The sequence below is a fragment of the Vicia villosa genome, linkage group LG1 (assembly GCF_029867415.1).
Source record: "Vicia villosa cultivar HV-30 ecotype Madison, WI linkage group LG1, Vvil1.0, whole genome shotgun sequence".
Lineage (NCBI taxonomy): Eukaryota > Viridiplantae > Streptophyta > Magnoliopsida > Fabales > Fabaceae > Vicia > Vicia villosa.
This window is the reverse complement of record NC_081180.1, coordinates 233,765,424-233,837,512: the sequence shown is the minus strand read 5'-3', so window position 1 is coordinate 233,837,512 and position 72,089 is coordinate 233,765,424. Positions and strand designations below refer to the sequence as shown.

The following is a 72,089-nucleotide window of genomic DNA, read 5'->3' as shown; positions in this document are numbered from 1 at the left end:
ACGTTTCAGCCAAAGTCATGTTGATCCTTATGAATTGTCTTTTAGGTGCGTTATGTTTATGTTGATTCCTCTCCTTCTCGATCAGAAGTGCCTTCAATTCTTCTTACCCCTTGGCTAAGTTAAGGATCAAAGCTTGGAATTCAGCATTCTGAGCTTGGAGATTCTTGACAGATTGTTCGAGATCCATTTTCTTGCTGAAATAAACAGCGAGGTCGGATGAGAGATCTATTGTAAGAAACCTGTTATGCGATGTTATGAATGCAAATGCAATATTTTCAAGGATCTTTAGGAATTTAGTTAGCAACATTAGAAAATGGTTTGGTCGCGTCTTTGTCTGAAGAATTCTGAATTTTGTCTTTGAACGTCTTTCTTTGAGAACCAAGCTCACCATATCGAGTGGGTCATCGCCTCTGATTCGGGATACTTCTGAATTGGAAGGTACGTGGCCAGAGGAAAATAAATCCTCTTGCCCCTTGCTAGGTACTGAGTCTTTGAATTGGAAGGTGTGTGGCCAGAGGAAAATAAATCCTCTTGCCCCTTGATTAGGAAATCAGTCCTTGATAAGAGTCCCTGAGTTCGGGGGGTAACTTATGCAAAGGGAAGGTGTAAGGCACCCTTTGCATCCATGGTTTTCCATGGGCTCTTAATTGCTTTGCTCGATTTGAAAAGAAATGTAGAAGAGGAAACAAGGACTTTAGCTCGTAAATGAGCGTAGCCTTGAGAGTGTTTAGAAAATAGATTAGAAAAAGATTTTTAGAGCAAGGCAATTAGGAGCAATTACCTAGTTAGATGAAAAATGTTCTTTAGCCTTTCAGGGTGAAAGGGTCTATCCATGCCATAAGGGGGGCAGGAAGTCTTTCGTTTGGATGTTTACGGGTCATCGAATTATCGTCCGCCATAAGAATGTTCCATGCCATAGAGGGGCAGGTAGTCTAAGGGAAGGATCAGAATAGCCTTCTTCGTTAGGCAACCAAAGGATACCTCAGTACTTCGTAGGCAACTTCGAGGGACGAGGTCATATTTGGAGAATCGAAGGCAGCATCATTAGGGACTTATGACCTTTGAATGAACCGAGGGAAACATTGCTGAGGTATCCTCGTATTCGAGGGACAAGGCTATTCTGCAAAAAAAACACAAGGCAACAGGCAACAGGCAACAAGAGGGGTACCATAAAAGGTGCGTGGTTGCAACAATCATGTGATTAATATAGAATAAGTTATCTTGTAAAAATGATGCTAATTCAGTTCAAGGCTTGCACTCCCTAAGATTACTAACCACACGATAATATAATGAATAGGTTAAGTGCCTTCAAGGCCAAACAATACAGCCTCGAAGCAGTTACAAAAATATGGGGAAGGGGAAAAAGAAACCAGCGGACCAGCAATGCAATAGGTCTGACATAAATAATAATTAAGACTGTAAACCAGATAGGTTTTAGGGTTACCGACTATAGAGCTTTGACGGGTCGCCAACCCTGAAAATTAGGAAAAAAGAAAACAAACACAAAGGGGTGAGTGTAGGACGAGTTCATTGACTTTTGAAGTTAAACCCTAATTTTATTTTGTAAGGCAAAGAAACAACTATTAAAATAAATAAATAAATAAAGAATCGGGACTTAGCTTTTGATCTGATATGGCGCGTAGTCGGAAGATACTGGCCAACCCTGAAAAATGAAGAAAAGAAAGGTAGAAAACTTTTTGTGGCAAATAAAAGGCATTGAAATAAAAGAAATTCTGAAAAAGGCAAGATTTTTAGGGAATGAATGTTTTATGAGAAAACTCGACACACTAAATTAATGGACAACACCTACCAAACAATGATTTTTTAGGGTTAAGGGCAAAGGTTAGTGATAAAACCTAAAATAAATAATTATCATTAAAACCCGAATTAATTAAAATCAGTAAACCTAAAATTAATTAAAATTATTAAACCTAAAATTATTAGCCTAAAATTAATTAAAACCTAATATCTAAATTAAAGTTAACCAATTAAAAAAAACTAATTCTAATTACTAATGATTTTAACCTAATTAACTAGTTAATTAATTTAAGAGAAAAACATAAAAATAAATTAAATTAGTTATTGTGTTAATCTAATTATTAATTAATTGGCTTAAATAAAATAAAAACAAAGAAAGGAAGAAAACAAAAAAACAAACTGTGAAGAAAAAGGGAAGATGAAACCTAGGGCGTTGGATCTAGTGTGGTAGCATTCTGGGGGTGCACCGTGAGGCTGCGCGCTGGGACCTTCAGATTTGGCTTTGTGATGATCCAACGGTTGATGGCTGACGGCGTATGGCATGCGCGTGGGAGGCTGCGGTACGGGATCTGGAAACAAATCAATTTAATAAAAATACAGAGGGGCATGGGGATCGAACCCCTGTCTTAAGTGTCACGAGTTTCTCCAACGCCAGCTGCACTGAGTTGTTCTGTTGCTAAAAGTGTGAACATCATATAATAAATAGGAAAACAAAAACATAAATGTTAAATTGAAAGAGATAGTCAAACTGGGGTCCACCACCACGCGCGCAGCCAATCACATATGCCCAATGGATAGTAGACTGTTTGACCGACCAATCATGATTGGAGAGATGTTTGGATTGGTTGACTACCCACTAAGGGTTTTCCACGTGTACAGCCAAGAGGAATCGCTCCTGTTCATCATCTTCATCCAAGGGACCTTCGGATTTTGCTGCGGACGCAGCTATGGATTTACCTGCGGATTTTCCGCAGGTTTTTCTTCCCCCTTGCTACGATTCGGCACCTGCGAAAAACAATCAAACACGAAACACCAAGAGCCCAGATCAAAGAAATAGGCTTCTATGAATCTAATGGTGAGGTCTTTTGGGCCGTAAATAGTCTAGAAAATGGCGTACGAGAACACCTAAGCTTAAAGCCCTGGCTATGGTGTTTCTCCATACAAGGCTCAAAGCTTTCGTATTATGCGTCAAACCTGTTCTAAATGTCACCATAAACACATTAAAAGCATCGAACCAAATTAAAACTCATCGAAACATGGAAAACGAAAACAAAAGAAACGGATGAATATGAACAAGCATGATCATGGTGTTTACGCAACATGGGAGTCATGCATCGCCCAACACTTACTCTAAATCACCTCAGGAAGAGATTGGAGTGCTTGGTTGGAACTGATCACGGCTGGAAATCTAAAAACGAAAAGAATCCTTGTTTATGGAATTTTTGGAGTTTTGAAGAACTCTCTTGAGGCTAGGGTTTCGTCCCCCTCTATTCTGAATGTGTTGCTCTTATATAGAAGACCTTATTAGGGTTAATTCTTGGCTTGATTTGCAAGAGAAAAGATTGGAGGAGATTTGATTGATTTTCATAAAATATTTCTCTTTTGAACTCCAATTATATTTTGCCCTTATTCTCACGTGTCATCAAGATGATTTTGGATTGATTAGAATATTTGGAATTAATCACACGATTCTTAAGCATCAAGCTATGATTTATTTTGATTTTATTTGATTTAAATTGTATTTAAATAAATAAATTCAAAATAAGTGAAATAAAATAATAAAGTAAATATCAATTGATCCTTGGGCCTCTTTTGACTGATTAAAATTGATGGGAAATCGAATCTTCGATTAAAAACTAATATTTCACATTTATACGATTTATTCATATTTAAATGAATTAAAATTCAAATAAATAAAATAAATCTAATAAAAATAAAATAATTAGTTTAAGGGTCCATATAAAGCCCATAGACATGTTTCAAATCCATATTTTAGGTCCATTGATCCAAAAAGTCCATTTTGCTCACATTGACTTTTGTGCATTTCTCCAAAATTGACCAACTTTAACAAGTCATAGCTCTTTCAATTTTTATTGTATGGAGGTACTCTAGGACTTTCTGGAAAGCTCAAGATGTCCTCTAAAGCCTCCTTTTGGTTTCATCTCAATTGAGCTTACCATGTTCAAGTTATGAGCTTTGAGAAAATATGACTTTTTGCGATCCATTATAAGGACCTGTAATGTTTTGGCTCATATCTCCAAAATGGTGCATTTCTGGCCTTGGCTTGTGAGAGAAAAAATTGTTGAGAATTCAATTTCCTTCAAAATGAGCTTTGGATGGGAAATTTCTGATGTTCCATGTGGAAGTTATGGCTTGTCAAAGTTGGGTTGATTTTCTCCTTAAAAACCCTAATTTAGAAACTTTTGGAATTTGTTGATTTCTGATCTTTCCTTGATGAACCATGATCAATTCTTGATCAAATGGTGAATGATAATTCAATATGAGGATGTTGAGAAAAAATCGGGAGTTTTGACTGTACTTTGACCACAGTTGACTTTTAGGTCAAACCAGTCGATTGTTGACTTTCTGAGCAATTGAGTGGTCAATATTTTGAATTGAGACCTGAGATTTGTCATGGAAATAATGTGGGGTATCATAAACCATATGGGATGCTTTGGAGCCTTTGGTTCATTGATTTTCCTTCAGAACAACAAAACCCTAAATCCTTCAGCCTTGTTTAGGAGAGGGTGTCTTCGAGCTTTGTACCTTGATTTGAATTTATTAGGAGAAATAAGATGGGCAAATTTTGGGGTATGACAGCTGCCCCTTTTCAATTTTCTTAAACCTGAAGATGTAGAGTGGTTTGTATGCCAATCGGAATCTGAATGTGGAAGAGGATTGAACACTAGAATACCCAGGAATTTGCCCTAGCTGATGATGAAGGGACTTTTGTCGGAGATGGGCTTAAAGATGCCATCCAGGTGTATGATGGGGATCGGTATAAAGATGCCATCCATTTTAACATGCATTAGATTATGTTTGAAGGGTTTGAGAAATAGTTGTTTGAATGTTGATCGTGTCATTACTGTTCGTAGTAGATGAATTAGATCTTTGAGAGTTGATCGTGTCAGCACCGTTCGTAATACCTAAATTAGATCTTGGAAAGATGATCGTGTCTACACCGTTCGTGATGATAGAATTAGACCCTTAAAGGTTGATCGTGTCAGTACCGTTCGTAGCACCTGAATTAGATCTTGGGAAGATGATCGTGTCTACACCGTTCGTGATGATAGAATTAGATCTCTTGTCGTGTCAGCACCATTCGTAGTAACTGAATTAGACTTTGGAAGGTTGATCGTGTCCACACCGTTCGTGATGATGGAATTAGATCTCTTGTCGTGTCAGCACCATTTGTAGTAACTGAATTAGACTTTGGAAGGTTGATCGTGTCCACACCGTTCGTGATGATGGAATTAGATCTCTTGTCGTGTCAGCACCGTTCGTAGTAACTGAATTAGACTTTAGGAGATAATTGATCGTGTCCACACCATTCGTGATGATGGAATTAGATCTTTGAGAATGATCGTGTCATCACCGTTCGTGGTGAATGAATTAGACCTTATAAAGTTGGAGAGTTTCTTCATTTGTCTGTACCTGTATTATGCAATAGGTGTAGCAATTTATATAATGTCATGATGCATGTGTTATGTAATGAGTCCCTCAAAATAAATGAGAAACTTTGTATGTTATGCATGAGTTCATTATGAGGTAATGTATGCGATGTATGAATCTGTTTATGATTTATGACGTATGACTATGATTTATGCTATTTGACACATCTTGATTGAGAAGATGGATCTTTCTGTTGTTGATTTTATCTTGGAGATGCTCAGCTGGGGATTTATGATTTCCGCTTGGGGATGAGATCCATTTGAATGATTGATCTTGATGTACCCTGATTGGGGATGATAGATGTCGGAGAAAAGCAAGGTGTCGGGGAACCGGCAATGTTGAAGATGTAAACTCTGTTGGGGAGATATGTCTTTGTTGGACGAGTATGTTTGAAGATATCTTCTTGAGGATTGCTCTGTGGGGATATGATCTTGTGAATTCGTAGTTGTAGGAAGGCATGGATGCCTTGAACATTGCCCCCGGTATTATAGTAACTACCATTCCTGGATTTGATTAGGACACACCGCTGAGTATTGATCAAGATGTCAAACTGGACTTGCATAGATTTGCCCCCGCTAGTAGAGACTTTGAAAACATTCGCCTCGCGATGACTTTATGAGATGTGCACTATGGGCGACATGCCCCTAGTAATCATAGGCCGAAGACAATATCCCATGTTGGTTGGGAAGTAGCTTCAGATCTATTTGGATGCATGCCCCTGATTGTTTTGGCATCCTTGGGAGATTCTCGAAATCTTGACTTGATTGCCCCAGATTGATCGGGAAATAGTTTGAAACCCACTTGATATAAGCATTTGAGAGTTTCTTGGAATCTTGACTTGATTGCCCCATATTGTTTGGACAAAACACGACGTGCCCCTTGTATACGCAGGAGACATTGCTTCTGGAGTGATCTTATCTGTCGGGATAACTGTTAGTCATTAGTTGTACCCTGCGCAGGTTCTTCCTGTTGCTAACATTTGAAATTATGTAGCAGAATTTGTTTAATAATGAACTCATGAGATGCAATGCATAAGTTTGTCTTGAGTTTTTGAAAAACGTTAAAGCAGGAGATGTAAAAGCGCGATATTTGTAAAAACATGATATTTGTAACAACGTGACGTTTGTAAAAATGAAATATCAACTCAGCATTTTTGGTAAACCTTAAGGAGTCAGGATACCTTTTTGGTGACAGTATGCTTTCGAACTAACCATGCTTCAATTAGGACTTTCAAGGGTTGTAACATGGCTTGGTTCACGGTTTAAGAAACAAAGGATAATGGCTCAAAATTTGATTGTACCCACCCCTCTTCATGATGATCTTCAATCCTAAGCTCAGTTATTTCAACTTATGCATTCAGGTTCCAAGAGACTTTTGGATTTGCACCTTTGATAATGATGATGGTTCACAAGCAAAGAGAACTTTTGAGATGGCAGTCACTTCTTCCTTTTGGTAGTCACAACATTGTGTTGTTCAGGAATTTATTGACTTCTCTTCTTTCATCTTTTTGATATCCCTAACTTTTGCACGAACTGTCTATTTTGAGCTTACAGTCAGCGGGATGCCTTGATTTTTGCCTAAGTCATCTTTTTGATTTTTGACTTAGCAGGCTTTTCTTTGTATATATATTTTTTCATTTTTTTCTTTTGGAAAGATATTGACTGCCTTGCTTAATGATTGATGAACCATCATTGGCTTTTGATTGACATCTCCAACACTTCTTTGATGTGTGCGGATGAACGCTTGTGATTGAAACCTTTGTTGAAAGGTGTACTGAATGATTCTCTTAAAATATAATGCACAGCCAAGTTAACTGAGAACTACCCCGCCCCAGGTTATGATCAAGGGTTTTAATTAGTACAAGAAAGAAACTTCTACTTCTTAGGCTCAAAGGGGTTGACGAGGGATTATCATCCTTATATCTCCATTGTTTAGGAATTGAAACAATGCCTGTACATCGTCAGCATAGTCCGCTCAAAAGCATATTGTATGAGGTTGCGGTATCATTTTCGTCATCCTCCCTTTAAAAGGCTTACAGTTTAGCAGAAGTTGAATATCACAAAACATATGTAAAGTAAAGACATAATTTAAAATGAGTGATAACGAAATAATTTATTCAAGACAAACATATGCAATGCACTGATGATGATTATTAAAACATATAATGTCTATCATAAGTCGAATGTTTAAACAAACAGAATAGAAATTGCAAATGAGAATAAAGCTAATGATTAAAAGTTCATCCACTTAGACATTAATCAGTCTTATAGTGATTAGGCATGTGAGTAGTGATCACTACAGAAGTTCTTGGATGGTTGAATTCAATTTCACCAGCATCGATCATGTCTTGAATCTTGTTCCTCAATGTCCAGCAACTATTCGTATCATGACCAGGACTATCAGAGTGATAGGCACACCTCACTTTAGGATTATAGCTACGAGCAGAAGTACTAGGATTCTTAGGGAGAACCTTTACAGTAATCAAGTTTGCGTTCAGCAGATATTGTAATGCCTGAGCCAGTGGCATATTGATCTCTGTGAACTGGCGCTTAGGTGCCTCCGACTTGCGTCCTTGTTGTGGAACCGGTGTAGAGATCAAAATTGTCCCAACAGATTGGCGGTGTTTATCGCGACCTTTCCGATTGTGCACACCATTAGCCATATGAGGTTCCTCAGGTGAGTGGAATTCAACTGTCTTGTCGTCGATTAAATCTTGGATCTTATTCTTCAACAACCAGCAATCATTAGTGTCATGTCCAATGTTGTCGGAGTGATATGCACATCTTGCATTAGGGTTATACTAATGAGACAAAGTGTTAGGATTCCGAGGAGGATCCCTCAAAGTAATTAGTCCTCTCTTCAGCATCTGTTGCAACGTTTCAGCCAAAGTCATGTTGATCCTTATGGATTGTCTTTTAGGTGCGTTATGTTTATGTTGATTCTTCTCCTTCTCGATCAGAAGTGCCTTCAATTCTTCTTACCCCTTGGCTAAGTTAAGGATCAAAGCTTGGAATTCAGCATTCTGAGCTTGGAGATTCTTGACAGATTGTTCGAGATCCATTTTCTTGCTGAAATAAACAGCGAGGTCGGATGAGAGGTCTATTGTAAGAAACCTGTTATGCGATGTTATGAATGCAAATGCAATATTTTCAAGGATCTTTAGGAATTTAGTTAGCAACATTAGAAAATGGTTTGGTCGCGTCTTTGTCTGAAGAATTCTGAATTTTGTCTTTGAACGTCTTTCTTTGAGAACCAAGCTCACCATATCGAGTGGGTCATCGCCTCTGTTTCAGGATACTTCTGAATTGGAAGGTACGTGGCCAGAGGAAAATAAATCCTCTTGCCCCTTGCTAGTTACTGAGTCTTTGAATTGGAAGGTGTGTGGCCAGAGGAAAATAAATCCTCTTGCCCCTTGATTAGGAAATCAGTCCTTGATAGGAGTCCCTGAAATTGTGCGCCCTAAATCCCTAAGATCCTTGAAAGGGTTAGTTAAGTCATGTTATGCTTATGATGTCATGATGTCATGATGTCATGCGAATGCGTTCATTAGGCACAATGTGAGGTAGTAAGGGAGAACAAGTCTTTTTAACAAAGCCTGCAAGGAAACGAAGGTTAGTAGCAAACACAAACAAGTCACGCAGGCCACATAAGTCACACAAGTCACACAATTTCCTTAGGCTCGGCTTGCATGGTGTTTAGATCATGTGAGATACCCTTCCCCAAAGGTATTTCTAAGGATAGATATCATCAACGGGTTCTACCAAGTGACTCAGAATTGTCAGCCCCCTCTAAAGCACCCTCGAACATGGTACATGCATACCACGCAATGATACTTTAGGAAGAAACCTATCTGAGCTGTAGTATCGGGTCGCGACCATAACTTGGCATGCACCAAGAATAGCCCTCCCACTACGTTCCTAAAAGTTAAGATGGGTTAAAGGTGACTAAAGGTACTTGAGCTCCGACGCACCCAAAGATACATGCGTAAACCTCTCTCATGCAAAAGAGGTACACAATAACCAGTGGAGGCCTAACTCAAGCGCAAACTTCATTTTGACCAACCCCAAGCATGCACAAGGGGTGTCTCCATGACTATGTCGCTCCTAATCTTAAGTGTTCTTGAATCCGGGAATAGGATTCGTCCTTCATTTATTTCCCAAAACAGCCCTGAAAAATAAAGCAAAGAAAGCAAACAATAGAAAACATTTAAGTGATTCCTAAACTTTTAAGGTAACCCCTCTTTTAATCGAAAAATCCCCAGCAGAGTCGCCAGTTCTGTAATACGGTGAACTGACTTTAAAGAGATGTACGGTAAGCAAGAGTCGCCACCGACTTTTATTTTATCCAAATTAATGAAAGGCTAAAAGAATAGAAAAAAACCTTTTTAAAGGAAAACTGAGTTCAGGGGGTAATTTATGCAAAGGGAAGGTGTAAGGCACCCTTTGCATCCATGGTTTTCCATGGGCTCTTAATTGCTTTGCTCGATTTGAAAAGAAATGTAGAAGAGGAAACAAGGACTTTAGCTCGTAAATGAGCGTAGCCTTGAGAGTGTTTAGAAAATAGAGTAGAAAAAGATTTTTAGAGCAAGGCAATTAGGAGCAATTACATGGTTAGATGAAAAATGTTCTTTAGCCTTTCAGGGTGAAAGGGTCTATCCATGCCATAAGAGGGGCAGGAAGTCTTTCGTTTGGATGTTTACGGGTCATCGAATTATGGTTCGCCATAAGAATGTTCCATGCCATAGAGGGGCAGGTAGTCTAAGGGAAGGATCAGAATAGCCTTCTTCGTTAGGCAACCAGAGGATACCTCAGTACTTCGTAGGCAACTTCGAGGGACGAGGTCATATTTGGCGAATCGAAGGCAGCATCATTAGGGACTTATGACCTTTGAATGAACCGAGGGCAACATTGCTGAGGTATCCTCGTATTCGAGGGACAAGGCTATTCTGCAAAAAAAAACAAGGCAACAGGCAACAAGAGGGGTACCATAAAAGGTGCGTGGGTGCAACAATCATGTGATTAATTCAGAATAAGTTATCTTGTAAAAATGATGCTAATTCAGTTCAAGGCTTGCACTCCCTAAGATTACTAACCACACGATAATATAATGAACAGGTTAAGTGCCTTCAAGGCCAAACAATACAGCCTCGAAGCAGTGACAAAAATATGGGGAAGGGGAAAAAGAAACCAGCGGACCAGCAATGCAATAGGTCTGACATAAATAATAATTAAGACTGTAAACCAGATAGGTTTTAGGGTTACCGACTATAGAGCTTTGACGGTTGGCCAACCCTGAAAATTAGGAAAAAAGAAAACAAACACAAAGGGGTGAGTGTAGGACGAGTTCATTGACTTTTGAAGTTAAACCCTAATTTTATTTTGTAAGGCAAAGAAACAACTATTAAAATAAATAAATAAATAAAGAATCGAGACTTAGCTTTTGATCTGATATGGCGCGTAGTCGGAAGATACTGGCCAACCCTGAAAAATGAAGAAAAGAAAGGTAGAAAACTTTTTGTGGCAAATAAAAGGCATTGAAATAAAAGAAATTCTGAAAAAGGCAAGATTTTTAGGGAATGAATGTTTTATGAGAAAACTCGACACACTAAATTAATGGACAACACCTACCAAACAATGATTTTTTAGGGTTAAGGGCAAAGGTTAGTGATAAAACCTAAAATAAATAATTATCATTAAAACCCGAATTAATTAAAATCAGTAAACCTAAAATTAATTAAAATTATTAAACCTAAAATTATTAGCCTAAAATTAATTAAAACCTAATATCTAAATTAAAGTTAACCAATTAAAAAAAACTAATTCTAATTACTAATTATTTTAACCTAATTAACTAGTTAATTAATTTAAGAGAAAAACAAAAAAATAAATTAAATTAGTTATTGTGTTAATCTAATTATTTATTAATTAGCTTAAATAAAATAAAAACAAAGAAAGGAAGAAAACAAAAAAACAAACTGTGAAGAAAAAGGGAAGAAGAAACCTGGGGCGTTGGATCTAGTGTGGTAGCATTCTGGGGGTACACCGTGAGGCTGCGCGCTGGGACCTTCAGATCTGGCTTTGTGATGATCCAACGGTTGATGGCTGATGGCGCATGGCATGCGCGTGGGAGGCTGCGGTACGAGATTTGAAAACAAATAAATTTAATAAAAATATAGAGGGACCTGCGGATCGAACCCATGTCTTAAGTGTCACGAGTTTCTCCAAGGCCAGCTGCACTGAGTTGTTCTGTTGCTAAAAGTGTGAACATCATATAATAAATAGGAAAACAAAAACATAAATGTTAAATTGAAAGAGATAGTCAAACCGGGGTCCACCACCACGTGCGCAGCCAATCACATATGCCCAATGGATAGTAGACTGTTTGACCGGCCAATCATGATTGGAGAGATGTTTGGATTGGTTGACTACCCACTAAGGGTTTTCCACGCGTACAGCCAAGAGGAATCGCTCCTGTTCATCATCTTCATCCAAGGGACCTTCAGATTTTTCAGCGGACGCAGCTATGGATTTACTTGCGGATTTTCCGCAGGTTTTTCTTCCCCCTTGCTACGATTCGGCACCTGCGAAAAACAATCAAACACGAAACACCAAGAGCCCAGATCGACGAAATGGGCTTCTATGAATCTAATGGTGAGGTCTTTTGGGCCGGAAATAGTCTAGAAAATGGCGTACGAGAACACCTAAGCTTAAAGCCCTGGCTATGGTGTTTCTCCATACAAGGCTCAAAGCTTTCGTATTATGCGTCAAACTTGTTCTAAATGTCACCATAAACACATTAAAAGCATCGAACCAAATTAAAACTCATCGAAACATGGAAAACGAAAACAAAAGAAACGGATGAATATGAACAAGCATGATCATGGTGTTTACGCAACATGAGAGTCATGCATCGCCCCACACTTACTCTAAATCACCTCAGGAAGAGATTGGAGTGCTTGGTTGGAACTGATCACGGCTGGAAATCTGAAAACGAAAAGAATCCTTGTTTATGGAATTTTTGGAGTTTTGAAGAAGTCTCTTGAGGCTAGGGTTTCGTCCCCCTCTATTCTGAATGTGTTGCTCTTATATAGAAGACCTTATTAGGGTTAATTCTTGGCTTGATTTGCAAGAGAAAAGATTGGAGGAGATTTGATTGATTTTCATAAAATATTTCTCTTTTGAACTCCAATTCTATTTTGCCCTTATTCTCACGTGTCATCAAGATGATTTTGGATTGATTAGAATATTTGGAATTAATCACATGATTCTTAAGCATCAAGCTATGATTTATTTTGATTTTATTTGATTTAAATTGAATTTAAATAAATAAATTCAAAATAAGTGAAATAAAATAATAAAGTAAATATCAATTGGTCCTTGGGCCTCTTTTGACTGAATAAAATTGATGGGAAATCGAATCTTTGATTAAAAACTCATATTTCACATTTATATGATTTATTCATATTTAAATGAATTAAAATTCAAATAAATAAAATAAATCTTATAAAAATAAAATAATTAGTTTAAGGGTCCATATAAAGCCCATAGACATGTTTCAAATCCATATTTTAGGTCCATTGATCCAAAAAGTCCATTTTGCTCACATTGACTTTTGTGCATTTCTCCAAAATTGACCAACTTTAACAAGTCATAGCTCTCTCAATTTTTATTGTATGGAGGTACTCTAGGACTTTTTGGAAAGCTCAAGATGTCCTCTAAAGCCTCCTTTTGGTTTCATCTCAATTGAGCTTACCATGTTCAAGTTATGAGCTTTGAGAAAATATGACTTTTTGCGATCCATTATAAGGACCTGTAATTATTTGGCTCATATCTCCCAAATGGTGCATTTCTGGCCTTGGCTTGTGATAGACAAAATTGTAGAGAATTCAATTTCCTTCAAAATGAGCTTTGGATGGGAAATTTCTGATGTTCCATGTGGAAGTTATGGCTGGTCAAAGTTGGGTTGATTTTCTCCTTAAAAACCCTAATTTAGAAACTTTTGGAATTTGTTGATTTTTGATCTTTCCTTGATGAACCATGATCAATTCTTGATCAAATGGTGAATGATACTTCAATATGAGGATGTTGACAAAAAATCAGGAGTTTTGACTGTACTTTGACCACAGTTGACTTTTAGGTCAAACTAGTCGACTGTTGACTTTCTGAGCAATTGAGTGGTCAATCTTTTGAATTGAGACCTGAGATTTGTCATGGAAATAATGTGGGGTATCATAGACCATATGGGATGCTTTGGAGCCTTTGGTTCATTGATTTTCCTTCAGAACAACAAAACCCTAAATCTTTGAGCCTTGTTTAGGAGAGGGTGTCTTCGAGCTTTGTACCTTGATTTGAATTTATTAGGAGAAATAAGATGGGCAAATTTTGGGGTATGACAGCTTCCCTTGTTCAATTTTCTTAAACCTGAAGATGTAGAGTGGTTTGTATGCCAATCGGAATCTGAAGGTGGAAGAGGATTGAACACTAGAATACCCAGGAATTTGCCCTAGCTGATGATGAAGGGACTTTTGTCGGAGATGGGCTTGAAGATGCCATCCAGGTGTATGATGGGGATGGGCTTAAAGATGTCATCCAGTTTAGCATGCATTAGATTATGTTTGAAGTGTTTGAGAAGTAGTTGTTTGAATGTTGATCGTGTCATTACTGTTCGTAGTAGATGAATTAGATCTTTGAGAGTTGATCGTGTCAGCACCGTTCGTAATACCTGAATTAGATCTTGGAAAGATGATCGTGTCTACACCGTTCGTGATGATAGAATTAGACCCTTAAAGGTTGATCGTGTTAGTACCGTTCGTAGCACCTGAATTAGATCTTGGGAAGATGATCGTGTCTACACCGTTCGTGATGATAGAATTAGATCTCTTGTCATGTCAGCACCATTCGTAGTAACTGAATTAGACTTTGGAAGGTTGATCGTGTCCACACCGTTCCTGATGATGGAATTAGATCTCTTGTCGTGTCAGCACCATTTGTAGTAACTGAATTAGACTTTGGAAGGTTGATCGTGTCCACACCGTTCGTGATGATGGAATTAGATCTCTTGTCGTGTCAGCACCGTTCGTAGTAACTGAATTAGACTTTAGGAGATAATTGATCGTGTCCACACCATTCGTGATGATGGAATTAGATCTTTGAGAATGATCGTGTCATCACCGTTCGTGGTGAATGAATTAGACCTTATAAAGTTGGAGAGTTTCTTCATTTGTCTGTACCTGTATTATGCAATAGGTGTAGCAATTTATATAATGTCATGATGCATGTGTTATGTAATGAGTCCCTCAAAATAAATGAGAAACTTTGTATGTTATGCATGAGTTCATTATGAGGTAATGTATGCGATGTATGAATCTGTTTATGATTTATGACGTATGACTATGATTTATGCTATTTGACACATCTTGATTGAGAAGATGGATCTTTCTGTTGTTGATTTTATCTTGGAGATGCTCAGCTGGGGATTTATGATTTCCGCTTGGGGATGAGATCCATTTGAATGATTGATCTTGATGTACCCTGACTAGGGATGAGAGATGTCGGAGAAAAGCAAGGTGTCGGGGAACCGGCAATGTTGAAGATGTAAACTCTGTTGGGGAGATATGTCTTTGTTGGACGAGTATGTTTGAAGATATCTTCTTGAGGATTGCTCTGTGGGGATATGATCTTGTGAAATCGGAGTTGTGGGAAGGCATGGATGCCTTGAACATTGCCCCCGGTATTATAGTAACTACCATTCCTGGATTTGATTAGGACACACCGCTGAGTATTGATCAAGATGTCAAATTGGACTTGCATAGATTTGCCCCCGCTAGTAGAGACTTTGAAAACATTCGCCTCGCAATGACTTTATGAGATGTGCACTATGGGCAACATGCCCCTAGTAATCATAGGCCAAAGACAATATCCCATGTTGGTTGGGAAGTAGCTTCAGATCTATTTGGATGCATGCCCCTGATTGTTTTGGCATCCTTGAGAGATTCTCGGAATCTTGACTTGATTGCCCCAGATTGATCGGGAAATAGTTTGAAACCCACTTGATATAAGCATTTGAGAGTTTCTTGGAATCTTGACTTGATTGCCCCATATTGTTTGGACAAAACACGACGTGCCCCTTGTATACGTAGGAAACATTGCTTCTGGAGTGATCTTATCTGTCGGGATAACTGTTAGTCATTAGTTGTACCCTGCGCAGATTCATCCTGTTGCTAACATTTGAAATTATGTAGCAGAATTTGTTTAATAATGAACTCATGAGATGCAATGCATACGTTTGTCTTGAGTTTTTGAAAAACGTTAAAGCATGAGATGTAAAAGCGCGATATTTGTAAAAACATGATATTTGTAACAACGTGATGTTTGTAAAAATGAAATATCAACTCAGCATTTTTGGTAAACCTTAAGGAGTTAGGATACCTTTTTGGTGACAGTATGCTTTCGAACTAACCATGCTTCAATTAGGACTTTCAAGGGTTGTAACATGGCTTGGTTCACGGTTTAAGAAACAAAGGATAATGGCTCAAAATTTGATTGTACCCACCCCTCTTCATGATGATCTTCAGTCCTAAGCTCAGTTATTTCAACTTATGCATTCAGGTTCCAAGAGACTTTTGGATTTGCACCTTTGATAATGATGATGGTTCACAAGCAAAGAGAACTTTTGAGATGGAAGTCACTTCTTCCTTTTGGTAGTCACAACATTGTGTTGTTCAGGAACTTATTGACTTCTCTTCTTTCATCTTTTTGATATCCCTAACTTTTGCACGAACTGTCTATTTTGAGCTTACAGTCACCGGGATGCCTTGATTTTTGCCTAAGTCATCTTTTTGATTTTTGACTTAGCAGGCTTTTCTTTGTATATATGTTTTTTCATTTTTTTCTTTTTGAAAGATATTGACTGCCTTGCTTAATGATTGATGAACCATCATTGGCTTTTGATTGACATCTCCAACACTTCTTTGATGTGTGCGGATGAACGCTTGTGATTGAAACCTTTGTTGAAAGGTGTACTGAATGATTCTCTTAAAATATAATGCACAGCCAAGTTAACTGAGAACTACCCCGCCCCAGGTTATGATCAAGGGTTTTAATTAGTACAAGAAAGAAACTTCTACTTCTTAGGCTCAAAGGGGTTGACGAGGGATTATCATCCTTATATCTCCATTGTTTAGGAATTGAAACAATGCCTGTACATCGTCAGCATAGTCCGCTCAAAAGCATATTGTATGAGGTTGCGGTATCATTTTCGTCATCCTCCCTTTAAAAGGCTTACAGTTTAGCAGGAGTTGAATATCACAAAACATATGTAAAGTAAAGACATAATTTAAAATGAGTGATAACGAAATAATTTATTCAAGACAAACATATGCAATGCACTGATGATGATTATTAAAACATATAATGTCTATCATAAGTCGAATGTTTAAACAAACAGAATAGAAATTGCAAATGAGAATAAAGCTAATGATTAAAAGTTCATCCACTTAGACATTAATCAGTCTTATAGTGATTAGGCATGTGAGTAGTGATCACTACAGAAGTTCTTGGATGGTTGAATTCAATTTCACCAGCATCGATCATGTCTTGAATCTTGTTCCTCAATGTCCAGCAACTATTCGTATCATGACCAGGACTATCAGAGTGATAGGCACACCTCACTTTAGGATTATAGCTACGAGCAGAAGTACTAGGATTCTTAGGGAGAACCTTTACAGTAATCAAGTTTGCGTTCAGCAGATATTGTAATGCCTGAGCCAGTGGCATATTGATCTCTGTGAACTGGCGCTTAGGTGCCTCCGACTTGCATCCTTGTTGTGGAACCGGTGTAGAGATCAAAATTGTCCCAACAGATTGGCGGTGTTTATCGCGACCTTTCCGATTGTGCACACCATTAGCCATATGAGGTTCCTCAGGTGAGTGGAATTCAACTGTCTTGTCGTCGATTAAATCTTGGATCTTATTCTTCAACAACCAGCAATCATTAGTGTCATGTCCAATGCTGTCGGAGTGATATGCACATCTTGCATTAGGGTTATACTAATGAGACAAAGTGTTAGGATTCCGAGGAGGATCCCTCAAAGTAATTAGTCCTCTCTTCAGCATCTGTTGCAACGTTTCAGCCAAAGTCATGTTGATCCTTATGAATTGTCTTTTAGGTGCGTTATGTTTATGTTGATTCTTCTCCTTCTCGATCAGAAGTGCCTTCAATTATTCTTACCCCTTGGCTAAGTTAAGGATCAAAGCTTGGAATTCAGCATTCTGAGCTTGGAGATTCTTGACAGATTGTTCGAGATCCATTTTCTTGCTGAAATAAACAGCGAGGTCGGATGAGAGGTCTATTGTAAGAAACCTGTTATGCGATGTTATGAATGCAAATGCAATATTTTCAAGGATCTTTAGGAATTTAGTTAGCAACATTAGAAAATGGTTTGGTCGCGTCTTTGTCTGAAGAATTCTGAATTTTGTCTTTGAACGTCTTTCTTTGAGAACCAAGCTCACCATATCGAGTGGGTCATCGCCTCTGATTCAGGATACTTCTGAATTGGAAGGTACGTGGCCAGAGGAAAATAAATCCTCTTGCCCCTTGCTAGTTACTGAGTCTTTGAATTGGAAGGTGTGTGGCCAGAGGAAAATAAATCCTCTTGCCCCTTGATTAGGAAATCAGTCCTTGATAGGAGTCCCTGAAATTGTGCGCCCTAAATCCCTAAGATCCTTGAAAAGGTTAGTTAAGTCATGTTATGCTTATGATGTCATGATGTCATGATGTCATGATGTCATGCGAATGCGTTCATTAGGCACAATGTGAGGTAGTAAGGGAGAACAAGTCTTTTTAACAAAGCCTGCAAGGAAACGAAGGTTAGTAGCAAACACAAACAAGTCATGCAGGCCACATAAGTCACACAAGTCACACAATTGCCTTAGGCTCGGCTTGCATGGTGTTTAGATCATGTGAGATACCCTTCCCCAAAGGTATTTCTAAGGATAGATATCATCAACGTGTTCTACCAAGTGACTCAGAATTGTCAGCCCCCTCTAAAGCACCCTCGAACATGGTACATGCATACCACGCAATGATACTTTAGGAAGAAACCTATCTGAGCTGTAGTATCGGGTCGCGACCATAACTTGGCATGCACCAAGAATAGCCCTCCCACTACGTTCCTAAAAGTTAAGATGGGTTAAAGGTCACTAAAGGTACTTGAGCTCCGACGCACCCAAAGATACATGCGTAAACCTCTCTCATGCAAAAGAGGTACACAATAACCAGTGGAGGCCTAACTCAAGCGCAAACTTCATTTTGACCAACCCCAAGCATGCACAAGGGGTGTCTCCATGACTATGTCGCTCCTAATCTTAAGTGTTCTTGAATCCGGGAATAGGATTCATCCTTCATTTATTTCCCAAAACAGCCCTGAAAAATAAAGCAAAGAAAGCAAACAATAGAAAACATTTAAGTGATTCCTAAACTTTTAAGGTAACCCCTCTTTTAATCGAAAAATCCCCAGCAGAGTCGCCAGTTCTGTAATACGGTGAACTGACTTTAAAGAGATGTACGGTAAGCAAGAGTCGCCACCGACTTTTATTTTATCCAAATTAATGAAAGGCTAAAAGAATAGAAAAAAACCTATTTAAAAGAAAAATGAGTTCGGGGGGTAATTTATGCAAAGGGAAGGTGTAAGGCACCCTTTGCATCAGTGGTTTTCCATGGGCTCTTAATTGCTTTGCTCGATTTGAAAAGAAATGTAGAAGAGGAAACAAGGACTTTAGCTCGTAAATGAGCGTAGCCTTGAGAGTGTTTAGAAAATAGAGTAGAAAAAGATTTTTAGAGCAAGGCAATTAGGAGCAATTACCTGGTTAGATGAAAAATGTTCATTAGCCTTTCAGGGTGAAAGGGTCTATCCATGCCATAAGGGGGCATGAAGTCTTTCGTTTGGATGTTTACGGGTCATCGAATTATGGTTCGCCATAAGAATGTTCCATGCCATAGAGGGGCAGGTAGTCTAAGGGAAGGATCAGAATAGCCTTCTTCGTTAGGCAACCAGAGGATACCTCAGTACTTCGTAGGCAACTTCGAGGGACGAGGTCATATTTGGCGAATCGAAGGCAGCATCATTAGGGACTTATGACCTTTGAATGAACCGAGGGCAACATTGCTGAGGTATCCTCGTTTTCGAGGGACAAGGCTATTCTGCAAAAAAAAAAACAAGGCAACAGGCAACAAGAGGGGTACCATAAAAGGTGCGTGGGTGCAACAATCATGTGATTAATTCAGAATAAGTTATCTTGTAAAAATGATGCTAATTCAGTTCAAGGCTTGCACTCCCTAAGATTACTAACCACACGATAATATAATGAACAGGTTAAGTGCCTTCAAGGCCAAACAATACAGCCTCGAAGCAGTTACAAAAATATGGGGAAGGGGAAAAAGAAACCAGCGGACCAGCAATGCAATAGGTCTGACATAAATAATAATTAAGACTGTAAACCAGATAGGTTTTAGGGTTACCGACTATAGAGCTTTGACGGTTGGCCAACCCTGAAAATTAGGAAAAAAGAAAACAAACACAAAGGGGTGAGTGTAGGACGAGTTCATTGACTTTTGAAGTTAAACCCTAATTTTATTTTGTAAGGCAAAGAAACAACTATTAAAATAAATAAATAAATAAAGAATCGGGACTTAGCTTTTGATCTGATATGGCGCGTAGTCGGAAGATACTGGCCAACCCTGAAAATTGAAGAAAAGAAAGGTAGAAAACTTTTTGTGGCAAATAAAAGGCATTGAAATAAAAGAAATTCTGAAAAAGGCAAGATTTTTAGGGAATGAATGTTTTATGAGAAAACTCAACACACTAAATTAATGGACAACACCTACCAAACAATGATTTTTTAGGGTTAAGGGCAAAGGTTAGTGATAAAACCTAAAATAAATAATTATCATTAAAACCCGAATTAATTAAAATCAGTAAACCTAAAATTAATTAAAATTATTAAACCTAAAATTATTAGCCTAAAATTAATTAAAACCTAATATCTAAATTAAAGTTAACCAATTAAAAAAAACTAATTCTAATTACTAATTATTTTAACCTAATTAACTAGTTAATTAATTTAAGAGAAAAACATAAAAATAAATTAAATTAGTTATTGTGTTAATCTAATTATTAATTAATTGGCTTAAATAAAATAAAAACAAAGAAAGGAAGAAAGCAAAAAAACAAACTCTGAAGAAAAAGGGAAGAAGAAACCTGGGGCGTTGGATCTAGTGTGGTAGCATTCTAGGGGTACACCGTGAGGCTGCGCGCTGGGACCTTCAGATCTGGCTTTGTGATGATCCAACGGTTGATGGCTGATGGCGTATGGCATGCGCGTGGGAGGCTGCGGTACGGGATCTGAAAACAAATCAATTTAATAAAAATACAGAGGGGCCTGCGGATCGAACCCCTGTCTTAAGTGTCACGAGTTTCTCCAACGCCAGCTGCACTGAGTTGTTCTGTTGCTAAAAGTGTGAACATCATATAATAAATAGGAAAACAAAAACATAAATGTTAAATTGAAAGAGATAGTCAAACTAGGGTCCACCACCACGCGCGCAGCCAATCACATATGCCCAATGGATAGTAGACTGTTTGACCGACCAATCATGATTGGAGAGATGTTTGGATTGGTTGACTACCCACTAAGGGTTTTCCACGCGTACAGCCAAGAGGAATCGCTCCTGTTCATCATCTTCATCCAAGGGACCTTCAGATTTTTCTGCGGACGCAGCTATGGATTTACCTGCGGATTTTCCGCAGGTTTTTCTTCCCCCTTGCTACGATTCGGCACCTGCGAAAAACAATCAAACACGAAACACCAAGAGCCCAGATCAACGAAATAGGCTTCTATGAATCTAATGGTGAGGTCTTTTGGGCCGGAAATAGTCTAGAAAATGGCGTACGAGAACACCTAAGCTTAAAGCCCTGGCTATGGTGTTTCTCCATACAAGGCTCAAAGCTTTCGTATTATGCGTCAAACCTGTTCTAAATGTCACTATAAACACATTAAAAGCATCAAACCAAATTAAAACTCATCGAAACATGGAAAACGAAAACAAAAGAAACGGATGAATATGAACAAGCATGATCATGGTGTTTACGCAACATGGGAGTCATGCATCGCCCCACACTTACTCTAAATCACCTCAGGAAGAGATTGGAGTGCTTGGTTGGAACTGATCACGGCTGGAAATCTGAAAACGAAAAGAATCCTTGTTTATGGAATTTTTGGAGTTTTGAAGAAGTCTCTTGAGGCTAGGGTTTCGTCCCCCTCTATTCTGAATGTGTTGCTCTTATATAGAAGACCTTATTAGGGTTAATTCTTGGCTTGATTTGCAAGAGAAAAGATTGGAGGAGATTTGATTGATTTTCATAAAATATTTCTCTTTTGAACTCCAATTCTATTTTGCCCTTATTCTCACGTGTCATCAAGATGATTTTGGATTGATTAGAATATTTGGAATTAATCACATGATTCTTAAGCATCAAGCTATGATTTATTTTGATTTTATTTGATTTAAATTGAATTTAAATAAATAAATTCAAAATAAGTGAAATAAAATAATAAAGTAAATATCAATTGATCCTTGGGCCTCTTTTGACTGATTAAAATTGATGGGAAATCGAATCTTTGATTAAAAACTAATATTTCACATTTATATGATTTATTCATATTTAAATGAATTAAAATTCAAATAAATAAAATAAATCTTATAAAAATAAAATAATTAGTTTAAGGGTCCATATAAAGCCCATAGACATGTTTCAAATCCATATTTTAGGTCCATTGATCCAAAAAGTCCATTTTGCTCACATTGACTTTTGTGCATTTCTCCAAAATTGACCAACTTTAACAAGTGATAGCTCTCTCAATTTTTATTGTATGGAGGTACTCTAGGACTTTTTGGAAAGCTCAAGATGTCCTCTAAAGCCTCCTTTTGGTTTCATCTCAATTGAGCTTACCATGTTCAAGTTATGAGCTTTGAGAAAATATGACTTTTTGCGATCCATTATTAGGACCTGTAATGTTTTGGCTCATATCTCCCAAATGGTGCATTTTTGGCCTTGGCTTGTGAGAGAAAAAATTGTAGAGAATTCAATTTCCTTCAAAATGAGCTTTGGATGGGAAATTTCTGATGTTCCGTGTGGAAGTTATGGCTGGTCAAAGTTGGGTTGATTTTCTCCTTAAAAACCCTAATTTAGAAACTTTTGGAATTTGTTGATTTCTGATCTTTCCTTGATGAACCATGATCAATTCTTGATCAAATGGTGAATGATACTTCAATATGAGGATGTTGACAAAAAAATCAGGAGTTTTGACTGTACTTTGACCACAGTTGACTTTTAGGTCAAACCAGTCGACTGTTGACTTTCTGAGCAATTGAGTGGTCAATCTTTTGAATTGAGACCTGAGATTTGTCATGGAAATAATGTGGGGTATCATAGACCATATGGGATGCTTTGGAGCCTTTGGTTCATTGATTTTCCTTCAGAACAACAAAACCCTAAATCTTTGAGCCTTGTTTAGGAGAGGGTGTCTTCGAGCTTTGTACCTTGATTTGAATTTAATAGGAGAAATAAGATGGGCAAATTTCTGGGTACCTCGCCTCTCACCTCCTTAGTTGCCTTCCTTGTAAGCTACCCCTCATTAGGGCCCTGTAAAAAACATAACACTATAAAAGTATGGTATTCCTTGACATTTTCAAATGTGTCAATTTTATTTTTCAAAATATGAAGTCAGGCTCTTTTAAAAAAATATCAATAATAGTGAGAAAATAAAAACACCCTCATGAGTTTCCACTATTGTAGGACCCCAAAAATATAAGTGGATATACTCAAACAATATACTAAAATTATACATACCTTTCCCAAACTCCATCATGTATTGCTTTCTGATGTAGCAAGCCTTGTTGCATGAATCAAAGAGGAAGTCGCGCGTTAAAAAGGTTCGGCAGGATTTATGTAAGTTTGACCTCCGATGTTATAATGAGTAGTATTATACCTTTCCGAATAGGGAATCAGTTCACTATTATGCTTTAAGCCCAAAAGAGCATTTTACTATTTTATGCATTATTGTGTTTTATTTATTTCTATTTTGATTAAAAGCTCATTAGCATTTTTTTTGTTTTTGTATTTAAACAATTTTGGTGTAACCATCACGTATTACCATTGTAAATAATGAAATTCAATATTTTCTTTATCTTGTGGATTTCAGAGTTTTATATGATAGGTGTTGCACTTGTAAACCTATATTCTCATTCTAGTTTTAGCGCTTGTTATGCCTTTGTGATTCCGAGTGCGTTAGGTGGCATCAGGGCATGTATTCTTCTATTTCTTTTCATAACTTGATCACCCATGGGAGATAAACCGGTGATCAGAGCAGGTCATGAGAGAATTACCGCGACTTTTATTATGGTTCTAACTACTTTAACTGAACATATGGAAACTTGAACTACTCATATGAACAATGCCAACAACAAAGGGCACCGGTGAAGAGACAAGAGAAGGGAACCAATCAGGGTTCCACGGGTTGGAAATAATCGTGTTATTATTTATGAAATTCGAATTATGAAGAAGAATAATCTGATGAGGAAGAGACAGTTGATCATGGGGTTTGACATAACCATGATTATTGAGTAAAGGTTGATATTCGATTTTTCCACAGAATGATAGGAGTGATGAAGTTTATGGATTAGAAGATCCACATTAACAGATTCTTCGACGTCTTGGGCATCCATGAGAATAGGAAATTTAAGATGGTGGTGATCAGATTGAAGAGTATTTCTTCTTTCTGGTGGGATAAGCTTGTAGGTCAAAGGCATAGGCAAATAAATGGACTAGTCAAATCTTGGCAAAGAATGAAACAATTGATGCTGGAGTGGTTTTTATTGTATGATTAACAGAAAATTATTTATAAGATGTATATTAAGTGTGATTATGGAAAGAAAACCATAATAAAATACATAACTGAGTTCTTGTGTTTCTTTAAGCATAATGAACTAGGAGAATTCGAGACCCAGAATGTTGCTCAATACATTAATGGCTTAAAGGAATCTTTGCAGGAGAAGATGGGTTTGCATACTGTAGGGACCATGGATAAGGAATCTAATCTAGCTTTGAAGGAAGAATTGATAGAGAAATCCCCTCAAAATTTCTCATCTTTTAGGTATTTTCCCCAAAGTAACTTTGAATCTGTAGGTGACAAGGAAAAGAGTGCCACAACCAGGGATTCCAACCCGAAGAATAAGGGAGATAGCATCCCTAGCGGTGTGTAGAAGGGTAAAACACCATTCTAGAGGAAGAATAATCCATATACAAAACCACTAAAAACATGTGTTATCATTATAATGGAAGAGGTGATGGATCAAAAGTTTATCAAAACAAGGAGAGTCACTGGTTCACTGCTAATGAGGAAGAAAGGGAAGAGGAAAGAGTGAAACATGCAGTTGAGAATGATGAATATGTATGGGTTGAGTTTGTAGAGTAAGAATATGATAAGAGTGTAAGTTTTATGTTGCAAAGAATTTTACTAGCATCTATAGATGAAGAACAGCATAAGAAGCAGTTGAATGATTTTAAATGGGTCAACGGTTGAACATGCCCTAAACCATAAACCCTAAAAAAGAAAACCTAGTTGAATGGTTTTAAATGGGTCAACGCTTGAATAGGCCTAACAGTGCGGCCCAAAATGGATTGCAGCGGGCAAGTTCAGTTTCTAAAAAAAACACTGACAATATCCGCACCCGCCAGATCCAAAACTAATATTACACTATCATTCATAAATGCATTTTAGTTTAAAGAAGCAATATAGGATATTCATTCTTTATTCTCTCAAATAATGATCCTCAATCAAAGAAACCCTAAAACACTTCATTAGCGTCGCCAGAGAGGGAAGCTTAACTTGCTTTACAATCACTTAATCTATCTTCATCACACACGAGAAAAGAGGCTTACAATAGCCATCATCTTCATGATTTATCGTTTCTTCCTGTTATAAGGTTAGTCTTTTTCTTTTATTATAGAATCTTGCAATTTTTAGATTTTCTATTTTAGGGTTTTTCAACTTTACCCTCTATTATTATTATTATTATTATTATTATTATTATTATTATTTTTGTATTCTGACTGTTGTTTATTTACTTTTTTTCTTTTTCAAGTTAACAATCTATCATCTTCTTGATCCTTTCACATCCCTCCTTCTTCTTTTGTATTTATTTGGATTTTTTTTACCATTTTGTATTTTATTTTGGTGTTCCATTTCATATTTGTAGTTATTAATTTTTAGATTTGTTTATTTAGATCTCTAACAATTTATCTTTTTGTTTTTTATTTTCCTTTTCATGTTCTTTGATCTATCTCTGTATACTTCAGACAGAGCAAATGTTGGATTTATTTTTCATGTTCTTTGATGTTCCCTGTATGATCATATCTTCCACCTTTTGTTCTTTGGGTATACATATTTTCTCTCTACATTTTATTTGGTAAATTAGATTCATTTATGATAAATATATATAATTAATGTTAGCTAAATAAACAAAGACTTAAAAAGCTGTATGTGGTGGTTTATATTTGAACTGTCCTCCTTAGAAGTGATAGTTGGCCAAATTTGCAAATACTTTTCACACACATTTGTTTACTAGAAAAATTGGACACAGCTTTGGGAAGGTTGAGAAAAACACAAGAAAGGGGGGTTTGAATTGAACTTTCTAAAAAATTTAATTATGTTGAAAAAAGTTTCAAGTAGTTAGTGAGATAGTTCAAAGGGAGAAGACAAAGAACACTTTTGGTTATCTAGGTTCACCTTAGAAAAGGCTAATCCTATCCACCCTCCAAGGTGATTTCGCCTTAGAAAATGACTTAATCCATTAATCTTGAAATGTTACAAAGAACCTCTAAGAGTCTAGAAAGACACCTTAGCCCTCTCAAGTATACAGGCTAACAACCTAGTCACTTGAGGAATAAAAATCTCAATAGATTTACAAATGGAAATGTTTACAATATATTGCTTCTAAAAAGCAGATTGAAACATAAACAGTTCAGCTCAAATGTCAACACAATCTATGAGCAACAACTCTTGTGTTCTTACAGATTATTAGAAACTATATTTCTCACAATGGAGTGTTTAGTGCAGGTTCTCTAAGATATTTCTTTCTCTCTTTGAAGTTTATTAGTTGAGTTTGAAAAATATAGCTTGAGTAGCGTTGTTAATCGGCAGCTTCTTTAAATGAGAGTGTCTAATATATATAGTCCCATGAAAAGATGACCGTTGAGAAAGGACACGAACAAAGATTTCCTTGGTGTAACGGCTCCAAAAGGTCTTGGGGAACAGTGAGCACACAAAAGATGGAATTGTACAATACATCCTGCAAAAGTGGAAAAGGTGATGTACGGTTGTACCATGTTGCTTCTTTTGCAAGTTTCTGATCATCCTTCATTTTAGATGTACTTCTCATCTAAAGTGGAGAGATTACTGAAGATATCAAGTATCGTAGGCGTTCCAAGAGAAACTATTCTTCAGATTCATAAAGAAATCTTCAGAGTTGAAAGCAGCAGCCTATCTTAACGATGTTTTCTGATTTTTGAAATGGAAGCAAGAAGTGTATCTGAACTGAAATCTGTTCTTGAGTAGTCGCTTAGCTTCAAAGCGTTTGTAAATCTTTTTCTAATGAGTCATTCGACATTCTTCAAAACTGCTGATGTCACTTCAGAATTGAGATGAATAGTTCTTCTAATGTGCGATGATGCTGATTCTAATGATTATCTAGACAACAATCCTAATCAGCCAAAATAGTTAATCTGCACACTTACGAAACTATTAGAGTACAAATTTTTTCCATATAAATATATGTATTAAGATCATCAAAACTTAAAGATTGAATGCAAAATTAAATCTTGTTCTACCATTTTGTTGTCTATATTTTTCTCAATAAATAATAAAATCTTCATTATGTTATAGCTTGACCCACTTATATTATAGCAATTGAATTTTCACATATTGTATTATGATCACAAGACTTATAGTCAACAATTATTTGAATTAAAATAGGAATTAAGTGGGGTAATATGAATTGGATGCAGGCCAATTCGATTTTAATGCTTGCTAATAAAGAAATGGAGGAAAGAGTGAGAACTGGATCATTATCAGAGCCATTTTCACCAGCAATATTTAGTTATTTACTAACTTGGTATAGCCCTAGAACTTCACTTTCCATGAAAAAAATCACTGCAGAGGTTTCTCCAAATGAGAGGAAGAATCAGATCCAAAAAACATCCCTTACCATTTTAATGAGCAGAATTATTTATTTGAGATCAACTACAAATGAAAATTTTGGTTTAATTTGGTGTGTAATAGTACTATATGAATGTCTTTCCATAAAGGGTGCCCTCGTGTCAAATCATCATCTACTTGTAAATTATGTAAGATTAAACTAGTAACAAACCCGTGCGTTCGCACGGGTTCTGGTATGGGACGCGCATTTGTTTTAGATGTATATTTTTTAATAGAAAAATATGTCTGGTACCTGTCAAAAAATAATAATTAAATGTATAGAAAAATGTCTGGTACCTGTGAAAAAATAATAGTTAAATGTATAGAAAAATGTCTGGTACCTGTGAAGAAATAATAATTAAATGTATAGAAAAATGTCTAGTACTCGTGAAAAAATAATAATTAAATGTATAGAAAAATGTTTGGTACCCGTGAAAAAATGATAATTAAATGTATAGAAAAATGTCTCGTACCCGTGAAAAAATAATAATTAAATGTATAGAAAAATGGCTAGTACCCGTGAAAAAGTAATAATTAAATGTATAGAAAAATGTCTGGTATCCGTGAAAAAGTAATAATTAAATGTATAGAAAAATGTCTGTAACCCGTAAAAAATAATAATTAAATGTATAGAAAAATGTATGGCACCCGTGAAAAAATAATAATTAAATGTATAGAAAATATCTGGTACCCGTGAAAAAATAATAATTAAATGTATAGAAAAATATGTGAGAGTCATTTAATTATTCAACTGCACAGAAAACACATTGCTGATAACATTATATGCCTTTAATTTAAGAAACGCGCGAGAGATGTTATGTATGAATTTGTTTGAAAATGCTAACCCGGTGTATATATATATATATATATATATATATATATATATATATATATATATATATATATATATATATATATATATATATATATATATATATATATATATATATATATATATATATATATATATATATAATATTGAATTATTTTCTTTATATTTCTATATTCACAAATATAACTTAATTTTCATTAATATGATTTTTTTAATTTCAAATTATTACATATTTAATATTTTTAAGATAGTTAAAAATATATTTATTCATTATTTAATAACTTTTTATTTCCTATAGATAGATCATTTATAAACATGCAGGAAAAAGATATTTTTTATAATATTTGATCAAATCTTCATTATGTTGAGAATTTTCAGTTTAATATGACCTTAATTAAATAATATTTATGATTCATGATTTTTTTTCATATCTCTATACCATACAATATTAGGGTATTTAATTCAATTTAATTGTATCAATCTTTATTAAGTTGAGAATTTTCGGTTTTATTGACACTCCTTTTAGTTTTATTATTATTATATCTTAAATATTATTTAACACAACATTAATTTCTATCAATTAGTTATCATATTGTTATTCAACATACTTTGTTTTTATATCATCATTTTCTTTTTTTATATAATATTTTTCTTTTCATTCTTTTTATATTTTTCACGGGTTCTAGTACGAGACACACATTTATTTCAGATGTAAATGTTTTAATAAAAAAATGTCTGGTACCCGTGAGAATTTAATAAATGAATATATAATTAATAAAAAAATAATTTGATGCACGTGTATTTATTAATATCTAGTCATTCTCTACAATTACTTAAAAAAATATCTTTACTAATTAATCATTTAGGGTATCTATTACTTTAAAACATTAATTAATAAGATTATAACAATCTTAATTGCCTTGGTGGAAAAAAATATAACTTGTTAAAAAAAGTATAGATTAGATTGTTGTGTTTTGTTGTTTCATATCATGGTTATCGAAGAAATAAATATAATTTGAAAGGTTATGTTTGGGTCTTGGGTAAATCAAAGAAATTAACATTGTATATCTATGTTATTTTAGTAATTTTTTATTCTTATAAATATTATAATAAAAAGATATATTGAAACTGTAAAGTGCATTAATTATTCTTCTATGAGAAATCACAATCACTTATTCTATTAAAAAAATGCGTCACATAGTAAAATAAGCACAACTACTATTGTGGAAAAAAGCCTAAAAACCCTGCAGAATATCTATTCATTAAATTTGATGGAAAAGACATATCCACTCATACAATCATCTGATAAAGTACATCATTTCTGCACCTCTATACTTTCTCTACTGGTACTTTATTTTCAAACGCTCATTTATTTTTCTACCCTCATCTTAATCAATAATAAATACTCCATCAATTTCTATTTACTTTTTTCCTTTTTTTTCTTTAATTTTTATAATGATATTTTTCAATAGTTGTTATAAAATGATTACAAACAATAATAGTAATAAAAATCAATTAATTTTAAGTTAATATAATCTTGTAGGTTAATATATAATTATTAAAATATAACTTTTACAACACCAATTATTCTCTTTCATGAAATTTTATGAAAAGTAAACCTAAGTATTTCTCCATCTTGAAATTCATTTTGGGTAAGAAAATAAACTCAATCTTTATAAACTATGACATGTATGAGTCCCCCTGAAAAGAAAACATGTTTATATATCAGAAACTATAATAGTAGAAGATCATGCATTTCCATGTTCAAGTAATACAAATAAAACTAACTTTATGAAATTTATGAAATTTGGTAATGAGAAAGATGCCATATTTATCATTGAAAGATAAAGTAAATTGTTTTAAGTATTATTAAAATAAATATTTTAATTATTTCCCTCATAAAATGTAGAAGGTAGAGTAATATAAGTATTTGAATTTAATTAATTAAAATATTTGATTGAAAAGGTTGAGTATGGGGTTAGAGAAAGTTGTATTGGGAATATAAATGAAAGGTGAAATATCTTTGCATGCTCCATTGGTAGAATATGTTTCATATTCTTGCACAATATATGGAGTGAGAAAAAAATGTTACTTTAGTCACTTAGGTATCTACGAGTCTATGACTAATTCTGCCTACAATTCTACCATTGCTTTAATATTATAAAAAAACATGTGAGAGTTATATTTAATTTAGTTAAATTTAGAGGACAAAAGTAGGTAATGCATCATTCATAAATTATCCATATGATGTAGTATATGTTATGTTGAAAGGCAAAATGTTACATTTACTATTAATACATTTTTAGTGTTTCAACGATCATATATACGTCATTATAATAATCATAAATTAATTAATTATAATAAAATAAAATTGATAATTGTAATTATTTTTTATTAGTTAATACTTTTTTCTGTCATAGAAAAGGCTTTACTCCTCTAATTAATTAATAATTAAAATTATTAATTAAAATTAAATATAAAACAAAAGTTTATAAATTTATTAGTAATTGCAAGTAAAGCATATTTATTTAAAAAATAGAAAGAGAATCATATACAACAATATAGTTTATCTTAGATACTATTGTAAATAGGTATTTATTATATTATCCTTATTGAAAAGGAAAAAAAGTAGTGCAGTAGTAGATATAGTCTAGTTATAGCATAGTAATTTGATAGGGGCTATGTGTGGAAAGTTTTCTAAGTACTATTAAATATTAAATTGAAAGGGAGAAATACAATTATTGTAAGAGAATTGTCAAATCTGATTCCACTTCTCCACCTAACACCTCCATAATCAATAAGCACTAAAGAAGAGAAAATTATATTGTATAGTAAAAAATTCAAAAAAATAGCAAAAAAATTTCATTCTCATACATAATTTTTTCATCTAATTATATACTTACTTGAAATAATTAAAATTATCTCTAAAAAAAATATATAGACATTTCATATAAAAGCAAATTCAACAAAAATATAATCAGAAAAAAATAAATTGAAAAAAAAATAAAAAATTCATCAAATATATTTTGTCCTTAAAAAAACAAAATAGTTTTTTATTGACAGATAAAAAAAAAACACAAATAGTGATGATTTTAAAAAATAGTAATTCTTTTACACTTTAAGATATTCTCCTTAAATGCATATGAGAATCACACCATTCAAATTAAATACATACCAAAAATTTTAAATGCTTACTTAAAAAATTTGAATAAGAGAAGAAAAAGATTATAAAGTTATAAATGAGTATTGATAGGAGTTGAAGAAGAACATGTGCTGAAATTGCAATTGTAGTAATCTTAAAAATCAGAATGTATTTTAAAAAAAGTTGTGATCTTGAAAATGAATTTTGTTGTTTCTTGAGATCATAAAAATTTGAATTCATTGTTTGTTGTTTTTAATTCAAAATAATTATGAAATATCACTACCACAATAATGAATATGGCTTTTTGGAACCTTAAACTAAAACTTGTGATAAAAGATTTTAAAGATTGCATTTTTACATAGTTGATGGAACATAAATTGTAAAAACTCAACTTTTTCATACAATAAATTGAAAAAGTATAAATCAAAAAATATTTCTAAAACTTCAAAAGAAACTAAAATAAAAATCAGACATAAAAAACCAGATTTGTTTAAAGAATAAATACAAAAAGCAAATGATTTTTGGTTTAGAGGAATAAATAGATTGGTTAAGGTTGATAAAGGAAGAGACATCAAAAATTGCCTATTAGTCCAGATCTGAAAAATCATAAAAAAAATATTAATGAAATGGAACAAAAGGGCTTAAAGATTTCATTTTCACATGATTGTTGAAAAAAAAGGTAAAAACTTAGAAACCTGAACATCAAACTTGAATAATCTGAAAAGAAAAAAAAGAAGAACAAAGTTAAAAATCAAATGGAGAGGGTTTTGATATTCTTGCAATCTACCATCACTCAAAAACATCAAACTCAATTTCTATTCTAAAAACCCTAAGTACAAATTATCCCCTTTTCATTATAAAAACTAACAAAATCAAAACCCTAAGTTTCCTGGTTATTTTGTTTTCTCACATAATCATATCTTACTCCTTTACCTTCAAACCTTTGTTGTTGTTGACGACGAAGAAATTTAAAAACTTGGAAATCGAACTTGAAATAACCTGAAAAACAAAGAAGAACAAATATTACCTTAAATCTCAATAAAACCAATATCTATCATAGCTAATTATTTACCTTGAAAAAATTTGATTGTAGATCTCTAAAAATTCTCGCAGAACCATGTAGCCAGCGTTGAAGAAAAGGAATATGGGAGAAAAAAGAAGAGGAAGATTCAGGCAACACAAGAGAGAAGAAAGTAGAAGAGGAAGAGAGAGGCTATTGGAGAAACAGTGAAGAAGAAAATGAAGAGAGAGAATGTGAAAATGAAAAAAGTGTTCATTGAAAAGGTAAAATGGAAAAGTGGTTCAGTAAAAGATTTAGAGTATTTTATTTAAAATTAAATGATATAATAACATATATTTTTTCCAAACCTGCAAATAAACAAATTGAAGAAAAGGCAAAGATGAAAGCTAAAAGCATACACGTGGCAGCTTATTTGAACAGCAGGGCAATTAGGTACTTTCCAGAACAATCTATTTTCTTATATTGTAGATATGCTACACAAGTAAATTAAATATACTACTTGTTTTCTAATTAACCCAACCTTGTTTTTATAAAATTTGATAGGTTTTATTTATTCATTATAACTTTAACTCTGTATAGATTGAAAATGAATATGAACCTATGGAGTATGAAATTGGTGCTCCTGGTAAATCCTATACAAAATGTGCAACATATATGACTATGCGATTTCAGTGGATATTATAAAAGCAAGATGATGTTCCTGATCATATTGTAAGTTTAGATGAATCTTGCCATTTCTGAATTTGGTGCAGTTCCTCTTTTATGCTTGCAAGATTTATAAAAAAAATGGGATTGTTTATCAATTATTACATGATAACTTCATTATTTATTGAATTTAATGTGTAACTGTTGAGGCATTGTTTTTATATATTGAACTTGGCTTTTTGTTTTGTTCATTTCAGTATCATGGAGGAATTGTTTTTTCTTTATGAAGGATTGTTGAGGCAACCAAAATGGGGTCATGTGAAGGATTTATATAGAGCAATAATCTCTCTGAATCTACTTTAGTCTATGTATACCTGCTGAATTCATGAAATTTTCATTATTCTATTGCAAACTTTGTATTCTTTTATGCTTTAATTTGTATATAAATTATTTTAATTTGTATATAAATGCTCAAAACGGTTATTGAGCTCTAAAACAAAATCAGACGAATAACCCGACGAAACTGTTTGAATTAAGTTGGGATCCGCTATAACACAACTCATCCAAGCCGTTTGAAAATGGGCCTACATATCTCACTCGTGGTTTGGGTTGGGTGAGATTTTTGGGCCCAAAACCTCCCAATCCGACCTGTTGTCCAGCCACAGTGGAAGCATAGAGAATCTTGTGTCACAAAAATTGGTAGATTATTTGAAGTTGTCCATTGAAACCTGTGAGAACCCATACACCCTCGTTTGGCTAAGTAAGGGCTCCCAAGTTTGAGCAACATTATCCTATAGCGTTGTTATCTCCATCGAAAAGCATTATAGAGAAGAGGTACATTGTGATGTTCTTGATATGGATATTTGTCATATTCTACTTGGTCGGCCTTGAAGTTTTGATAAAGATATCACTTATAGAGGACATGATAACGTGATGATGCTTACACGGGACACACATAAATTGTTATGCCACCTGTTTTCCACTTTAATAGGAATCTAGAAGGAAAGAAGTCTAGTTTCTTGGTTATGATGCAGAGTAAAAAAGAGCTTGATGAGGCTGTTAAAGAAACTGAATTATTATTCTATTGGTGATTGCAGGGCTGGTGAGTGTTATAAAAAAGGAAATAAAAAATCCAGAAGAAGTGTTAGGGATCCTAAACGATTTCAAGGAGCTGACTGTAAATAAACTACCAAATGATTTGTCTCCTATGCGAGGTAGACGCATGAAAGTTAAATTTTACTGTGTTGAAGACGATATGATCGTGTTTCTGCTTAAGGAGAGGTTTTCAGTTGTACTTACCGCAAGTTACAACCACACAAGTATGGCCCGTTCAAAGTGACCCAGAAGATCAATGATAATGCTTATGTGGTAGATCTATCAGCTTTCATGAATATATTCAATACTTTTAATGCTGTTGACATTCATGAGTATCAAGTAGATGAGACTCTTTATCAAGAAGAGAGCTCGGGGTCGGATTCTTTAGAGGTGGGGAGACTAGTGTAAGATGGCTGGATGCACGTATCAAAGAGGAATTCACAAGTCAGAAAGGTTCAGTAAGATTTTTGCAAGTTTGGTTTCCGATTTCAGAATCAGTAGTATTATACCTTTCCGAATAAGAATCGACTCACAAATTTATTTTAGGCTCAAAGAGCATTTTACTATTTTATGCACTTTTCTGTTTTATTTATTTTTGTTTTGAATAAAATCCCATTAGAGTTTCTTTGTTTATGTATTTAAATACTTTTGGCAGGACCACTAGGGATTACCTTTTGATACTATAAAATTCAGTATTTTCTCTATCTGGTGGATTCTAGAGTTTTATTGGACAGGTTTTGCGCTTGCAAACCTGTATTCTTATTCTAGGTTTAGCACATGTTATTCCTTTGTGATTTTGGCTGCATCATTTTCCTGATATGTAATGATCATACAATTTTATTTGTGTTCTATTTCTTACTTCCAATTAACCTTGTTTAGCAATCTCAACCAAACCTCTTTCACTAACATGACAAAATCTCAAACGTAGTAGTTTGTTTTTGTCATTGAAATCTTGGCTAAACAATGATGCATGACCTCTAACAATAGAAACATTTAAAGTATATAGCCCACACATTTTATACCATTGAGCAATAGCCAATGCACTGTGCAAAATTTTAATTTGTCATGTTCAATTTTAGCGTGAAGCCTAAAACATCGAACTTGCTTATAGACAAGAAATTATGCTTAAGTTTGCGGACATAACCCTTGTTCCATAAAATGAATTCATAATTATCAAATATATTGAGTATAATGGTGCCAATACCATGAACTTGGAAGGCTTCGTTGTTATAAATTCGAACAACTCCATTTTCTTTTAACTTCAAAGTCTCGAAGTATTTTATCCTTAGACACATGTGATAAGAACTTCCAGAATATACGACTCAACTATTCTCCGTCTCCAAACTTGTTACCACTATTTTACTAACACTCCATAATCATCCTCATCTGAAGCAACCACAATTCGAACAAAATCACCTTTATTCCCCCACTCGAGACAATCCTTATTGAAATGAACAATTTTATGACAACTAAAATTTTAAACTTCAACTTATCAAAACCCTTAAACTTATACTTTGACATAGATTTCTTCCCATTTTGCTATCCTCTACCTTCATGCATCCTTCTTGAAACATTCAAACATTCACCAAGATTGTCAACCACCAACTTTTTCATTTGGGTTTTCTCCTTGGTTCTTATAAGTGATTGAACCTCCTCTAAGGTGACGTCTTCTTCCTTACCAAAAAGAAGAGCATTCTTGAAATACACAAAAGATCTAGATAATGAGTTCAACAAGAGTAAAGTCTTGTTCTCATTATTAAGTCTAACTTTAATATTTTGTAAGTTATCAATGATCTTATAAATTTTGTCAATTACTTTAAAATATATTTATCATCCATCTTTGGAAATGAGTAGAGTTATTATTTCAAACACAACCTATGAGCCAAAGACTTGGTTGTATACAAGTTTGACCCACATCTTTGTCGTGGTTTTCTCCATTGTGACTTCCCTTAGAACTTTATCTCATAGAATCAAGATAGTGGCACTCTTGACCATATCCACTGTCTTGGTCTTTGCTACTAGTATTAGAATTGTTGGCATAAATGCATTACAGGTCCATGCTTCCACTTAATTTTTTAATTAAGATTGCTTGCATTTCACATTCCACAACTCCAAGTCGTTGTCTCTAAATTTTTATTTATATCCCATTTGGAAACCATAGTGCACACTTGTAAACTTAATCCCTTGGTCCCACAGTAGGTGCCAGTTGTTGTGAAATTGAATGATTAAACACACCAAAAACTTGAGGTGCGGGTTAAAGAATAATGACAACCACATAATGATCTCAAGAGAAATTAATCTATCGCGTAGTATAAGTAAATTGCATTAGGAAGACAAAGATAAAGAACAAAAACATACCTAGTTTGTTTATCAAGTTTGATCAAACTGGTATAGAGTGGGGAAAAGAGAAGCCCTCTCACAACGCCAAAAAGGCCTTTAGATAACGCACCTTAGACAACTCTTTTATATAAAAGTGCTGCTATAAGTAAAATAAAAAATAAAACACGGAAACTGTATACGAAAATGAGTAAAAGCGCTGCTAAAAGGCTGACCTTAGACAGCGCTTCTGAAAAGCGCTGCTAAAAGGGTTGCTTTAGAAAGCGATTTTTAAAAAGCGTTGGTAAAAGAATGTAAAAAAAATAGAGAAAGATAAAACGCGTTTTATGAAATTAATTTCTAAATAATAAAACACACCCTAAAATTCTGAAGGGCTTTCTCACAAAAAATCACTCGCGAATTTTCTGAAAAATCTCTCCGCCATTCAGATCGTCGTTGCTCCACCGTTCTCTACTTATCTCTGCCGTTCTCTGTTTCTCCACCGTTCAAGCTTCGTTTTCCCAGATTCTATTCCCTTCATCCTAAATCTACTCAAACAAGAAACCCTAGAAAACTAAAAAACCAAATTAAACGGAGATGGAAGAAGCTACAGAGCAATACACATGAGGGACTGATTCACTGATGCAAGATCTACCTTATGGTGTAAAAAAAATCAAAAACACGCGAAGGGAGAGCAACATCTTACCCGCGTCGGCGATGGCAAAGCCTCCAGTGAGGCTCAAAATATAATTCCAGGTATGTTTGCGTTGCTTCTCTTTCTTTTACTCTGATCTTCTTCTTCTTCTTCTAGTGTGATATTCCTCTACTTCTCTTCTGTATTTTTCTGTGTGTTCTTTCTGCTCTGCATGTGCTTCTCTTTCTGTTTTGTTGTTATTGTTGCGTTGTATAGTGTTGTACTGAGACTAAGTATTGAAGGAGTGTTGGAAATTGAGATAGGTTGAGGGATTTTAAGAGAGTGGTGGAAGAAGGTGGAGATTAATGGAAGTGAATTGAGAAAGGTTTAGGGATTTTGAGAGAGTTGTTTTTTTGTTAAGTTTGTTTCATTACTCTGTGATGCAAAAAATGATACTATAATATGAATGTATGAATGTAAAATGAAATGAATCTTGAATATGGTTATAGGAATTTGAAGAAAAGTGCTAACTTCATTTATTTTATGTCAATATCAGATTTTATTTGTTAGTGACTTTTTTACTTGGAATATGATGATTGGCTGTTTCTACATGAAAGGAGCTACTGAATTGAAGCCATCGTGGGCCGAGGTACTTCACTCGTCATTTACATATCTCATGGAAAGTTTATTTGCATGACTTTTGTCATTACCTACATATTGATGATATTTATAATTTATGTGTACAGTTTTTGCACTCATTTTTTCAAGTAGTGTGACAAATTATTGAGGGATCCAGGGAGTACTCTGCAAACTATAATTTTTTGTAGGAAGTAGTCTAAACTAGCATAACATTATTGATCCTTGTAGGCTTGGGTCACAGTTGGCAGAGCACAACTTAATTATGGCGAACCTGATCATGCTATTGAAAGCTTTGACAAAGCTTTAGCTCTCAACGTTAGTTTTCATGAAGCTTGCTACTTGGTTTTAATGTTGCTCAAATGTTGGGTTTGATATTTCAAAATGAAGTTTGATGTTGTTAGAACAAGATTGAGAATCTATGTTCAGAATCTAGTTTTGGTGATAACAAGCATATATTTTGTGAGTAACAATTTTATTACTAATGGTTTCATTTAGTGTGCAGATACTATGTTATAAATCTTATACAAGATTCATCAGAAAAAAAGTACAACAACTACATCAAAAACCGGCTCAGATATGAAAGAATACATGAAGAATCAAACATTCAGAAGATTAACAAAGCCGAGACATCAGTCATCAGATGTTTTGATTTAGAACACATCAACTGCCAAAGACAGCAGAACAAGAAGAAAACAAGCAAAGTTGGAAAACAAGCTTATTCAGAAAGATCACGCAAGAAGATGTATCAGAAGTTCTAAGGACACAAGGCAGTGACATTCAAAATGCAAACAACAAAAGAAGTCATATACAAACCAATGAAGAATCTACAGCTCAGCATACAAATTAAGTCAAATACAAAGAGCTTAGAATCTAAGGGAGAGCCGTTAGAAACATCATCGCATGCAAAACAGTTGCAATGATTTAAAAGGAACAATTCCCAAGGTGAAAATAAGAAGCAACCCACATTCAGCGCATTAGAAAGACAAGCTTAACCAAAAGAAAAACGCCATCCACTATAATCATCAAGTTAAAGATAAGGTTCTGTCGAGAACTACACTTGTCATAAAAGGCTCAATCTAGACGAAGCGTTTAAAGCAATATTCAAACAAATCTCAATGGCTAGATTCCAATGGTAACATACCAAGCTCTATAAATATATCAAACTTCAGACTGGAAGGCATGCACTCTAGCATGTGTATGGATATGCATATGAGGTATGCATCCAGAATAAGCATCAAAATATGTATCCATAATACATCTACAGAGTGAAGATCAAGAAATATTTCAGAAGAAAATCTTTTGTAAGAAACTGATCATGAAAATATGAAAGAAGAAATGTTGAAGATATGTATCAGAAGTTACACAAGAGACAACGTACATGAAGTATATGATGGAACAAGAACATTACTAACATCAGCCTCCTAGAAGAAAAGCTCAAGAGAAGACAGACAGTTGCTGCTAAATGAGCAGTATGCTTCACAGGAAAGCTGAGTAGTACACTTGCTGAAGATGCATCAAAAGTTGATGATGAAGGAAAGAATTAAAGAAGCAAATCTACATAAGAGTTGTTGCTCTTAAATTGATTAGGAAGAAGCTAAGGATCAAGTCAGAAGTAATCAACAATAGAGTTGTTGCTCTAAATCGGCTTAAGAAGATTTGAAGAAGAAGATCAAGATAGAAGCATCCAACGAGCTACTGCTCTTCATCTGCTTTCAAAAGAAGATGATCTCACACAGAAGTTAAAGACAAGAAGACTGCAAGACATTTTATTCTTGTATTTAAATGTAGAACACATAGAGTTGTTGCTCGTAATGTGTTATATCTTAGAAATTTCTGAAAGGTTGTTTAGGCTCCAGAAGTGACTTCTAGTCAGTGAGTCGTAAACATATGTATTGGGAATAGGAGACTATCTGCTTAGCTAAGAAGCACTTTTGTAATCTCCAGAAGATAGATGAACGTTATATCCTGCTGGGATCCCTGAACGGTTCATTATCAGAAGTTAGTCATAGGGGTTTGCTATGCAGGGTTAGTCACAACAGGTTGGTTGTGCAGGGTTAGTCACAGTGGATAGACTGTGTAGGGTGCCTGAGTCAATGGACGTTATATCTCGCGGAGATCACTGAACGGGTCATTGTCCAGATGGTTAGTCACATCAGTTGGTTGTGCAGGTTGTTAGTCACGACAGAGGATCATGCAGTTGTAATCATGATTTGGTTATAGTGGATTAAGACCACTGTTGAGAGGAAAATCACCGGAAGAAGGTGGACTGGAGGTAGCCTTAGTTAGAAGGTGATCCAGGATAAAAATGAATGTGTCTTTTAATTTCTGCACATGTCATTTTAACTTAGAACTTCCAAGATTTAATCTGCAGAACTGTACGGAGCAAGTCAGAAGTTCTGATATCCTTAAGAAGTTAAAATGAACATCTTATTTGTTATGTAGTTATATATCTTCATGCTTCCGCAGCATTAAAGCATATTCCAATAGATGATTAAATGAAAGAAAAGACGTTAAAGAAAAGGAAAGGGAATTTTAAGTGATAAAGAACACAATTCAACCCCCTATCTTGTGTTTTTCTCCACCTTCAGATGTTGGTATTATTGTTGCCTCTAATATGTTTTCTGATATATACAAGCCAATCTTACAATATATATTACTTTTTGACACTTGCAGGGCACTAAATTGTACGTGTAGCAATGTTCGTGTTGCTTTTGGAGATCAACCAGATTTAGTTGAACTGGCTGGAAAATTATCCCAAAATTTTGAAGTTTTATACAATGAGGAGGTTGGTACCTTGATGGTGAATACATAATCAATATCATTCTCTCAATTATTTATCCAACATTTACTTGTCTTGATTGGGTAACATATCTAATGGAGATTGATTCTAAATACATTATATAGTATTTGGTCAACTTGAGTTTTAAGGATTCCCTTTCCACTTTAAAATTTCTAGATCAGTTACTACATGCGTGTCATTGAGAAAATATAAAAAGCTCTTTGTCAACTAAATATTATTTTCACATCTTCTTATGTATTTACTTAAAATATTTTATATGGTATGTATATTTTACAGCTGCTATTAGTTGACAAAAATATGACAATACAAGGGCTCTTATGAACATACTGGAGGATTGTATTAGAAATAAATTCTCTACTTTTTTATATTTTCCATTAAATAATTTTAACTTAAACATACTATGTTATATTATTATGTAGTACTTTCATGAATTCAAGTGTGCTCATTACTAAAGTTCTCAGTTGGATGAACTTAAGGAGGATTGGTGTCAATTCATTATTGAGTCGAAAGTTATATAAGGTATATAGTAATCTTACTTTAATTGATGAGAATTTTGAGTATATTCAAGTGTTGTAATTTTGTTGTGTTTGTCATGTGGTAAATTATATTTTGTTTGTATCATGGTATAAATTACGATATTTTGGTGTTGTTTCAGGTTATATGTGCAGATGTAGAAGATAGAGATTAATAGATTTTGTAATGGTATATAATGGTGAAAAATGTGGCATATCTTTTGGTGTTGTTTTTTTGTAAAGTATATATGTACAAGAGTAATAGTATATATAAGTACGTTGGTGCAAATGTATATGGTATATCTTTTGGTATTGTTTTTTATTGGATTGAAACTCCAATTTGTGAAAATCTGATGAAATTTGTAATGATATATACAGGTGCAAAGCATTAGTGATAACCTGGTGCAAATATGGTTAAAATCTATGCATATAAAATTGTATATATCAAACAGCGCTTTTTTTTCAAAAATGTTATCTAAAAAATTTCGTGGACATTAGACACCACTTTTACAATAAAAGCGCTGTCTAAAGAGGCTTTTTTTTTAAATTTTTTGTTTCAGAAAAAGCGTTGGCTAAAGGGGGCCTTTAGCCGCGCTTTAAAAGTAAAAGTGCTGGCTAAAGGGGGCCTTTAGCAGCGCTTTAAAAATAAAAGCGCTGACTTAAGATGGCCTTTAGCAGCACTTTCAAAGTAAAAGGGGTGTCTAAAGGGGGTATTTAGGAGCGCCTTTACTTTTTACGAAGCGTTGTCTTTACCTACAACAGCGCTGGAATAGACAACGCTTTATAACGCTGTCTAAAGTCAAAAAAAGGCGCTGTCTAAAATCTTGTTTGGCGTAGTGTCTATTCCATTATAAGATGAGTTACAAGTAATTAGCTCTCTAAGTTCATAAGAACATCTTATGTTTTTTACTCAAGTGTTTTTCAATCTCTCCTCTTAATACATGAATCGCATAATATCAAGGTGTTAATAAGTGTTTCTCAATCCTCTTATATGTCTCCAAAGATCTTTTAATTATTACATTAGAAACTTAAATTCTCACAAATCTCAAAACTTACACTATTTTGCCAGGGGCTTAACCCCTAGCAAAATACTAAGACACTGTGCCACCTAGTCTGCGCCTAGTGAAAGTTTTTTTACACTAGGGAGGGGTACATGCTTTTTCTTGTAGTAAATAAGTGACTATTCTAACTGAATTTAAAATAGTTACAACAAAATGTACAGCCTTGAGTATCGATAACTTACATTGCAACTTATTAGTGTTCACAATGTTCTCTTTCAATTTCGATATATGATACATTAGCTTTACTTCTATGTCTTTATTCAACACTACTAACCTACTACCAATTCCTATTTCATTCATGTAGATAAACATAAATTTACCAAAGTAAATTATGAAACTAATTTCTTTTATTTTGTGTAATCTCTCCTCACATCTTGTAAGATTGTGCAATATGTTATTTTGTTCAAAATTTCAAATGTCAATACAATTAAAACTTAAACTAAGCTAACTTTTGTCTTACTAATAAATGTAAAGCCACTCAAAGTAAAAATTTGTATAGAAAAAAAACAAATTTTAAAATTTTAACAAATTAAATATAAGACTTTTTAAACAAGATTTACATATTGAATTCTTCAATATGTGTTATAAAAATAACATGTTTCCAAACACATGTTAGCATTTATTTTAAAATAATTAAATAGATGATTAAATTTTAAATGACATGAATGGGATGGGATATGAGTATGGCAAGAAATTTGTGTTTGAACTAAAAGTGTTTGAATTCTTGGAAATTGAAAGTAGGTGGATCACATATCTAACCCTCCCCTTTCTTTCTTTTTTTTTTTTAATCTTTTTTCTTATTTCTTTCTTTTATTTTCATGGTGATAGAAGCTATGATGAATAAATCAAATTATAATATACATCTAGTCATGCAAATATATATTAAAAAATAGAACAAAGCATAATGCTTATTATTTACTAAAAAAAATGTTATGATTAATTCCAAGTTGCAACATAATCATTGTTCAAACTTTTAACTTGTAATTCTAAGACACTAACTAACACTACAAACTTAATTAAAAAAGCTATTAATTCTTGCAAAAGATGCAACAACTAGAAATGATACTATCAATAACACTTCCTTTAACAACCTTAAGATTCCTACTTTGCCTATTCCAAAAATGCAATGCAAAGCTCTCTTCTCTTATTTGCTTCATTTTCTTAACCAACCATTTTGAATGAACTTCATGATCTTTAGGCCCTTTAAACAAACTCTTTATACCTCTCCAATCCACAGGATAGAATGCAGAAGGTGGAACTATAGAAAAATTAAACCCTTCTCTTCCACTCACTCTAGAAACAACCCTAGATATTAAATAAGGACCATTATGCCCCCACTTGTTTCCATCAAAAGTTAGGGCAAATTCCTCAATGAACTTCAAAAGTAAAGGATGGTTTTTGTCAAATATTAATACAGCATTGTTCAAACGGCTCCATTTCTTTGTTTTGGCATCAATGTTTTGTGCTCCTATAGTGTTTCTTAGATTTGAGAAACTCTTCAAGATCATTACATCGGCATCTATGTAAATTCCTCCATATTTATACAAGAGAGAAAGTCGAAGTAAATTCGAGAGGTTTTGACCTAGAGAGATTTCACCTGGATTCACATTCCCTTGTTTTAATCGATTAAACCACGATTCGGCGTGCGTGTTTTTGAATATATAGTTGAAATCGGGTTCGATGGCAATGACTTTAAAGCCATTTTTTGTAAAAGGTTTTAGAATTTGAGCTCCTTTTTTAGAATCCATTGATTTTGAAACTATCACCAAACAAGCTTTTGGGTGTGACTTGAATAAGCTTTCAATTGATAAGAACTCTCTCTCACCAAATGATTTCAAGGGTGAAATCCAAGTCATAAAAAATCTAACCTTGCATGAAGAAGAAGAAAAGGACTTTGGAGTGAAAAATTCATCGAGTCTTTTTTCGAAACTTGTTTCACAAGGCAAGGTGTTTAAGACATGTTTGTGTTTTTTATCTCCTTTGTTGATGATTGGTGAAGAATGTTCTTCGTTACGGGCGAAGAAGACGGAAGAAGAGAGTTTGATTTTGGTGTGAGATGGTGGTGGAAGAAGGAGATGTTTGTGTGAGGAGTGATCATGATGAGGAATGTGAAAGGTGAAAATGGAGAAAGCATTGTAAGCTAAGAGAAAGAGAATGAGAAGAGCAAGGAAAGGTGTAGGTAGTATGAAGAGAATGGAAAAGAGAGATTTTTTGAAGTTGTGAAGAAAGTTATGGAGTTTGTGAAAGAGATGATGATGATGATGTTTGATATGATCTTCCATGAGAGAAGAGAAAATGCAAAAAGAGTTTGAAGTGTTGGGAGAGAAATGGAGAATTGAATGACTCTTCTAATCTCATTCAAAAAAATTGTAATATTATATATATATATATATATATATATATATATATATATATATATATATATATATATATATATATATATATATATATATATATATATATATAAATTTTGGCTTCAATATACTTTTAGTCATTTATCTTCTTTTACAAATTATTCCTTTTGATCATTTATTTTATATGAATTTTAAATTTTGGCTTCAATATAATTTTAGTTAATTTTCTTCTTTTTATAAGTTATTCCTTTTGATCAATTACTATGTTTTATATCTTTTTAATTTTTTTCAATATAATTTGTCAGTTATTTTCTCTTACAAGTTATTCGTTTTCATCATTATATAATTTGCCAGTTATTTTCTCTTACAAGTTATTCGTTTTGATCATTTACTATATTTTATATGTATTCTAAAATTTTGGCTTCAATATAATTTTTGTCATTTATCTTCTTTTACAAATTATTCGTTTTAATCATTTACTCTCTTTATTTTTAAATATAAAAATCATTAGATAAAAAATTGTTTTAAATATTAATATAAATTTATTTTTAAACTACTGGATTTATTTATTGTTTCTCTTTTAAATACACTCTTAAATAATGCCACTAAGTGTTTTAGAAGATGAAAAATCAAAATTAACTATATAATATGTAAATGGTATTTTAGATACCTCAATATATAAAATTGAAACATTAATCATCTTAAAAATGTATAAATATGTAATATGTACTTATATTTAAAATATATATTTTTTTTAATTATTTATCTTTTTCAAATGTTAATTTTTCAATCTACTTAAAAGTACTATATGTCATTTATTTTTATTGAGAATTTCGAACATATTTTATTGATAAATTTTGAACATAATCACTTTCATTCACAACCTTTAAGATCAACTTTCACCATTACATTAATTTTTTTTTTGTGTTTTAAAGATAATTAACAAAATGGTTATTTAATTAATGTCTACTATAGTCAAAATAAAGGTGAGATTTTTTCTTATAAAATACTAATATTTAATTACAATTATTCAAAAAAATAGTAGTTTGTTTTAAATTTAAATAATTTTGATTCTGCGCACTTAAAATTGATAACATCTTTATTTTTATTTTTGAATAACGGGTTAATGATAAATCGTGACAAATCATTGTTCTTATACCTTTTATTGAACTTTATAAATAAAAGATATAAATTAAAAGTAAACACTGAGTCAATTTTATGTAAAAATAAAATAAAAGTAGATTAAAACTATTTAAGTTTAAAATAAAAAATAATTTCAAAAAATAGTAATTAAATCAAAAAATAATAAATAAATGATATAACGGTTTAAGTTTTTATATTTTCTAAAAGTATAATATGTGATCATCTCTAATGATTAAGGGATGTTAGAGACTTTTAGATTTTATCGTGGGATTTATAGCAAGCTCTTGCATGGAGGTGAGAAGCTTTAGTTGAGTCCCTCATGTGAGATTAAGATGAGTCCCTCAGGAGAGACTTTAAGTTAAGTTTATCAAGCAAAAATTTAAGTTGAGTCCCTCAGGCAAGACTTTAATTTGAGTCCCTCAAGCAAGACTTTAAGTTAATTCCTTGTGGAGAGGCTTTAATTTAAGTCCCTCAAGTATTACTTGAGGCGAGTTCAATTAATTCTTTGTATCCTCGCAGTTATCATTCCTTTGTAGGCCAGATTATAACCATGCTCTTAAGAGTTTTTCTTTGATGATCATGCTCACGCCCTTTGGCGATCATTTACAAATTCTTTGTGTTATGGCTTTTTTGTTATTCAGGGCTTAGGCAAAGTTTCCTGCTGTTGTTATTCAAGGTTTAGGCCAAGTGTCCTACTTAGCCCAAGTATCTAGCTGTTGTTACCGCGAAAGGTGTAACGCCCGTAATATTCCTTTAATTATTTAATTCCCTTATTTTGAATTATTTAGTGAAATAGGAACCTATTAATAACTAGAAAATTTCTTTGCCAACCTCCCAACCTTCTAGTTAACCTCTGGTGAAAAACCCAAACTACCCCTGACTTCGGAAATGAACTTCCGAACTGCATAAAAAAGGTGTTTTCGGAAGTTCATCTCCGAAAGCGCCTTTTTTTTTAAAAAAATTGTCTCATTTCAGAAGTTCATTTCCGAAAACAGCATTTCGGAAATGAACTTCCGAAACAATGCGCGTTCTGCAGATTAAGCAGAACACTCCCCCTCCCCCATTCATTTACCCTAATCCAACATCAAACAACACCAAAGGCGAAATTTTGTTAAAAGACTTCCAAGGCAACATCAAAGGCTCCAACAAGCTTCCTATACTACATTAAAAAGCACTCCAACCTCTTCAATCGGTAAGCATTATGAGTTTTAGATCTATGCTTAAAATTGATATTAGGGTGTTTACAAATAGGAAAATATGTATTAGGTTAGGTTGGTACTGGTATTTAGGATGTTTAGAATGTGTAGACATAGGTTTAAAGTTTGATTTTGGGGTCTGCCATTGTAGGTTGCAGAAAAGCTCTGCACAGGGGTGTTTCAGAAGTTCATTTCCGAAAACACCTCCATCCCAGTTTCGGAAATGAACTTCCGAACTGTATCAGAAGTGCATTTTTTTGTTTTTTCATTTGTCTCGCATATTAATCGATTTCGATTGTTTACAGGAACATGTCAGGCAACCAACCAGCACGCATCAGACAGGACAGGGAGTCCCAAACTGCGTCGGCTAGACGCGAGCGGGCGGCGGCGCAGCTGGCGTCGACACGCGGGCGGGGCCGGGGACGCCGTGTGCACGTTCCACAGGACTTGGTGGAGAGTTCATCTGCTTCAGGCTCTAGGAGTAGGCTGGCTCGGGTATCTTCTTCCCGCCAGCGAGAGGATGAGGATGAGGATGAGGAGGAGGAGGTCATACCGGATGTTGACCCTCCAGTCGGGGAGGAGGAGGAGCAGGAGGAGCAGGAGGTGGATAGCTATCCGGGAGGGCCTTTTGACACTTCCCTGCTGATTCACTACCAGGATCACGTCGCTCGGCGGATCTGGGAGGGAGAGGTATTTTTTTTAACTTAGCCGTTTATTTGTCACCATTTTTTATAATTTTACCGTTTATTTCTCGCTTATTTGTTTTTTTTTGTAACAGGAGAGAGAGCCATTGAAAATGGTGAACCACTCCAGGAAGATTTTCGGTCTGTTTAAACCAGCAGCTCAGTGGTTTAACGACCATGTGCGAGGTTCAGGGCTTAGCGGGCTCTGCATGACCGGGTACACCACCATCAGCACCGGCATGCAGGGGGCATTTGTGGAGCGCTGGCACAAGGAGACGTGTTCTTTCCACTTGCCGGTGGGGGAGTTGACGATCACCTTGCATGACGTCCAGTGTCTTCTCCACCTGCCTATTAGGGGGCCGCTGTTGGACCACTCCAGGATCCAGAGGGTCGAGGCCATTGAGTGGATGATGCACTATTTGGGCCTGCCGCACGAGGTTGCTCACTTTGAGTGCGTCACGACTTGTGGGCCTCATGTCCGGTTCAACACACTGAGCCTCTATTTTGAGTTCCACCTGGACGCGGCGGCCGAGGCCGAGCAGGAGGGTAACGACCTATTCAAGGAGTACCACCGCGGTTGCGCTCTCCGGTGCTGGTACATGCATGTGGTAGGCGCTGCATGCTTTGTGGACAAGAGTGCCAGGTACGTCGACGTGGCCTACCTCCGCTATTTCATGGACCTGGATACCGTTCACTAGTGGAACTGGGGGTCAGCTACTCTGGCATATCTCTACCAGAAGCTGAATGAGGCCTCCAACTGGAGGACGAGGCAGTTGGTCGGATCCTGCACACTGCTTACGGTACGTTTTATTTTAATACATTATCGTATTTATTTATTTATTTATATATGTTTCGTATTTAATTTTAGTACATTATCTTGTTTCTGTTTCAGAGCTGGATCATCTCCTACTTCTCCCGCATCCACGGCTACCACCTCGATCCTGCGTACGTGGACGCCTTGCCCAGGGCCGCCAGATACGATCTCCAGAGGGGGAACGATGCGGTGGACCATACCGTGGATACCTGGACCGCACTCTGCACGACGACGTCACCTGGAGGCCGTTCATCGACTACGCTCAGATTGTCCCCTTTGACGGCATTGCACTTTATTCTGGCTGGTTGGCTTGCGGGACCGGCATCATGGTTCGATATCTCCCTGAGCGGTGCATGCGTCAGTTCGGATTCGTGCAGCGGATACCCAGGTCACCCTTTGAGGCTGCTCCCGACACTGTGACCCGAGTGCAGCTCACTGCCATATGGGAGCATTGGGAGGATCATGTGGTACTGCTGGAGTACCGTCTCACTCGGGTCACCCAGGACTGGCACAGTGAGGAGGGATACGTCACATGGTTCTACCGGGTGTCACATCCTCTTCTGAGACCCGACATTCCCGGCGCTCCTAGGCCAGCACACGAGGAGATCCTGGAGAACCAGCAGGCCGAGGATGATCACGCCATTGATCTCATGCCGATCTGCCAGCGGATATCGATGCTTGGGCGGGACGCGTTGGATCGAGGTATCGTGGAGCGGGGCGGTCCAGAGGCAATCGCCGTGATGGAGATGATCGTCACTGATGCGGACCGTGCGGCGACATACAGGCGGCAGAGGAGGTCTCAGGGGGAGAGGTTTAGGCACACCCAGTAGTGGTCGGGTTTATATATTTTTTGTTATCGGATTGTATCTTTAGCACACTATTTTTATTTTTTTCGGTTTGTATATATTATTTTCATCGGATTAGTATTTTTTTTTTTGTTTATTTATCATATTAGTATTTTCAGTTTATCTATTGCTTAATTTATTTGGCGTTTGCGTTTAATTAAAATGCGAGACTGTTATGAAAAAACATAAAAAAAAACACAGTTTCTGCATAATTCGGAAGTTCATTTCCGAAGACACCCCCCATAAGGTGTTTTCGGAAGTTCATCTCCGAAGGCACCCCCCATGGGGTATTTTCGGAGATGCACTTCCGAATTAAGGAAATTTTTTAAAATAAAAAAGCGCTTCGGAAGTTCATTTCCGAAGCAGGGGTATTTTGGGATTTTCGCTGGGGGTGACCCCCATAGGGAGGTGGCCAAAGAAAAACTCTAATAACTACGCGTTTAAATTATATAGTTGATTAATATTAATAATAATAGAATATAGAGTATTTAGTTAATTGGGTCATAATTGTGTGTTAGCATGAGTATTATGGGGGTGATTTGTTCTCATATAATCATCTTTGTTCTCAATGATTTGATATTTTAAATAAGTTGATTTGTACTTAAAGGTAGGTCCTTATAATATTTCATTGTCATATAGAGTAACATCTTCTTCGTCACCAGGTAGTGTTTCATTTTCCTATACAACTAGAGGTAATGAGGGTTTCTCTTTGATCTCCAAATCTGCAAAAGCTTTAACTAGCTCTGACTTTTCACTATTAAATTCAGTGTCATCAAATCTTATATGGATTGATTCCTCAAACCTTAATATCCTAATAAATTTCTTAAATCATATAAAAATGATAAACCTAAAAATAAAAAACATTACCATAATTATTTCTCCATATCCCAATAAAATTCTTTTCAATTTAAAGAGAAATAAAAGATGTATAATGTAACACCCTTATAAACCCCTCGGCAATTAAATAAATATATCAGAGTAAAACATAAACACAAGGGTGCCACAATTATTTAAAATAAATAAATCAATCATGGTTAGGTCATACTTTATTAGGAAACGATTTACCAAAAACACAATTATGTTTATCACAGCGGAATAAGAAACATCATTAACGTAATCAAATGAAAGTATAATCCAACACCAATTAAAATAGAGAATTCTCATAAATCTCTATAACTATCGTCCCCCAGTGTTACAAGATCAGAGCATGACCGACACGACCCAACATAAACGGATAAACTCTACGAGTCATCCTCACCGAGCACTAATGTCGCTACTCCTCAATCTGAAAATGACAACATGTAAGGGTGAGTCTCATTCTCAATTAGTAAATATTATGCAATTCATAAGCAACAAGCATCATAATATACCGTTCACCCAATTATACACATTGAGATTCACATCTATTATTCACCAAATCACATAATAATAGATTACGATACAAAACACAGAAATCCACACAATCATGCTATGACAAAATGCATATGACACAACTGACACTATGCATGTGGTACCAAAATTCGTGAATCACATTCACAGGACTTCTCTCCTCGATACTGCCCTTTAATCGCTCACACCCCACATGGGCACACGATTAACCTCATCGCTCACACCCCCATGGGCACACGATGACTGCTTACTAATCTCCGCACAATGGGAATTAGCCACCAACGATCCACTCATCAACGGGATCCATCATCAAATGCATATGAATGAATGAAACACACATAACATACTTAAAAACATCACCGAATCACGATGAATAACTCACCTCAACACCACATCACCGAATAAGTATGTACATGTTTTCAACATCATTCAAATAGCCATGCATTCATCACAATCACAACATCAATCACAACCAATTCATCATCACATCAAACACATTGTCACACCTATCTCATATGCACACAATGTTCAATTCTCATCAAGTAATTTAATCGAGTTTTAAAGAATAAAGTCGGCTACTGCCCATATTCATCATTCATCATATAAAACATTCAATTACTTGCACAACGCCCAAAACGGCACTAAGAAACGATTAACAGATCAAAAGATACGTCATTTTAAAGTTTTAGAAAAATTCACACTCAACAAGGTTCGCTCAGCGAAGCAAGGCAGAAGCGAATCCTTTAGACCTCCGCTCAGCGGACCTCTAGCGACGTCCAACAGAAGCAAACTACGTTGGGACCTCCGTTCAGCAGACCCCCTCCGCTCAGCGGACATTTGATTTCAGCAAACCCCAAGTCTGCGATAGACCCTGCGATTTCACACCCTTTTCACCCAAAAACGATTCCAGACATCACATACAGGCATATAATCATCATACATTCAACTATACACCATAAAACATCATTTAAACGCATTATTAACCAAATAGTTTACACAATTATCATCATTTCAATCCATTTATAACAACCTAACCTAACAACCCCAATGTCTAATTGAATCAAACCATACATCAATCTACCTATTACCTAAGATCACATAAGAGATACTAAAAGGAAGAGTCCCCCCTTACCTCGATGAATCTCTTGAATGTTTTCCTTCCGGTTCCACGTTCTTGCCTCTTTCTCTTCTCTTGCTCTTTTCACGTGTTCTTCCTTTCTCCCAAATGATTCATTTTTTTCTTATTTTATGAAAAATAAAATAAAATAAATTAACCACAACTTAGTAAAAGGCCTAACCAATTAGCACCCCTCTTTTACTAACATCACACCATAAGCCCAATAGCTCTTACTCCATCATTTTCCAATTAAATCCAAATAAAATACTAAAATTCCAATTGTTTAATTTAAATCCAAATTAAATTAATAAACTGAAATTATGAGATGTTACATATAAAGCAATGATAAACAAAAATGTCATACACTTTGCTTGCCTAATTCTGTCATGATATATCAAAATACTATATAACCTCAACGATGTCAATCCTCGATTATATAATCTTGACAAAGTTAACTCTCATTTTTTTATCTTTCATTCTTATCCAACTCAATCCATTATGTCTTGTCTTCATCCAGGAGAAGATAACCAAATTCGTATAGATTAATAACATATTGGAAAAACACAATTTTTTTTAAAAGAGAAATATTTAAAAAACTAATACATAATAATCAATACTTATAAACACAATATACTAAATTTAGATACCATAATATATACTGGATTACTAAAATTCTTTATCTATATTGAGTTAAGTAGAGTAATTATGTAATAGTATTTTTATACTCAATAAATCTTTTATATATATATATATATATATATATATATATATATATATATATATATATATATATATATATATATATATATATATATATATATATATATATATATATAATGTCCTTTTTAAAATCATATAGTAAAACTTTCAAATTAAAAACGTGTTCTCGGAATATGATATCCTCAAATCTAATAGGTTGTTTTATATACATTTATTCACTAATATGTCCAATTAGAAATTTACTAACCCTAAAGACGGGTGATCTCTGTAAACCTAAATTCAAGAGAGGACCTCTCACTGTTGTAGTAGATAAATATCATATAAGAATATTGAGATATTTTATGGTGATGTTACACCTATATTTTTAAATGTTTTAGCTCAATGTAAACCCTATTTTATTTCAAAGGTTCCAAAACTTATATTTCAAAAAACTCATTTATGTTTAAAAAAACACAATAAAAAAAAGTTGGTTCGGAATAATGGGGTAACTCACTTACGTAGTGTTTTTGAGGGGACAAAAAATTAACTTTCATATTATTTCAAGGATATTTTTCGGGTTTCTTAACAGCGACTCTTCAACACTAAGGGTGGAAAGAGCAATCCCCTTGAAACAACCACAAAGTGTCTTCCAAACATACGAGAATTTCTTTGTACACCTTATATGGGTGGGGAAAAACCCCTGAAAACCCGATAAAATCCTTTGGAAATGTATTTTCGAACGCACCCCAAATCAAGGTGTTTTGGAAATGCATTTTCGAACACACCCAAATCAAGGTGTTTCGGAAATGCATTTCCGAATTCACCCAAATTTAATTTTTTAGGGATGTTTTTAGATATGTGTTTACGAAATAACCCAATATTTAGTCTTGGAGTTTTTTGGATATACATTTTCGAAATAACCCAATATTTATTAAAAAATTAAAATTAGGGTGTATCAATTATATTAATCAAGATATATAATTAAATATATATTATTTTAATTCAATAGTTTTTTTAAAAAATTCAAATACAATGTTTATATTATTAATTTAATAATTAATTATTATAAATTATATAGATATTATTTAATATCACATTTACTTTTTCATATATTAATTGATCTAATATATCATAAAAAATAAGATCAATTTTTTTATTATAGTCAATATTAAATGAGATTATTTTTTACTAAAGAATATTTCAATGAGATGAAAGATATAATATCAATTAGACCAATTAATATATGGAAAATTGGATCTACTAAATATTATTTTTTGTTCTTATTTTTTATGGTATATATTTAATTATATATCTTGATTAATACAATTAATTATATAATTAATATTATTGATATACTTTGATTTTAATTTTTTAAATAAATATTAAGTTATTTTTGAAATGTATACCCGAAAATCCTTCCATTATAATAATTTTTTATAGATTTTTCTGAGGTGAGAACCCATGCTGAAACCCTCATAATATCTCTGACTTCGAAGATGCAACTCCGAAATCACCATTTTCATATTTTCTCAGAATTCGGAGATGCATTTCCAAAAACACCCATTTTTAGATGTTTTCGGAAATACATCTCTGAAACCCAAACTCAAAGTTTTTAGAAATTTCAGGTGAAACCTAAGGTGATTTCGGAGATCACTTCCTAAGAAGGTCAAGGTGGATAAAGAAATTGACTCAATTATTCCCTTCAAAGATATGTTTAAAACCACTGGGCTTCAACAAGAGCCCAATTGGCCCAACAACCATATCCAAACTGCTTTACAGAAAGACGGTGCATTGGGTAAATTTAAAACATTATATACCCACCCGATAAAGTTGCGTAACTGCATCTTCTTCATATTTTCTCCCGATTCTCCCCATCCATCAACACTGAAACTAACTGCGTTTAATCTATTTTTGATTTTTCTCACTTTCTCTAAAACCCTCAACCATGCCAGCGGAGTCGCTCGCCAACCAGAACGGCGGCCACGCCGCCACTCCCAATTCTGCCTCCACACCTGTCAAGAAACCAAGGGAAAGCGATCGACGCCGCCGTCGCCGGAGGCAGAAGAAAAACAAGAAACCTTCCGAGAAGACAACTCCTAACACTAACGAAGACAGCGACGACGCTAAGGAGAATACTGATCCGAAGCAGGTTATCATCCTTCTAACTTTCATAAGCTTTAATATTCTTTTGATTTTCGTTGTTAATAGACTGGAGGTTTGTAATCGACAATGCTTTGTCGCCGGAAAGAATAGGTGTTAGGGAAAATTGATTCAACAAGTCTGTGTTTGCGTTTTGTTCATTCATTGTTGCAGGGAAATTAGGATTTTCGAAAATTAGTGAAATTAGGGTTTTCGAAAATTAGTGAAATTAGGGTTTATATTTGTTATAAAGAATTAGAGGATAGAAAGAAAGGAAAGCTCTATGCAGGGTTTATATTATATTGGTTATAAAGAATTAGAGGATAGAAAGAAAGGAAAGCTCTATGGGCCTGTTTGGATAAACAGCTTATTTGGAGCTTATAGCATAAGTGATTATCAAAATAAGCACTTATGAAAAAGCTTGTATAAGCTATTTTTCTAACTAAAGATAAAATAAATTTAAATAATTTTTATATGTGCTATAAATAGTTTTCATAAGTTATCTTTAAGAACTTATTAAAATAAGCTCAAAAAAGTTTATGAATAATGCTATAAGCTTTATTAATAAACTCTTCCAAACAGTGTCAAAAAACTTATGGCATAAGAAAAGCTTGTATAAGCACTTATGGCTTATCAAAATAAGCACTTATGGAAAGGCTTGTATAAGCTATTTTTTCTAACTAAAGATAAAATAAACTTAAATTATTTTTATATGTGCTATAAATAGTTTTCATAAGTTATCTTTAAAAACTTATTATAAAAATAAACTCAAAAGTTTATGAATTATGCTATAAGCTGTTTTAATAAACTCTTCCAAACTGTGTCACAAAAATTATGGCATAAGAAAAGCTTAAATAAGTCGATCCAAACAGGCCCTATGTAGAGTTCTCGTCTCTTCTTTTCATTCTCTAACTGAAATTTGAACTTGTTAATATGCAGTTGAACATTATTCAATATGCTTTGTTTCTATTTAGGCTCTTAAACTGAAGTAGTTACTTTAATTGTTCCATTGTGCTTTGCTGTTGAGTTTTCAGAAATTATATACGCCTTTAGATTGTAGATCAAATATCGAAGCAGATCATGGTTTTCGGAATTGGTGAAATATGTCAGCTAGCCAGCATTTCAATTTAGTATGCTAACTTATGTCATTATTTTTATTTTAGGTTGTTGAACAAGTTGAAATTGAGTATGTAGAAGAGAAGGTAGACCTATCTGAAGGCCTGGATGAAGAATTTAGAAAAATATTTGAGAAATTTGCTTTCTCTGATGTCACCGCTTCGGAAGTAATGAGCTGGTCTTAATTGTTCTTTACTCATTACAGTTTCTTTGTTATATTGTTTAGCTTAAAGGTTTGCTATTGTACTATTAGGAAACTGATAAGAAGGATGAGGCCACAGAAAATGCAGCTACTAAAAAGAAGGCTGACTCTGATTCTGATTCTGATGATGAAGATAATGAAGATGAGCAAAAAGAAAAAGGCGGCGTATCTAACAAGAAGAAAAAGGTGCAGTAGCTTTAGCGTGTTTATTTCATTTATTCTAATTATTGTTGTTCTAATCCTATGGAGATTTATTCTGAGAAAGTTTATTATTGTTTTCAGCTTCAACGAAGAATGAAAATTGCTGAACTGAAACAAGTTAGCTCAAGACCTGATGTTGTAGAGGTAAGAATGTTTTATATAGCACAATTGATTTCAAATTGTGGGGTCTCCTCTTCTTTCAAGGCCGATATGCTACTGTTATTTACATAATTTCCTTTTCATTTTTAAGGTTTGGGATGCTACTGCAGCAGATCCAAAGTTGCTGGTGTTTTTGAAATCCTATCGGAATACTGTTCCTGTACCGAGGCATTGGTGTCAAAAGAGAAAGTTTTTGCAGGTTAGTCAGTATCCTAACTTGATAATTATAGATTAATGTTGCAAACATGTGTGATGGTTGTGCCCTGCATGAGTAATGTAGAAATAGGGTGAAAACAATGTCGTCGATAAGGTTTCTCTTATATATGTATGTATGTGGTGCTTGCAGGGGAGCGGCTGTGGCAATCACTAAACCCGGACTTGTAGGTGTTTGGAAATGGGCATCCTTGAGTCATTGCTATTTTATTTTCTTTGTTATATTGAATGGGAATATGAAGCTCAAACTTGCATTATGTTATATGATGGGATCTATAAAACATATGATATTGTTGCATAATATTAATGGGCACTTTTTATGATAAAGGTTCTAATAGTTCTACTTTGAATTTTCAGATGCCTTTCCATTGTGCTTAATGCTCAGGCTGAATTCCTCTTATCTTCAGTTTTTTATGATTGATATTAATATTACTTGGCCTAATTATATAATCAATGTTGGCATATATCAAGTTATTAATTATCTCATCAGAAGTTATGTTCTTGTTTTGACAGGGAAAACGAGGTATTGAGAAACAACCCTTTCAGCTTCCTGATTTCATTGCTGCCACTGGAATTGAGAAAATCAGACAGGTAATCTGACTTGTTTGCATTTAGTTTTTTTAATTCATCCGGTTGAATATTTAATTTACTTACAAAATTTTATCTGCTACTATCCGTGTTCCTGAAACTGCATTCTTCTGTACTCTCAGGTGCTAACACTGCATGAAATTTTTATATTGAGTACGGATTATGAAATTTTCATGTTGAGTACTGATTATGGAATTTTATGTTGAGTACTGATTATGAACTTTTATGTTGAATACTGATTATGAAATTTTTATGTGCTACTATCTGTGTTCCTGAAACTGCATTCTTCTGTACTATCAGATGCTAACATTGCATGCAATTTTTATGTTGAGTACTGATTATGAACTTATGAATTGTTTGTCAACATTATTTGAATAGGTAGATCAAAAGCTGTAATAAGTGAAGAACTTTGTTATAGATTCATGAATGGATGGATGGGTTGTTTCTTTTATTAAGTTGTTTGTACTTATAGCAAGTTAAAGTGCAGCTTATATAAAAAAAGCAAGTTACAGAGTGTTGGAGTCCTGTTGTTAAATTGATATATTATTAACTCATGCAGTATAGATATGTGATATTGGGAATGTTGATAGTCTTGTGTCCCTCTGTTGAATTTTCTTTCTTACAACCAAACTTTTTATGACATGGAGGTTTTTCTATGCTACATACGGACATCTTTATTCTTTTATCACTTTACCTGATTATTTGTTGTCTTTCTTTATCTGTGTCATGCAGGCTTATATTGAGAAAGAGGACAGTAAAAAGTTGAAACAAAAGCAAAGGGAACGCATGCAACCTAAAATGGGAAAAATGGATATTGACTACCAGGTTTCTTTTTGTGTTTGCCTTTGTGTTTTACAAAATTTGCTTTACTTATGATTTTCCGTTAATCCATGTGTTATAACCATTTTATTACCTTCTAATAGTTATGCTTCTTGGTTGCTAGGTTCTTCATGATGCATTTTTTAAGTATCAGACAAAGCCAAAACTGACATCCCTTGGGGAGTTGTATCATGAAGGAAAAGAATTTGAGGTAATATCTATGCTAGAAAGTATCGATAGTGTAACTTCTGCTCTGGTTGTGTTTATTTCTCTCTTGCTACATTTTGATTTTGGTTTTGTTGAAGCATTGAGCTGTCTCTTAGGACACCATAATATCTGCTTCTTTGCAGGAGAGGATATCTATTGTGGAGCAATATGTATTTGTCCCAATGATTGAGTTTACTGGAATACTGAAATTTTAAGTTGTTCATTATTTTGGACAGATTTCAGTTATCATTTCTACTTCTGTAAATAAAAGTGTAGAGTTTATCTGATTGTTGTAATTTGTATGCTAAATAAAATCATTAAGTGACATATATTAATGAAATTATATGGATTTATTTTGCAAATGTATTTTCCTCATTCGTAGCATTTTGTTTACCTACTTGATTGGAAAAACTTAGATTATTGTTGACGTATTTGCACTATTTAGTTTATTAGTTCATTATATGTTTTTTACTGTGTTGAATTTTACTTATATAATGACATTTGTTGATGTGCAGGTAAAATTGAGGGAGATGAAACCAGGCATGTTATCACATGAGTTGAAAGAAGCTCTTGGTATGCCTGAGGGCGCTCCTCCTCCATGGCTTATTAATATGCAGGTAATAACAGTGTCTTGTGCATTTTTCATTAATCCTATTATTGTCCCTGTGTATACATTAAACTTGTTTAATTTTTTCCCAGAGATACGGTCCTCCACCATCATACCCCCATCTGAAGATCCCGGGACTGAATGCACCCATACCTGCTGGAGCTAGTTTTGGTTATCACCCTGGTGGTTGGGGCAAGCCTCCCGTTGATGAAGTATATTTTTCATATATTAACTGTTTTATTGTTTGTTTTTGGATTCACCCTTATATCTTATTAACCAATTTACTTGTCTCTATGTGAACAGTATGGACGCCCACTGTATGGAGATGTTTTTGGTGTTCAACAACAAGACCAGCCTAACTATGAGGTTTGGTTTAATTTAAGAGTTCTACTTTGTAAATAAAGGGGAAATTTCTTATAAATCAATATTATTTTACAAAGCCACCTCTTTTTTAACTTCACTGCTGTGTTTCAATAGCAAACATGTTTCTGAAGCATATGCAGTCTCTTTTTTTTTTTCCTGTGCATATTTTTAGTTATAGTTTTGTTTTCTTTATCCTATTGTGGCAGACATTGTAGAAATAAAAAGTAAGAACGAAATTAGCATTGTATCATATCATCTTATCTATCCAAAACTTCAATTGTATTGCATATTTCCGTTTTATGATTTTTTTTGGGGAAGGGAGGCATTTGAAAAATTTCTTCTCTTTTCACCCATAAGAGGCTGTCCTTTCATTGGTGGAATACAATAATTTATTCAGGCAAAAAAAAAAATACTACAGATTCTACTTAGTAACTGCACATCTTGTCAGCTTTAACATGATTATCAATTTTACTGTGATACTTCTTTTCATATTTTACCCAATGTTCTCATAATTCAGGAGGAGCCGGTGGATAAGACGAAACACTGGGGTGATTTGGAGGAAGAAGAGGAGGAGGAAGAGGAGGAAGAAGAAGAGGAGGAGGAAGAAGAAATGGAAGAGGAGGAACTTGAAGATGGTACCCAATCTGTTGATAGTTTATCAAGGTATTGTCATTTTACCATTTTAGTATCTTCTTTATATGTACTGTAGGTTTGAAGTGTGATTCTGTTGTGTCCTTTATCAAAAGAAATTGTGGGTGTTCTGAAGTGCCTCACCTCAATTTTTTAGTTGATTTGTTTGCAATAGGCATTGCTATTCTTCATGAAAAATAATTCAGAAATGAAAAAAAGCCATTTAGCAATTACCTGGCATGATTGAACGTCTCTCAATTAGTTTGTTTTGCAATATCAATGGTTCATACTTCATAATCAAAACATTGAAAACGGTTTATGTTACCCTTTTCACTGTTTCTTATAACATAAACCCACCCACCTATGAGGTTTTTTACTTTGTAAACAGGTTTGGTAGAATTCGGTTTGCATCATTCTGCATTTCTTTTTAATACTTATAATAGAAAAGGATTGGTTCAGAGTAAATTTATGTTTAAGAAATATTTACCCTCCTGAATGGGCTAACAGTAACAGGTCCTCTGAATTGTAATGTCTTCCTGTACCATTCTCTGCTTGTAGTTTTCCCCTTTTGTGTTTTGCTTGGTTGGGTGTGTGTTGTTTGGTTTGAGGGAGGTTAGTTATATGAGTGTTATCAAATATCGGCCATGGCAGATTGTGGTGTCTGATTTTTTGGCAACCCCCATGGCCAATTTATGAAGGATGGCTGCGCCGTGGCATTTTATGGCTGAACCATATGGCAAATTTTTGGTTTCTGCCATGGTTTGCAATCAATAACATTGGGTTATAATTTATGTTTTGTCATTTTAAACTCATTTCTCACCTCTTTTATTGTGTTATTTTGCTCAGCACTCCCACCGGCGTGGAGACACCTGATGTTATTGACCTCCGGAAGCAACAGAGAAATAAGGAGCCTGAGAGGCCTCTTTATCAAGTAAGTTTTTTCACATTGAATTGAACATTTTTTGGACAGTTTTGACTTCTGTTTTAACTAATTGAACATTTTTTTGGTTTTCTGTGAAGGTGCTTGAAGAGAGAGAAGAAAAAATTGGTGCAGGATCTTTACTTGTACCTGGACACACGTATGTAAATTTTGGAGCACCTTTATATAGTGTCTGAGTAGCATTTTTCTCTTCATAATTTTTTGTTTCTTGACAAGTTCTGACATTCCCTATTCTCATATCTGTAGTTATGTGGTTGCCACTGGCGCCCAGGACAAATCGGGTGCTAAAAGGGTAAGTAGTTTTTTCCTCTGTGGGGGAATATTAGGGGGAAGGGGTTGTTTGCGATGATGATATTTTTTTTTAGAGCTGGCACGTTTCATGCTTTTTGACTTTGAAATTTTCAGGTCGATTTGCTTAAAGGTCAGAAGTCAGATAAAGTGGATGTCACTTTACTGCCGGAAGAGTTGGAAGCCATGGAAAATGTTTTACCTGCCAAGTATGAATTTCTTTTCATATGTAGTATAATTTTTGATTGAGTGGAAATGTTTTCTTACCTCTGTGGGAGCTATGCAGGTACGAAGAAGCAAGGGAAGAAGAGAAGTTGCGTAGTCAACGAGAAGATTTCAGTGACATGGTTGCAGAGGTGTGTTAACTTACAAATTACATGAACCTTCACATTGGTATTTTTTTTTATTTTTAAATTCCATCATGATTTGTATCTAATTTTGTCTTTATCTGGTCCAGAATGAGAAGAAGAGAAAAAGAAAGATGCAAGAAAAGGATGGCAAGTCGAAGAAGAAGGACTTTAAGTTTTAGTTATTATTGGCAGGTAACTCAGGGTAGCATCTTTCAGATTTGTGTAACTCTCGGTTGTAATTTTCACTTTCTATGACCAGAGCACTTGTTCCCTCACTTAGTAGGATAATGCGTGGTTGTTGGTTGGTATGACCTGAGAACTTGTGTAACTCAGCTGTAACTGTAATACATACTATCACTGCATTTGACAGGAGGGATATACCATTACGTAAATGAATTGAAAACAATACTACAATGGAAACACTAAGCAGAACCTGCAGTCATAATTACATTACATTTATTGTGTTATTGAATAATTCCATTTTAATTAATGTTTGATCAATGGATTGTTTTTAAATTAGTCCATGTGATACCAAACTTAAAAAAATTTAGCTACATCACAAGGATTCTTTCATCGTGGTTTTGTTCTTACACATAAAACATAGCTCACACCTATTTTCATCTCATTCACGTAACTGTCAGGTTTTAACTTACTACCTAATATTTTGATCAACCATGTCACTTTCATGTCACGATAACAACCTATACATAAACCAAACATGCATGTCTATTTTGTGACTAGTCCCATATCAAAAAGAATATAACAATGTGATCCTTCAAATCAAAACTTTTCCTTGATAACTTAACATAACAGGAATCTCACGTGGCAGCAAAACCCCATGCAGAGGCTATCAATAGTGTCGGAATAACACTTCCCATGTGAACCTCATCTTGATAGATGACCTAATCTATTTTCATACATCTAAATCTATCTATTCATCAAAGGACAATGAACCACCAAAAAATTTGATTCCAGGGAATATTTTTGATTGCGAAACTAGCTATAACCACGTGGTTGCTTACTCCACCTGCTACACAGAAGAGTCGCCAAAACACATAAGATCACAAAAAAAATCTTAATTTATTCCTTAAACAAATTTATTTTAAACGGTCATAATAGTTTAATACTTTTTGGCTGGCGTCTAAGTTGGACATTATAGAGAATAGACTATACCCATAGTTTAAGATACCTCAACTTAGATTTAATTCGATATGTCATTTTCATATCTGACCGACAAATATTCTCTGTCTTGTCCTTTTCTTATTGTACTATTTCAGAAGTTAATGATACTATACCCTTTATCTAATCCACCGACCAAGATTGATTTCCATTCACATTAATCTTTAAAATGGTATATGTAATTGACTCTACTTATTTTTGGTACCGATATCTTACCCTATTGCTGGTTTAGTTACATACCTATATGTGACTATAGGGTTCCTATTTCTTTGTACTTATCTTCTAGCTGCCACCAAATTGGAGAAAATTCATTAATGCACGTTTTTCCTCCATTTCCTATTAATGTTTCATTTTTAATGTGTAAAGTCTATTTTTACTTTTTTTTTTTCAATGTATTTATATTTGGGATACAAATTAGCACTAACTAATTATCATACCTAGGTGCGACGAGTTTAAGTTAGGAGTTCAAAATAATATATTAACAAGAAGGTAAATATAATTTTCAAAATCAGAGTGCACATGTGCACACTCTCAACTCTATATGGATATGTATCGACCCTCTATCTCTTACTATTATGCATTTTAAAAGATACTAGTACACGTTATTTAAAAAAACAATGAGTTTTGTTAAAATAATGTGTATGGTCCATATAGGCGGTGTGCGGTGTATAGAAAATTTGGGGCTATTTATCCAAATAAAAAAAAACTGGGGCTAAATTTATTTATAGGATATTCTCCCCGTTTTAAAATGATTGTTGATTTGGAAAAAAAATTTGTTTCAAAATGTCATTTTTATTTTTCGATGCAAAAATAATTGCTACTCTCTCTGTCTCATAAAAGTGTCTTATTTACATTTTTTTTATGTCTCAAAATAACGGTCCATTTACAATTCCAATACATTATTTATTAGTATTTTTTCACTACTATATCCCTACTCATTAATTTTTACTATAGTCAACTATAATTAATAGAGATATTATAGCAAACGATATTAATTTTTTCATCAAAACCAACGCATCTAATCATTTTCTTAAGAACCAGGATTGCTCAAATATGACACTTTTTATGAAATTGATGAAGTATTAATTAGTACTCTGTACACTATTTCCAAAATATTAATAGGTTAATTAAGTAAAAGTGTAATATTTTAGGACAATATCATTGCATTTCTTAATCCATGTGCAAAAACCTTAAACGACATTCATTTTAAAATATAATGAGTAATAGACTTTTGAACTGTGCACACGAGTCTGGTTCAAAAATATATATTTGATCAAGATTGGTTTAATTTGAAGATAAACTAGTAAGATATTTGTGCTCCCGTACGGGTAAATTTATTTGATATTGTATAAAATATATTTAGATACATATAAAATATAAAATTTAAATGAGTGACTTAATTATAAATGAATAATAATCCTATAGACTCAATTATGAAATACTCATAAAAAAAGACTTGTGAGATGGAAAAAAAATTAAAATTTTAACAATTGAAAATAAAAATTGTCTCTCAAATAAATATAATTTTGGATTAAAATAAAATAGACATTGTGCTGATAATGACCCGTGAGATAAAAAAATTATTTGATGCAATCCAAAATGTATTTAGTTACAAATGCAAAATTTAAAATGATTTATTTAATTGTAAAATGGATATTAATTATATAAATTTAATTGTATTAAATAATCATACAAAAAGAGAAGAAAAAACATGAGATGGAGAAAGAAAAAAATTATTATTTAAAAATAAGAATTTTGTCTTTTAAATTAAGACAATGGTTGATTAAAATAAAATAGATATCTATCATATAAGAAAAGTCTACCATTTGACACTTTCTTAGGCTATCCACATCAGCATCTGTTCCATGGTTAATCCACATCAGCTTTGGCGGTTAATACTGAATTTTTGATCATTCATCTGCATGGTGGGAGTTTCACCCTCCCAGCTTCTCATGCTGTTGCAGTTATGTAAGGTCCATTATTGTGTGCCTATCCACGTTCCAAACTGCACAATTGCAGTAATTACCTGTTTAAATGGCTTGCCTATTTATCAGTGATTTCATTCTTCTCTTTCCATGCTTGCTAACTTCTGCGGTTATCATTCAGTGCAGTGTGAATTTGCATTATCATGTCAAGGCCTGTCTTGATTTTTATTTTCGATTCTTCTGCGATTTCTGTGGGTTGATGTTGTTCTTCAATGTGGTTGAATATGTTGCAGATTAAAGGAGATGATGGTTGTTGATTGAACGTGATGGTTGTTGTATGATTTCATTCTAAGGTGATCTTTGTTATCCTGTATTTTGTTTATTGATCATTCTATGTTTTTTGTTTTACAGGTTACTAATTTGCACGAAGTTGAAAAACAAATCATGTAGTTTATGGCTTATGGATCCAATCGATTCCCTCGCATCTTCTCTTTAGCTTTGTTTTGTTGCAGGCCTGCAGGTCGGTTTTGGTAGCAGGGCGGTTTATTGACATATTTTTTATGTTGCAGAATTGTGTATGGTTTAATTTGTAGCTGAAAGTTTTAATTATGCAGGGTGTTTTTTTATGGACCTGGTGTGCATGGTTTTTGTTCGGTGCAAGGTTGGTATAGTTTCAGGTGCATTTTGTGAACCAAATCGTATTTGGTTTGTGTATTGCAGCAGGTTCGTTGGTATGAAACAAAGTGAAAATGACATGGATTTTTTAATCAAGTTTGGAACTGTCTTGGAAAAGAAGAATCAAGGCTCATGGACATGTTTCTTTTTTAGAGTACAAGAGCAAAGCATGGCACATGATGTCCATGGTAAACTGAATGCCGCAGATTTTCCCACGTGATGCAGGGTGAAAAACCTTCTCTGTTGATTCTGAAATAAATTGTTGTAGTCTTTGTGTGAAAAAGATCTGATATTTCTGTATCATTGGACATTGAAGATTGATCTCTAGATTAAGAAATTTTTTATTTGATTTATGTTAATTTGATTTATTTACAGTATGTGATTTGATTCTGCTAATTTGAGGATTGTGCAAATTGAATGTAATTGTAGTTTTAAATAAAAGATATGATATTTCCTGGAGTTTTGGTTTGCAGGTGGTGATTTTTTGGTTTTATAATTATTTTAGCTAATAATATCAGCAATAAAATTAATTATAATGATAGTTATCCACAAATAGTCTTTAGAAATTAAAACTGAAAACAAGACAAAACACTAATATACACAAAAGGCTCTTGACTTAGCCATCTAAAACTAATTAGCCTATGATTAAGAAAAAAATACAATGACCAAAATAAATATTTTTTTTTTTTTCCTTTTTAAGACTTATGACAGTAGTAGTAACAATAATGTGTTAAATATCTATTTTTCTGATAACTATATACAATCCTAAAGCTAATTATAAGATTCTAAAAAAATGTAAAAATATGAACTTATGATAGTAATAATAATACTCAGAGAAGTATTATACGAGTTTTGCCTTTTTGTTCCTTTCCTTTGAATTTTTTTTGAACCTTTTATTAATGCAATGTTAAGAATGATTTTAAGGAGTTTAATAAAAACTAACTATAACAAATCTTAATAATAATTAGAAAACTTGAAATAAATTGGTTCATATATATTTTTATCAACCAATTAAAAATAATACTATATTATAATAATAAATATTAATAATATGATAAAAAGATAAAAACATCGAAGATACATAATTTTTTTCTATTAATTTTCTATTTTAATCGTTAAATTTAATTAATTGTAATTAATGTACTACATGTTATAACTCACGTTTGTTCACATAATTGATGATTTTAAATTATTTCCTATGAAGTTAGAAAATATTTTATTTCTTTAAATATTTATATTTCATCTAAAAACATTAGTTTATCAATTTATTTTACTAATACATATAAAATTAATATATTTTTAAAATCACATATCAATTATTGTTGGCATTTAAAGCAATATTAACAATATAGGACCGTTTCTGTAACAGTTATGAAAATATTAATTGGCCTTAAATCATTCCAAAAATATGTATATATTGTGTTTGTATATTACAGTTGAATAAAAATAAATTAATATTAAAAACAAGTCAAAATCATTTATTGTCTTCAAGATAACATACCAAAATATTTCAAATTATTGACCATAGAATAATATATTATTGACCATAGAATAGTATAACTTTTATTTTGAGACTAAGTATAATTAATATAATTTTGATATATATATATTTTAAATTGGTTGTGCCTATATTTTTTCTTTAATATATTAAAGCAAAAATAGTTTAATATTTGAAAAAATAATAAAAGAAAGAATAATTATGAAAACGGGTTTTATATAATATATAAAAGGAAAGAATATAATGTAAGTTTAAATAGGGAGACATTTTTCAAGTGTGTATATATATATATATATATATATATATATATATATATATATATATATATATATATATATATATATATATATATAACAAATTTACTAATGATTGAAATATTTTTATAATTAATGACAAAAAAATATTTATATACAAATAACTATATTGATTAAATTAATTTTATATACGAAAAGAAATAACTAAAATTAAGAATAAAAGAATCAACTTTCTATTATTACTATATAGGATGTATTATTTTTAACTGATGATATATGGAATACGGTCGTTTCAAATAATTGCACGCACCTGAATTTTGTCCCTTACGCTTGACAAATTTTTTATTTATGTTCAAACACATGACTCTAATTATTATTTTACTATTTTTTTAATAATTTAATAGTTGAACGAAATTTATTCCAATTAAATATGCAACAATATTATTTAAAATTTTTCAAAATTATTGTAATACCAATTATCTTTTCAAATTTATTATAACGGAATCTAATTTTTATGAGGAATTTGATAGTAAAAAATTAAATTAAATTAATTTCAACTTAAAGCAATAATAATTATTGATACTTAATAATTATATCCTTTGATTATTTTTTATTTAAGATGATTAAATGTATGAATTTAATACTTAAATATATGAATTTAATACTTATTATGTGAAGGGGATTTAACTTTTCATTCTTCGTAACCGTAGCTATTTTGTATGAATATTTTGTCATTAAGGATACAATAAATTATATATTATTTAGTTTTAATTGCACTACCTTTCAAATTTCTAATTGATTATTTGACTTTAAGTGATAAATCTTTCTAATTCTATATTTTAATATTTATGGTTTTCATTTAAGATACAATCTTTTTTAAGATAATATAATACATAGAATTAATTTTTATTTTTCATATTTATCAATTTTCAATGCGTATTCTGAATACTTATTTTAAAAATAACTATCGTTACAGAATACTTATAAATGATGTCAACATACGGGAAAATAATATATCATTATTTCAAATATTTGTATAAATGATATTATTTTTGTCTCTTATTTTTGTTGTCTAACATCTCTTATTTTACTTTTAAGAACTTTTAAGACTATACAGTTTTATTAAAATGAGCCAAATATTAGAAACGAGTCAAATTTTTATATTTGAAGTTTAAAAATAAAATTTAAAAATTAGTGTTACTTTACAATTTTATTAACAATTTTGTTACCTTTTATTTGACTCAATCCAAGGTGAATTAACTAATTGAAATACATGAAATTTTTGGATATTATATAATAACGGAAAGGTGAATTAACTAATTAAAATACATGAATTTTTTGGATATTAACGGGAACAAATTTAGAATATTAACGGGAACACAAAATTATTGATCAAAATAATGAATATTAACGGGAACACGGAGTTACTGATCAAAATAATGAGTATTAACGGGAACATGAAGTTACTGATCAAAATGTTGAATATTAACGGGAACAAATTTGGAATATTAACGGAAATATCAATTTTCCTTCATATCTTTCTATTTATTTTTTCATATAATTTTTATTTAACTATCTTATTATTTTTTTTTATGTAAAATAAATCATTTTAAACAAATGAGCGTATCACACTGGTACCCGTGCGAATGCACGGGTATCCTGTTAATCTTCAAAATATTGAATATTAACGAAAACACGGAGTTATTGATTAAAATATTAAATATTAACGGGGACACGAAGTTATGATCCAAATTTTGAATATTAACGGAAACACGAAGTTATTGATCTAAATATTTAATTTTTGAATATTAACGGGAAGATATTAACGGGAACACAAAGTTATTAACAAAATATTGAATATTAAATAGAACACGAAGTTACTGATAATTTTTTGGAATATTAACATAAACATTAAGTTACTGATAAATTTTTTAAACATTAACGGGAACAAATTTGAAATATTAACGGGAACACGGAGTTATTGATCAAAATAATGAATACTAATGGGAACACGGAGTTACTGATCAAAATAATAAATATTAACGAGAGCATGGAATTATTGATGAAAATACTGAATATTAACGGGAACAAATTTGTAATATTAACGAAAATACAAAGTTACTGATCAAAATAATGAATGTTACCGGGAACATGAATTTACTGATCAAAATATTGAATATTAACGGGAACATGAAGTTACTTAATAAAATATTGAATATTAACGAGAACATGAATTAGTCATCAAAATATTTAATATTAACGAAATCACACATTTTCTTTACACATATTATTTCTCAATGGAACCTCTAAATTTTTTAAGTGCATCCTTCTAAAACAATATAAACTTTATTTTCTTAATTATTTTTTTATTTTCAATATTCGATTTTTTTAATATTAGTATTTTTATAACTTTACCCATTTTAATCAACATTTAGTCTTTTACTAATACTTTTTTTTCTCTCAACCACAATGCGCGAACACGACGGGTACCCGTGCGAACGCACGGGTAAGACACTAGTTGTATTGATAATGACTCGTGAGATAAATAAATTTTTAGCTTTATTAAAAAAATAGATTATTAGTATTTTTAGTGATAATAAATAAATAGAGAAAAAAATTAAAATGAAAATGAGAAAGTGTGGGAAAAAAATATAAAAGAGATTTGAAAATTTAATGAAGAGAGTGAATGAGTGTATGTAATAATGTAATTTGAATTTGAAAGGGTTTTTAGCTTGCCATGTGTCTACATATGATTGATAGAGAAGTGTATTATTTTGGTTATTTGTCACATACATATTTACTCTTTTGCAAGTGTAAAAAATTTGAATGAAAAGGAAAAATTTGAAAGTGTATGCAATTGATTTGTTACTGTTAAATAGTAGATTTATATTGATTATATATAAAAAACAAAATATATATTTTATATGATATTGACATTATTTATTATTTATGTCACATCTTTAATTTTCTTCTTCTATATTTGATGTTGAATTAGTATATTGACTATCATCAACAACTTCAATTCTCCTTTTAAAGCGATTCTTAATATTACAGCGTATAATTGACAAAGTGAAAAAACAATAAAAAAAATAGAAACTTCAACATTCTTAAGTGACTGACTTTGACTCTTATTCATTGTCACAACAAAAGAAACGACTATTGAAAATTGTCTTTCCTAAAATTTGAAAGGGATTCTAATATTAAATGGTGGCAATGACAATCAATGAATAAACACCTTGAGGAGATCAAGTAACGCAGACATTCCAAGAGAGCAAATACTTTAGAAACAGAAATAGGTCTTTAGAGTCAAGAGATACAGCCTATCTGAATGACACATTTCTGATTTTTGAATTGGAAGCAACAAGCATTTACGAACTAAATTCTTGTTTCTAAATAGTCGCTTTGCTTCAGAACATTTGTAGATCCTTTTTTGATGAGTTGTTCAACATTCAACAAAGTTGAGATAAATAGTTCTTCTGGTGTGTGTTGATAGTGATTATGATGATTATCTGGACAACAATCCTAATCAACCAAAATAGTAAATCTTCACACTTAAGAAACTATTAGAGTATAAATGGTTTCATACAAATATATATTGTTATCATCAAAGCTCAAAGATTGAATGTAGAACCAAATTTTTGTTCTGGCAATCTTCCCTTTTTTGATGATGACAAAATCATGTATTTTGATGTAACAACTTTACAAGGTTGTATCATAAAAAATAAACAAATCAGAGTTAAGATAGAGAAAACTCCCTCTGAGTCAAAGACTTACAAATTTTAGAAAATAGGGATAACTGAGCATTGTTTGGAAGACTCCACTGAGTTAAACAATCTCCATCTGAATCTAAAACTTAAGACTATAACAAAGATGACGGGTTTTTCTGAACCATGTTCATATTTCATTTGATCTTGTTGTAAGAGTTCACTTTAGTCAAGCATCAGATATTAGAGCATTTAGATGTTTGAATGATGTAGCTTGTGATTATTCATAAATTTAGAGTACATATTTCTCATACATCTCAGATCTTGGTGAATTGTAACAAGGCGCAATAAGGTCAGATCATGCTTGGTAGAAAGTATCATAATTCAATCATATCAGAGTATTAGAACATGTGAATCAAATCTTTCTAGTTAACAAAGTTTAACTCAAAAGATTTTATCTTATCAGATAAATTGAACATCATAGTCTCTGCATATCTTTAGGTATTGTGAACAACAATATTTTTATCAGATATTGCTTGTTTTTAGATATTTCTGACTGACTATCATAAGTTTTCTCATTTCTCATATCATTCAGGATATATATTATATATCATAATAAATGCATTCCTGAATCTCACTCTAAATCTCATTTGTTTAATTTTAAGATGTAAGCACCAATATTTGTTGAGAATAGATATTATCAAAATCATCATTTTATTTCTCCCCCTTTTTGTCATACTAAAAAAGTTAAGGTAAAACAGCGAGCAATTGACTTTAAAAAGGAATATTTGAGAAAAAATTTTGACGAAGGAAATGGTCTTTTCATGTGACCAATTTTCTCGAAAAGAAAAAAAATCATTTTTTAAGAATCTTGTTAGAGAAATTAATGCAACATGACATGAATTATGATAGAAAAATTAAAAAGTAGAGTGACAAATGGATAATTTTTAGCTATTCTCAAAGATATTTCACACAGCTCGAGGTTGTGTTTGTTAGAACAAGTTTTGTTTCTACACCTCAGCTTTAAGTTTTGATGATAACAACACATATATTTTTTATGTAAACAATTTTGTTTCTAATGTTTTATTGAGTGTGTAGATCACACAACCCTATATGATTTAGGACTGTTTTCCAAAAGGATCATCAGAAATGCTATTGTTAGAAAGACTACTCTCTTTCATTTCTGTAGGTACATGGAATGTTGAATGAATCAGAAAGAAGATCTCCAAAACACTTCTCAACAAGCTACTGCTTCATAAGTCTCAAGCGTCTCTAGAAGAAACAAAGTTTACCAAGATGTTGCTGCTCCATATCAGAATTAAAGTCTACTTAAGATACAAGCTATCAAGTCA

General features: G+C 33.3%; 2 protein-coding genes and 1 long non-coding RNA gene across 3 annotated transcripts; 1 reads left to right on the top strand and 2 right to left on the bottom strand.

Annotated features, from left to right (window-relative positions):
* Window positions 1-30,830: 30,830 nt before the first annotated feature.
* Window positions 30,831-33,023, bottom strand: LOC131623739 (uncharacterized). The gene is made up of 3 exons (XR_009290288.1): window positions 32,790-33,023; window positions 32,651-32,716; window positions 30,831-31,379 (listed from the first exon to the last, which is right to left on the bottom strand). It is a non-coding gene; the product is annotated as an uncharacterized LOC131623739 (long non-coding RNA).
* A 10,427-nt stretch (window positions 33,024-43,450) lies between these two features.
* LOC131623730 (uncharacterized protein At4g19900-like) lies at window positions 43,451-44,748 on the bottom strand. Its single transcript, XM_058894757.1, has one exon. It carries the CDS (start codon window positions 44,720-44,722, stop codon window positions 43,469-43,471), a length of 1,254 nt encoding a protein of 417 aa, XP_058750740.1. The 5' UTR covers window positions 44,723-44,748; the 3' UTR covers window positions 43,451-43,468.
* A 9,766-nt stretch (window positions 44,749-54,514) lies between these two features.
* Window positions 54,515-61,922, top strand: LOC131644969 (uncharacterized). The gene is made up of 18 exons (XM_058915604.1): window positions 54,515-54,829; window positions 55,983-56,102; window positions 56,189-56,323; window positions 56,420-56,482; window positions 56,589-56,696; window positions 57,224-57,301; window positions 58,031-58,123; window positions 58,242-58,328; window positions 58,840-58,941; window positions 59,024-59,143; window positions 59,235-59,297; window positions 59,812-59,957; window positions 60,771-60,855; window positions 60,945-61,003; window positions 61,111-61,156; window positions 61,270-61,361; window positions 61,439-61,508; window positions 61,610-61,922. The coding sequence occupies exons 1-18, from the start codon at window positions 54,626-54,628 to the stop codon at window positions 61,679-61,681; spliced, it is 1,743 nt and encodes a 580-aa protein (XP_058771587.1). The 5' UTR covers window positions 54,515-54,625; the 3' UTR covers window positions 61,682-61,922.
* Window positions 61,923-72,089: the final 10,167 nt, after the last annotated feature.

Excerpts from the sequence above, each read along its gene's own strand:
- LOC131623730 (XM_058894757.1), bottom strand. The coding sequence starts at position 44,722 with ATGGAAGATCATATCAAACATCATCATCATCATCTCTTTCACAAACTC.
- LOC131644969 (XM_058915604.1), top strand. The coding sequence starts at position 54,626 with ATGCCAGCGGAGTCGCTCGCCAACCAGAACGGCGGCCACGCCGCCACT. Across the intron at positions 56,324-56,419 it reads TATCTAACAAGAAGAAAAAG|CTTCAACGAAGAATGAAAAT; the intron begins GTGCAGTAGCTT and ends TATTGTTTTCAG. Across the intron at positions 61,004-61,110 it reads TTACTTGTACCTGGACACAC|TTATGTGGTTGCCACTGGCG; the intron begins GTATGTAAATTT and ends TCATATCTGTAG.